Here is a 72089-nt window from a genome sequence, read left to right as displayed (position 1 = left end):
CATACAGAAAATCTGTCATAGATTTTATCTGCAATAAAAGCTATGTCAATGGTGCCACGTAATACATTTGTAAAGGTTAGAGATATTTTAACCCTCATCTGTGACCAGAATAATAATAGTAGGTAACCCAATGAAACACCAACGGCAGATTGTAAAGAGTATAAAAATTGTCTGCACATATTAATGCAAAACAGCATAGGAAGCCACACATTGTAATACAGGGGGTCATTTCAAATGGTGTCCTTGAAATGATAAATTTATTACATAAGTAAAAAATATATGATTACTAATTCTATCAATCTTATGTCCTTGTCACGGATTTGTGTTTTAAAAATCCAGAGAGATTATGATGTATTGGCTCAAACTCTCACAAAGGCCTGTGAAAACATAACAGCCACATTACTTTAATGACTTACTTTTTGAAATGTGTCTTGTAACAAACCCTGCATAATGAAGAGCGTATTCTCAGAAATACAGGTTTTACTAAGCTGGCTTTCAATTTCCAAAATCTATATAATTCTCTATTTTTAACTTGGGCTAATTAGGATAACAAATATAGGAGTAAATATGTGTACCTGGATCAACTCTTCCTTGGAAAATTAAAGTTGCTGACATTTATTTCTATAAAATTGTAATATCTCATGTTTTTTCCTATTTATATTTCCTAGTGTGACTTTCCAAACAGAATTTACTTTCCTTTAATTGCATATTATATTTTTATATTAAAAGCTAAACTTCAGATGTTACAACTTCTTTATCAGTAGTTGAACTATTGCTAAGCAGCCACAGGACATATATTTAAGACCCTATACCCAACATGGAGTTACAGGATAACTACAATTCAGATCTAGCTAGAAAAATAAAACACATTTTTAGATTTTGTTTTTCACTGAATGTACACAAGAAACAAAGAAAAGTTTTGCTTGGAAAATCCAAGTAAGATTGTTCTCCTCCTCGTTGTCCTCCTTCTTCTTCCCCTCGTCCTCCCCCTCCCTCTCCCCTCCCCCTTCTTGTCCTTCTTCTTCTCCTTCTCCTTCTTCATCTTCTTAAACATCCCAGACAGGGGATTTATCTAAGCAACTGAATTCCTGTCTTAAGGCTCACACTGACTTCTGGTCATTTTATTCTGAAGTGCAGAATATATTTTGAATACAAGATGATTTAATTTAGTTGGTTTAATCCACAGTTTCAACTTTTGCCTTTTCTTGTAAAAAAAAGTCCATAAAAGCATCCACAGAAGCCTTGTTTTGATTACCCTTTATCCTTCAGCCTTAGATCAGTATCAGCTTTTTCCCCTTGCTCACGATCCATTAGAGAAAATACTGTAGATTTCTACAGCATGACCAAAACTCACATTATGCTTGCAATTTTCCATAAGATTTGTATAGTATAAAGTAGAAATGTTTGCTTTAAGAGACATCTGCTATAAATAAAATGACAGTGTAAATTTTCAAGTGAGCTGCACAATTGCTGTAAAGGTTCATAACGTGAGCCTTCTAGACTGGGTTCCAGCACTTAGCAATTTTCCAGAGGGTCAATAGTGTTCACCTCAATGTTCTTGAACCCCCACCCAACTCCTGGTTCTCCCACCTTCCCTCCCAGCTCCCAAAATTGCAATGAAATTAGCCCGTAATGCTTTCAACGCCCTTGCAGATCAGCTTTCATTCTCAGAGAAACATGGGAATGGCATTAAAATATGCTTCCCACTCTTACAAAATATTTCCTCAAAATGCCTTAAAAACTCAAACCAGTTACTTCAGATTCTGATAGTATCTTTATTGAATAGAATCAGCCAGCTTGAAAGGGTCAGCCATTCTGGTCAGTGACATATATTGTTTAAGAAGTTTCCAGAGCTACTCATTAAAGCCCTGCCTCAGGAGAATTTTGTTAGGGAGAACAGAGACAGGCTGGCATTTCTTCTTCCAAGTTTTCCTGTTAGTATTCTTCAAAGACAAAAAACAGAATTCTCATAATATGCTTTTTTTTGAATGACAGAATCTTTTATGTGACCTAAAGTGAAGATCTCCATAGCGGCTGTGGTCCAAAACTGAGTTGAGGAATCATTGAGTAAGAATGACAATCAGAAGTCAAAAATATGCTGTAGTTCCGAGGAAGACAGAGCCAACCCTGAACAGCGTTGTTGAAGATCTTTGAAATTCATTTTAAAACTCCTTGATGATACCATTTATGTATTTTAGTAGAGCTGGTGAAATCAGAGCATCAAATAGTACTTTAAAATTCAAAATGTAAAATTCTATAGAATGACAAATATGTCATATTCAGGCTTGGACCTCAATGAGGGCTTCAGGGGTTGATGGAGACATGTGTAAATTAAGGCTCACTATTGTTCTGATAAAAAGAAGGGAAGTAGCAAGTTGTGTGAATATTTCTTCATTTATTTACTGCATATCTAGTATGAAAATACTTTTTGGTATTTATAGAAATTTATTTTAAATGGTTTTTTCATTATGCTACCCAAAGGCAAAATTATTTTATAGGAAAATTGATTTGCTATCAAATAAAACAAAGATAAGTGTTTAAAGGGCCCAAACTAGTCAAATGATAGAAATTTTGCTCACAAACATTCCTGAATGTGTTACTATAGTTTTGTGCATGCACGTGTGTGTGTGTGTGTGTGTGTGTGTGTATTTTCAAAGCTTTCCATATTTATTGTTTTCAAAAATTACTTTTTGTAGCAACGGGGGAAATGTTAGGCTGCCACTTTCTCAGACAGCAAGAGCCTAATGCACACAGAAATTACATAAATTGTTATGACTATCAAAACCAATTGCCAAATTTTTTTTACAAAATACTTCCCCCTCTTATAAATGGTTTAATTTTCCCCTATCTCTTTGAGTCCTTTATCTTCTCCAATGTCCTACCCTGCAATATGTGTGAAATTTTATCAAAAGCTTTCTGATATTACCATAAATTACTGTGTAAGCAGAGCTATTGCTTATCTGTCAAGGGGGCTTTTTTCTCTTTCTTTAGCAATTTTCTCCATTTCTATATGTGTGAAAGGTTTTCCTTGCTATTTCTTACCAAGGACTGTACCTTAAAGGCTTTGACTTTTACTAAGGGGATACGCTAGAAAGTTGTTCATAGAATAACCTCGTGACACCACAAAGGGGCAAAAAAAGCATTTTATTTCATATGTTCTTTCTTTAACAAGTATTTAGAGTGAATAATTTCTATATGGCAGGACATATTCCTATGTTAAATATAGAAAATATATTTCTTTATATTTAACGTATTTTTGTACCCTTTAGTTCATTTTGTTTGTATGTTTTGCATGCATTGATTACTTACTGTTTTTTCCAATTATTTATTTTTAAATCTCTTACAATATGTTTCATTAGTGCAACATGGTAAATGTTAATCTTTTGATAGGAATTATTTTACGGGCCCTATTGTACCTGGTTACTCATAATTTTTTGACAACTATGCAATTATCTTTTCTATTGTGAGCTTTCTTTAAAAATATTCAAGGTTAATTGGATGGATATTATACTTTGGAAAGAAGTTATGATGATATCCTATTATAAACTGTATAATCTGGAAAGAGGCTGAATATCAGGGTTGTTTTATTACTGCCACAGGCAGAGATGGAGTGAAATTTCTATTTTGGGCAGTGTGGGGGTGGGGGGTGGGGGGGGAAAGGTCACTTTGAAGATCCAGACTTTGAGAAGGATTGTCATGATAACAGAATATCTAGAAACTGCTTTAAAGAAGAATAACATAAAGCCCTCAGTGATGTGCCTGGGGGGCTCATCAGCCAACTGGAATTCTGTTTCACACTCAATGACTCGTCCTGTCATATTTTTAATTCTACATAAATGTCACCTCAGGTATATTTAAAAGCCCTTTACAAAAATTAGATAACCCATCGTTCCTTCTATAGCACACACGTTAGGCCCACAGATGAATTAAAAAGCAAAATAGAAAAAAAATGTGGCTCTGAATCTGTTTGTATTGCGATCTATGCAGTAAGGTAGAAAATGTTCCTGTTTATCATCAAGACTATGCATGTCAACAGTGATCAAATTGTTTTCAAAGGCGACAGCAGAGATAATAAGCAATGACAACAAACTATCAGGCTTCCTTCTTGAATGGTAATTTTCTTCTCAGCACCGCTACTCCATACAGATGCCTTCACTCCGACCACAAGGAATAGGCCATCTCTGCACGTGTGTTGGGAAAAACACTGCAGCCTCCATGTCTTAGAGCTCTTCTTTTATCACTGTATTTCCCTTGTATATTTATGCCTTTGGTGAGAGTAAAATCGAGAGTGCTGCTTCTGGCAATGATCCATTCTGGGCTCCGCACATAAAACCTCCAAGAGCTAGCTACCTGGACAAGAGTCAGGTAACTCGGGCAAGGACATTTCCCCATTTTCAAAATGGAAACAACAATAGAAACTACATCAAAGCGATTTTGTGAAGATTAAACAAAGTTAATCTATTTGTCTGTTGCGAAATTAGTAACTAAATGTATTTCTTTTTTAAGGGAGAGAGAGAGGGCACTAGGCAGAGGGGATGGGTAGAGGAGAGGGAGAGAGAGAATCTGGAGAAGATGCCCTACTGAGCGCAGAGCCCCAACCCAGGACCCTGACATCACGACCTGAGCCGAAACCAAGAGTCAGATGTTCAATTGACTGAGCCACCCAGGTGCCCCGGGAAAGAGAACCGTAAGCAGGCTCCATGCCCAGTGCAGAACCTGACTCAGGGCTTGATCTCACGATCTTGAGATCATGACCTGAGCTAAAATCAAGGACTGAGCCACCCAGGCACCCCATAAATGTATCTCTTTATTTAACTTTATAGACTTTTTTTTTAGCAGTTTTAAGTTTACAGAAAAATTGTGCAGGAAGTACAGAGAGTTCCCATGTACTTCCCGCCCCCCAGTTTCCCCTCTTATTAAAATCTTGCATTAGTGTGGTACCTCTGTTATGACTGACAAACCAATATTGGCATGTTATTATTAATTAAAACTCATAGTTCCCATTAGGATTCATTCTTGTGTTCCACCGTTCTATGAGTTTTGACAAATGCATAATGTCATGTATTCACCAATACAATATCCTATGTAAGAGGTTCACCGCCCTAAGAATTTCCTGTGCTCCACCCGTTCATCCCTCCCTCCCCCCTCAAGAGCCCTGGCAACCACTGATATTTTTATTTTCTCCATAGTTTTGCCTTTTCCAGAATGTCATAGAGTTGGAATCATACAGTGTGCAGCCCTTTCAGACTTCCTTATTTCTCTTAGCAACATATATTTAAGGTTTTTCTATGACTTCTTGTGACTTGGTAATTCACTTTTTTTTATCACTGAATAATATTCCACTGCTATTGACGAGCTATAGTTTGTTTATTCATTCACCTAGTGAGGAACATCTCGGATGCTTCCAGTTTTAGTGATTATGACTAAAGTCACTGTTATCATTCTTGTGTAGGTTTTTGTGCAGACATGTTTCCAACTCCTTTGGATAAAAGCGCCACTGCTGGATCATATGGTGAGAGTATGTTTAGCTTTGTAAGAGACTGCCAAGCCAGCTTCCAAGGTGGCTGCGCCATTTTGCATGCCCATCAGCTATAAATGAGTCATCCTGTTGTTTCACAACTTTTGCAGTATTTGTCATATCAGTGTTTTGGATGTTATCCATTCTAAGAGATAGGTAATGATATCTTATTGTTGTTTAATATGTTAACTTTTTAAACAAATATTTATTAGCTATTTTGTACCAGTCCCTGTTCTAAGGACTGGGGTTGCAGGAGGGAATGCAACAGACCAAAAAGCCCCCCATGCAGTTTTTCTTCTAGTCAGTAAAGGCTGGAAACAGAGAAATTAGTAGTAAATGTATATGGAGGATGGTGATAAATGCCAGTGTGAAAGAAACTGGAGGGCAGAAAAATGTTGGGGTGGAGACTATGATTTGTAAACTCTATGGTCAGAGAAGGTGTCAGGGAGAAGATGGCATTTGAGCAAAGACCTGAAGGAAGAAAAGGAAGCAGGCATGCAAACATCCAGGGGAAGCGTTCTAGGCAGAGAGAATACCAAGTGCCAGGCCCAGGGGGAGGAACGTGCCAGGGAGGTTTAAGGAGCAGCACAGAAGCCAGCGTGAGCAAGGAAGAGATGTTATCCGGAAAGTCCTGGGGGCCTCGTCTTACGTCTTACGTCTTACGTAGGCTCTAGCAGAACATGATAAGGGCTTTTCATATTACTCTAAGAGAGGTGGAAAGTCATCAAAGCAGGAAAGTTTTTAGCAGGAGGGCGATATGGTATGACTTATTCTTTAAAGCATTATTGGGCATCTACACGGAAAATAGGCTGTAAGGGTCAAGGGCAGCAGCAGATAGAGCAGGTAGCAAAGCTCTTGCAATAAATCCATACAAGAGACGGTGCTGCTGGCCTCAGGTTTGAAGAGAGTGATTATAAAGTGCTTGTAACATTCCCTGTCACATGGTATTATAGTTAGTATTATTTTCCTTATTATTTTCATCACTAATAAAAAAATATAAAATACCCCTATTTCCTACACCATGGCTCCAATTATTATGACATTTTCTGATGTTAATTATTCAACTTATTTTCAGTAAAATTATTTATAACGGTGGCTATGGATCTTTAAAAAAATCCAACTCTTTTACTTTGAAAAATTGAAAAAGTTCCTATTGGATTAGATTTGCATGATATTTCTGGGATATGTCTCTTAAATATTTTTTCCCCTCTTGGAATATATTTAGCTCATTCAAAATATACTTCAGTTCCAATCTGCAATCCTTCTACCTAGCAAGTCAAAGTGTCATATGAAATAAAGGCAGAGGCTTGTTAAAGTTTTAGGCTCCTGGGCACCTGCGTGGCTCAGTTGCTTGAACGACTGCCTTCGGCTCAGGTCATGATCCTGGAGTCCCGAGATCGAGTTCCGCATCGGGCTCCCTGCTTAGCACGGAGTCTGCTTCTCCCTCTGACCCTCCCCCATCTCATGCCCTGTCTCTCTCATTCTCTCTCTCAAATAAATAAATAAAATCTTAAAAAAAATAGTTTTAGGCTCCTAAACATTGTTTTTTCTCCCCAGGAGCAGCAAAATTAGGGGAAGGGGTGTGGTTAAAATAGGTGTCATTCAGAATTATAAATGGGGGTCTTTGGTTGGAGGTTTGAATCTCTGAGAGAGGCACTGAGTGGGCAGATTGTGAGGAGATAGCTTTTTTTTTTTAAATAAAAGATTAAATAAAGACTGCTAAATGTCCAGCTAGCTGTGATGAGAGAAACTAAAATCAGCCCTCCTGTCCTCCCAGTTTCATGCTAGATTGGAAAAGTGGTCACTGGGTCTCAGTGAATCTAGGAAAGCATCAAGTGTACTTCGAATGAGTAAGAATTCTAGAGAAACTCTCCAGTAATTTGCTACCTGAATGTGACATTAGGCAGTTACCTAAATCAATCCCAACAACGACCTAAGTGTAGGTATAAATATAGACATTAATCCACTTAAGACATATTTGCTAAGCATGTTCTCTATACAAGAAACTCTTAGAACTAGGGATACAGAGATAAAATAAAAAGTCCATGCCTCATAGAACTTACATTGTAGTGAGGGAGACAGCCAACAAACATTTACGGAATCGAATATATAATACAATGTTAAATCGTGACAAGGGCTAGGCAGAAAAACCTGAAGTGGAGTAAAGGAATGAAGAGTAACAGGAATGCATTTTGGATAGGCTGTTTGGGAAAGAGATCTCGGAGGAAGTTACATAAAACAGAGACACATATGCAGCAAAGAAGCAAGCCATAGTCCTGGGGAAAGCATTCCAGGCAGAGAAAAGTCCAAGTGTAAAGGCTTTAAGGCGGGGACCTTTCTAGTTTGTTCTAGGAATAGCAAGGAGGCCATGTGACTCCCTACCACGAGGGAGTGAGGAGAACAAGGGTAGGAGATGATGCTGATGGGGAAGGATGTGGGTTTCGGTGTTATGGGTGGCCAGGGGTGGTTGGGACCATTGAAGTGTTATGATCCGATTAGCATTTTGGAAAGATCATTCTGTGGGGCAGGGAGAGAAAGGAAGGACAGAGAGAAATAGAAGGTCCAATCAAGCAGCTATTGCAGGCACCAGGGGAGACCAGGGCTTGGAAAACTTGGCAGTGACCAAATCTGCTACATCTGTAGGTAGAGGTGACAGTATTCACTCATGTGAGAGGGGAAAAAAAGAGAAGAGAGGTCTGGTGCATGAATAGCTGTGAGAGTGGTATTATTTCACCAAACGAGGAGTGCAAAGTCGGGAGAGTGCGGCTGGAGTGCAAGGGAAAGTTTTTCAAAATTCGGAAGATATGTTATCTTCTTGTGTTCCCCATAAAGTCCACAACACTTCTGAGACATAAAAAGTAATCTCTATTGTTTAAAAAAATAGTATAACTTGAGATAAAATGGAGGTGGGCCATGTAACTTTACTCCCTTGAGATAAGCAAAAATATGGTCTATCCCAATAATTCTCAAAGAATGTCCTGTTCCCCACTGGTGGGCTTTAAGGGACTTCCCACATAGCCTCAAACTGGTTGAAATGTACAGGAGGTCCCTCTCAACATCAATGAAAAATCAGTCCTTAGTCCATAGACCTATCTTATCTTTACTTGTTACTAGGAGGTTTTTGTTCTGTTTTGTTTTACTAGTAACCTATGATAGTGACATTTGGTATTTATATACCAGAAATACCAAGTTCCTAGAGCATCCTGAAGGCTAATTTAGTTTTATTTTCAGAAGTGTTGATAATGTTTGACAATATTCCCTTAGTTTAAGGGGAAGATAATTTGTTATAGGTGAACCAGATATGTCTACAGTTGGCCAGGATTTTAAAATTTTCAAAAGAGTGAAGGAGCCCGTGTCAATAGTGATTAACATGCAACATACTCCTGTTCTTATGGGATGTTCACGTGTTGGGGAAACATCACTCTTTGAATGTGAAAATTGGACAGCCATTTAAAAAGTACCCTACTTTAATCAGTTTAAAAGTTGCTTTCAAAAAACAAAAAATCAAAAAAATTTTTAAAAAGGTGCTCAAGGTATTTTAAGAATTTCAGTGAAAAAGAAGTCTTAGGGTTTTGAGTTTTGAAGAAATGATTATATCAGGAACCAAGGCACAGAGTTGTGAGGCTAATTGTGAACGCAATTCAAAAATCATAAGTTGGAAGTTGTGGATGAAACCCAGCCCAGGGACAAAGGGGTTAAGCCCTGATGGTAAACTTGAAGACATTTAGCCACTGGTATAAAGAAATCATTTTCTTCCTTTAGGGTTTTCGCTTTGCATAAGAAAACATGAAAGAGATTTAAGAAAGTTTGTCCCCATAGCTCTAATAAATGTAGTCACACATGTGACAAATGAGTCCCCGCAAGACCTAAAATGATTGGTTTCGTGATGCTCCCTGAGCCTGTCTTACCCAGGGAGGGTGTAGAAAGTCACCTGCATCCTGACCATGCTGCTCATATGGGGCAGGAAAGGGCATTGCTAGAGCCTGGTGGTACTTTCCTGAACTTCTGTCCCAGTTCTGATCCCCTTGATTCCTAGCCTAACAATGCCCCAAGTCCAGAAGGATACTGGGAGGATACTAATGAAGCAATTGAGTTAATATAATAGTTCCTTTTTTCTTGCTTTAGCCATAGTTCAGTTCCTGTGACTTTTTCATGCAAAGGACTTTCGTTACTCTTCATAGTAATGTTTTTGTATACCTCTTGTTTCCTGTGATTTCTCTCTTGAAGAGACAGCCTAACAATCTAAAACTATTTGCCTTACCTAGGGGCAGCTATCCCAAAAGTAAACTTTTAATGAAAGGCAAAATTTAACCCTCAATTCATGAGATCATAAAGTCTTGAAAATGTGAAGGGTCTCCTGACAATGAAGTCTCTAATTGAAAGAGGAGAGAAATGGCACCATTTTTATTACCACTGGGAATCCGAGTATACCACTACAGAGAGGGAAGTCTAGGGGCACAGGGTAGGCCATCCCAAAGGGTATAACAATGGCGTACTGATTACTTTGAATTGAAGCCTACTTGAAAAACAACTAGTGCAAGGAGACTCAAGGCCTCTCCTGTCACCCTGAAAGCGGGAAAAAAGTCTCCCATATGAAAAGTTCCCTATTTGGGCTAAGAAGTAAGAAGACATCCTTATCACCAGAGAGAGGGACTTTAAAGTCTAGAAAGGTGTACAAATAGCACTGGGTGTTACATATAAGTGATGAATCACTAAATTCCACTCCTGAAAACAATATTACACTATATGTTAACTAACTAGAATTTAAATAAGAATTTGAAAAAAAGAAAAAAATATATTTTACATAATGGATTGTTTGGAAAAAAATAAAAATTTACTTAAGCTTTATAACAAAAAGAAAAAAAGAAGAAATAAACGGTTACTTTTTTTCCTAATCTACTACTTCGGCCCAAATTCCACTTGCAATTCCTTATGGATCAAAACTCCCAAACATCTGTTTTCCTTATCTTGTAAATTCCTTACAAATGTATCGTCTGTTTGTATAAAATGTATAAAAGCTGCCTGACAAGGTCATTTCCTTGGGTCTCAATCTCTTACTGGGTATCTGCATGCAGGTAATAAAACTTTGTTGTTGTTTCTCCTGTTAATCTGTCTCATGTAAATTTAATTCTTTGCCCAGTTGAAAGACCTTGAAAGGCAGAGGAAGAATCCTCCCTCCCCTATGGAAGCATAGCAAAAAGAATCCTGTGACATCTAATTTTTGGAAGTATTTATAAATTAAGGCTTTGTGAATTATTAGAATCAGATCAGCTTAGAACCAATTAAATGAGCAAAATTGCATCTGGGCCAAAGAGCAGTTAAGACACACCCCAGAGCTAGAATGGCTGCCCTGAAATTCCTGCTGTCATTTACTAGCTGCAAGGTCTTTGGCAAGTTAGACACTCCATGGCTCAGGTTCCTCATCAGGAAAATGAAGACCATAATGGAATCAACCAAACAGGGTAGGTTACATGAATCAATATATGGGAAACACTTAGGAAAGTGCCCAATGTCTCAAATTGGCAAATACTGTGAAAGCATTAGCTTTGTTGTAATTTGCTAGTTCTTTAAGACTAGATCTTATGTTTTGCTAGGTCAGTTATCACCTGAAAATTACTAAATTGCCTCTCTCTTAGGTGACTTCTGGAAAATATGAGGATAATAGGACCTAAATTGTAGGCTTGGTTTGATTGGTGTGTGTGTGTGTGTGTGTGCACGCGCGCGTGTGTGTGTGTGTGTGCGTTAAATCCGAATAAGTCCTTGCCACTATTTTCATCATTGTTATTTTGTTGCAATCTCAAAGCACGCTACTTAGTTGGGTTTTTGGGGGTTTTTTTCTCTTAGGGATATAAAAAGAGTGACTATTTTAATTCTTCCATACCATTTAAGGAATTCACACATTTGTTTACTCTGGAAAGCATGCAATTGTGTTTACTAAAACATATGGATGTTTACTATAAATGCTTCATTCCTAAGCTCTGCTTTCACATGTGCATATCAGACATAATGATAATATTTTAACCCTGGTAAAGTATTGCATGCTATATAAATGTGTATAATGTGCTTCACGAGATCACTTTCATCCTCATGTTAATTATTTGAGCAAAATGCAAATATTTAATTGAATGAAAAAATTGATCCTATACATATTTATTTGCTCTATCTATTCTCAGAGTAAATTCAGTATGATTACTACGAGCATAATTTCAACTGACTTCTATGAAGAAGATTTCACAGTCACCTGAAGTAACAGCCTGCAGCTCTTATATTATGGAAAGCCCCCAATAGGAGCTTGCAGATTCTTGGGAGGATTTCTCAAATCTTAAAAAAATAAAAGAGAGAGAGAGAGAGGAAGAAAGTAAGAGAAGATTTCTCCTTAAAAAGAAATCTGAAAATGGAGCATTAGAAACCGAAGATTCTTAATCTATTGACATATCAAACTCTTACTACCCAGATTTCTCTTCATTGTTCATTTTACATTTTTATGTGTCTCATTTCTACAGTACTTAAAAATTGCTGCATGGTCTAAAGTACCAAAAACAGATGAAAATTGAGACGTAAATTTTTGTACTTTGAAAGTAGTTACAAAATTATTTCTTTAAAATGATCCCACACTGACAAAGGATACCATCAATGCATTAAGAGAAGCTAGAATACAATATGGTGTGGTTCGCCACTGGAAAATACCAGCAAGTTTACTTGATCTTATTTCTATCAAAACTAATCTTGAAAACCACTGATTATATGTCTCCTCTTTTCACTGTATTGTTTAGAGGCTAGAGTAAAGGACAGAAGTACTGATGAAAAATAAATGGACCGAGACGGGTTTTGTGAATCCCAGATCTTGCTGTTAGTATGTTTGTAAACAATATGTGAATGTCACAGTCCAACAATTTTTTGTCCTCTTTAGAATACTGTAAGCCAAAATACTTTACATAAAATGCATGTTTTTTTTCCTTGCCTTGTTTTTCTGCTTTGTTACCTTCAAGTTATACTGTGTTTTTGATATCATAGCAGCTTAGAGTTTGCACCACTAAATGGGACTCTATAAAGGGCCTCTGATACTGTACTTTCTTTTATTTATGTTTTTAAAATATAAAAACAATCTACCCTTGAGGATAAACAAAAACTCAGAATTGCACAATTTCAACTCATTTGCAATGTGGCTTGTTCGACATTACGTATGATACCCTTATATCATTCATAAAACAGAGTATTTCCAATTCTTGTACTACTTCTAGAATGTCAAAAATTTTGAGACTTGCATTTCATGACATTTTAAGAAAATAGGTAGCCTTACAGGCCACCTTAACTTAACCTGGGATTTTCATCTAATTAAAAAAATTCTGGACAAAGACAATGAGGAGTCACTTACTTGTGAGACTCCAATTGCTTTTGTTTTTTTGAAGAATGCCCTATCAAAATTTGCCTGTGAGAATGATCAGAAATGATTCTACAAGACTATTTATAAACTTTCTTATAGGAATCCTTATTAGCAGTTTTCACCAAAAAAGTTAATTCTTTTTAGATCTTTATTCTTGTACCCTATTTTGGAGCTCCTTCAGTGTGTTAGACCTGAATCCAACATCAAATTATACACACACCTTCACAGACACACACACATTCATGGACACACAAAGCAAACTGAGAAACATGGTGACAGTAATGTGAGTTACTGTATATTTGAAACATGCCTGAAAGATAAAGGAGACTAGAAAAAGAACTATTCACACGGCTGTGGAAGACCTTTCCATAGTTTCCATGGACTCTCCTATACATCCATATTCAGCAAAAGCTGAAAAATAATCATTCCATTAAATCTTCTCAAAATCCAAAATATTCTGTTTCTCACATGTGACCCTCAATAGCATTCACTGTCTCTTTTTTGCATTCAGAACATGAGTTCAAGTTAGGAGTTACGTAACTTGCTGTGTAGCTTTAGGCAAGCCACTTCCCCTCTTTGAACAATACTGTTTCTTAATATGAAAATTTGGATTAAAATGTTGGGCTCTGTCTATTCACAGGGTTGCTGTGAAGATCCCAACATGAAGATTAAGTCAACTATAAATGTGTATATATAGTTTATATGAGCAGTACTTAGCTAGACACATAGTATTAGATCCAAATAATTTTCATTCCTAGGAGTAATCTGTGGTTCTTCAGCTTTTATAGACATCTACTTCTATTTTATTTATTTATTCTGCAAACCTCTGTTTAATATTCTCATTCTGAGCAATGAGCGTTAGGCCGAGGTATTCAGAAGGGAGTGTTTCAGGTGGGACGTCTGGAAAGAATAGGTTTCTGGGTCTCACTTTCTGTACCTGCTTTTGCTGTTGCATTGCCTGGAACCTAGTCAAGGGATGCCGGCTTTAGGCGTCTAATGCCAGGAGAGATGAGATCCAGGCTCCTCTCTGCTCCTTGGGAAGTGAGTCCTAGAGATGAGAGAAAGGGGACCCCCTTACGCTGTTGATGGGAATGCAAACTGGTGCAGCCACTCTGGAAAATAGTATGGAGATTTCTCAAAAAGTTAAAGGTAGAACTACACTATGATGCAGCAAAGAACACAAAAATATTAATTCAAAGGGATGCATGCACCCGATGTTTATAGCAGCGTTATCAACGATAGACAAATCATGGAAAGAGCCCAAACGTCCAGTGACTGATGAATAGATAAGGAAGTTGTGTACACGTATATGTGGTATAACACGAAATATTACTCAGCCATAAGAAAGAATCAGATCTTCCCATTTGCAATGATGTGGGTGGAGCTAGAGAGTATTACGCTAAGCAAAATAGGTCAGTCAGAGAAAGATAAATACCATATGATCTCACTCATATGTGGAATTTAAGAAACAAAACAAATAAACATCAGGGGAGAAAAAGAGAGGAGAACCAAGAAACAGACTCGTAACCATACAGAACAAACTGACGGTTACTGGAGGGGCGGTGGGCAGGGGGACGGGCTAACGGGTGGTGGACATTGTACACCTCAAACTAATACTGTGCTGTATGTTAACAGGGTGGAACTTAAAAAAAATATGGAGAAAATAAATAAATAAAACTAAAAAAAAGAAAAAGAAAATATGCCCCAGAGAGGGAGCTGCTGTTTCTGCTTGGAGTTAGAGGCTCTTTTTTCCAGTCTTCAAAAGCCAAAGAATGAGGTAACTCTTGAGTCCCTTCCTTTGGGGTCACCACTCATCTCCTCAGGCTAAATAGCATCATCATTCTTGGCCCTCTAAGAAATGCCAGGTTCCTCAAGACATATTTCAGATAGTTTTCCTCCAGGTCTCACCATTTCTCAGACTTTAACACAGGGACTGTGCCTGATCAGATTGTTCTAACACCCCCACAAATTCCACCACATCTTGGAAACGCATCAGTGACAAAACTCTGTCAACAAGACAGAGCGTAGCGCCCGCAGAAGATGCTCTAATGTATTGTTCATCTTTTTGTGGACACTGCCCTTAAGCTCTCAGGGTCAAAAGATCACACACATTTCATACACTTTTTTATCCCCATTATTACAGTTTCACTGTATACTATTTGGGTTGAAATTCTCTGCTATTTCTGCAAACATCAACATAATTAGTGTTCTGAAAGTATTCTATTGATATGGTTTGGAAAGTTTTAAATCTTGGATTGTACACAGAGAAAAGTTAAAATTTTAAATATAAATGTCCAATTAATCTACAAAGCGATCTTTAAATATTCTCATATATTCTGCCCTCAAAAATCCTTATTTTCCATTCAGGCAAAATCATGTCAGAATCCAAGACTATAGAATTATTAAAGCGTATAAATTTTAAAACTTGTGGCTTGTTCCTGGAAATAATTACATTGATTGAGGCACTGTGAATTTGAAGTAGAATGTTTTTGTGAGTTGCTGCAGGAGAAAACTCTTAGGCTTCATAAATCTAAATTGAGTGACTGAGGGGAAAAAAAAGGTCTTTAAAGCTCTGAATACCTATTCTAGTAAAGGATGCAAAAATTTCAATAAAGAAATAATTGGTAATCTTGAATTCAGTGACAGAAAATTATAAATCTGTCTCTTTTATGAAGTCTCTTGTGTGAAATATGGATGAGTTGAAGTTATAAAAAAACATGTTTACCAGCAGGAGCCTAAATCAACAGCTTTGAAAATGATAGTTCAGGAGGTAGCAGGGAGCCACTATTCCTGACATGGGCAACACTGACATTTCTTTAATTTTTTACTTTCCTACCGTACCCATCTCTTCTCCTGCCCTGCCTTTCTCTACCTTTGTCCTTGGTTAAAATAAACCATCATAGCATTAAATCTGTCTCCCACAGTTAATTACTGCCGTTACGTGGGAAAGCATTTAGTTGCAACACCTTCTCGATGGGTTTTAAAGACACAGTTTAATATTAGTTTGTATGGTGGTTGCTGTACATCTTCAAACCATAAAGACCATGTCAAGTGCTCCAAGGAATAATGAAATATTAATTTCAAGACAAAAAAATTAAGTGGCTTAAAGAAGCTGTTGTCTATCCCATGAGTGGCTTTTAAGACATTGATATCTGTGCTTTGAACATGTCTATTCTTAGCCGTTCAAACCACACGTAATGAGCCCTCAGTAGCTGTCGGCCTTCAAATGTGTAGCACACAGATTGAAACCACCAATCCTGTCTTTCTGTCAGAGTGCAGCTACGCAGCAAAGGCCCCCTTTTCTTATCGCCAGTCTTGTATTTTTGACAACATTAAGCTGATAAAGAAGACCTGTTACTGTCTTACGCACCCTGGAGAGAGAAGAATAAAAGTACATCTAATCCTTAGAGAAATAGTAACAGCCAAGTATTTTGTGGTAAGTATACATGTGGATTTGGTAATGCTTTTCCGTACTTATTTCATTAAATACTTTATTTGTGAAAAGAAAACTCCCAAAGCCAAATGGAAACCATTCCCTCATTCATTCATACAATGAATGGTCATAGAGCATCTTTTGTGTGTTAGGGTTGATACATCAATGATCTCACTTAGCCAAAATTTAAGAAATGATAAAGATAAAAAGGGAAATAAGATGTTGTTGTAAGAAATGACTTAAATACCACTAGCACTCCATAGATATTGAGCAATAAGAAAGTAATTTCAGGAAGTAAAAAAATAACTTATTTTGGGCTATATATTGTGGGCTTTGAATTGAAAGCTCCATCATAAGTGTTATAATATTTTGAAGATGGCATCAGCTTTTCTATTTTGCTGCCAATTTTTCTGCAAAGTAGGAGTATCATGAATGCTTAATGGACTCTTAAATAACAATTATTTGTAAATGGTTTGTGGGACTAGGGTAAAATGGGAAGGTGTGTAGAGGGCGATCACAGTTAAGAGCTGGCAGAAGCTTTAGGACAATTCTTGAAGAAGATGCTGATGGAAAAGCTGAGTAGATACATGAACCAGCAAGCACTTAGAAAAGCCTCAAAGCAACAAGATGAGAGGATGGTGGAGAAACACCATTTAAAGAGTAAAGGCTTAAAGGAATCTCTTTTCTCATCAATAATTTTATAAAATATACATGGCCCACATGGATTATATGCACACATTATGTTGAGGGACATGATGTCATGAGAATATCTTTTCTGTTAATGTTCCCAGAACTCTTTGATAGAATCAATACTCATAGTCTTAATTCACTAAAATATACATCTGTCTCCAATATAATGAAAGCTTATGGAACCCAAGTTTTTAAGGCTTTCCTATTTAATATTCAAGACCTAGGTGAAGAAACAGGATAGATACTCTGCGGATTCATTAGCAAGCCCCTGCAATACACCGTATTCAGTGCTCAGAATCAGTATCCATACTGGAATTGCCATTAGAAAGACCCACCATTTGACTTTACAGACAAAGCATGTTTATAATCTTATGACAGTCTGAAAACACCCAGTCTATCCAAGAACAGACTACTTCTAATTACCATCTATTTCAGATGGTCATTCTGCTCTGAAGTCTCTGCTCTTTATTTTCTTGCTCTCCCAAATTGAGATTTGTTTGGCTTAAAAATTAGTTCATCTTTTCTTAAGATGATTTGACAACTTCATTTTAATTTCTTTGCCGAGCTTCCATTTTAATGGTCCCACTAGAAAGCAGATTGAGAAAACGTGGTTAAGCATTGAATGATTACATCTGGACTTTTGTCTACACACAGGTAGAAGCAACTGCCGATAGTAGAAGGAGGAGAAGTCTCCACAATGGCCGTACTGCATCCACAGTGTTCATCTCTGGCCAAGCACTTGTCAGTTTCCATCGAAAAACTAGCCAGTGTTTTTAGTGACACCTTTTCCAAGTTGTTACTTTTAGCATCCTCTCTTGTATCATGCACCGAGCACAATATATCCTCAGTAACTCTTTACTGTCACAAGTTTAGCAGCACTCAAGGTATTATTATTTGTCTCTTGGAAGAATGCACCTCAGCAAGGTGAAACTGAGCTAAAAATGGGATTTTTCTTTTTTCTTTCCTCTTTCTTTCTTTTTCTTTCTTTCTTTCTTTCTTTCTTTCTTTCTTTCTTTCTTTCTTTCTTTCTTTCTTTTCCCACAGTGTCAATGGATTCAATACCTAAGAGTTGTCTCTTCTCACTAACAAATAGAAAAGTAAATTGCAAGAAATGTACCACTCTGGTGTGTAATATTGATAGTGGGGAGGCTGCGAGTGGGTGCGGGTAGGGGGTTATGGAAACTCTGTATATTGTCTGCTCAATTTTACTGTTAACCTAAAACTACTTTAAAATATAAAGTCTATTTGAAAAGGAGGGGGGAAGTAATACTCCATTTATATAAACAGAGATGACACATTTGCATTTTAAAAGAGGAGAGATTTGGTTTCATGATTCGGGTTGATTTTATATTTGCCATCAGTTATTCTGTGAGGTAAACTTATTAGTGAATTTAAAAGTCTTAAGCCAACTTTTTTCATTGTTGTTTGCTGAATGCAGCTTTCTCTGAAATTGTAATCACCATGCAGAAACCTGTAAGGACGTTTTAGATTATTTTTCAGCTTCAGCAGCTGAATGAATGACCTTAACTGGCAAGATTTTGAATTATAAAGATGGCAATGTAGAAATACAAAATTCTGGCTTTTGATATTTTTATGTATATATTGTAATATGGAAGAGAAACGACTTGAAGAGAAACATGTATGAGGAAGTGAGAATAAGTGAGAGGTAATCTTACTGAAAAAACAAACTCACCATTGAAGACTGTTGGTTTTCTCTTTCTTATGTTTCCATGATCTATTCCTGTGTTTTATTTGCCATTTTGTTAATGAAAAATTTTGTGGTCATATCATGATCTAGAAGACACCAAATCTAAACCAGAAATGACATTCAGTGTTAGAACATTTGACTTTGTAGAATGTTGAAAGTATATTTGATAAAACGTAAATCAAAGAATCGAACTTACTCATCAAAAAAAAAAAATGAGCATGGACATACTTGAGTCACACTCAGCCAATCAAACACATAGCTTAGAAGGACTGAGAATTTATAGAGACAGAATCTTTCTAATCTTCATCCCACATATATATTGCATGCAACCACTCAGGATTTAGAAACCAGAAAACAGAATTCACAATGTGAGACTTGGTGTTCAGAATGTTGAACAAAGAATGTGACACTGTTCATTGCTCCACAAACAGAATTTTCAGAATCCCAGACAGCCAAAGGCTCATACTCTGCAGAGAATGATACGCTTGGATCTGAGAGAAGAAATTCAACAGCCCTGACACTGTCTTGATGTTATAGAGTCCTACATGGCAAATGGCTTTTTCTCCCCAAAAAAAGTTTTATTTGATTTCCCAAACTATAGACTTCTTTTAAATCTACTTAAAATATGCAGGCTTGTATGTTTGTTTGTTTGTTGTATCAGGTTTTTTTGTAAGCTAAGGTGATTCAATCCCTCAGATTCTAGGTCAGCATAAGCTGTTTGAGGGATTCCTAAGTGTTGGAAGGGGTTAACGTGCCTCTTGTGCAGTCCCAGATTCACAGAGAAAATGAGATTCCCTCACACTAGAGCAAAAGTAGTGGCTCTACACAACTAAAGTGTAGGGCAGTTTCTCTCTTCTCCCCCACTCCTTTTCAATTAGGTTAGCCGTTAAAAGTTGTGTACATGAAGAAAGAACAAAATGACAGCAAATTCAGACCGTGCTGGGATATTCGGTAGAATGTAGGGGTCCCCTGATTTCCTCCATATTTACAATAATAGAGGAGTGAAAGAAATAGTTCAGACTATATAAAAAGTAGTCTATAGATTTAAAACCGGCTGCCCATCACTGAAGAGAACAAAGCATGGGATGTTTATACACACCCAAAGCGAAACAGATGACCCCCGTCAAAGATAGCACATGAAACCACAAAGAAACAGAAGAAGGGATAAAGTGGGAATCAATATGTAACAGTGCAAAAAGAAAAGTTTGAATTCAAATCTAAGCTGCTAAATACTGGACGAGCAGGTTCATTGTTCTCTTGAAAAAGAAATCGCTACTGCAGCATCAAGAAAGCCCCTTTAGGCTTTGACTATTTTCACACTACCCAATTAAACCGTTCCAGTGCATACTAATGAAAGTAAACATGCAGGCGGGGTAAGGGGAGGCTAAGGGGGGTTGGGGGTTGAGAGAGAGACAGAGGGGGTGGGTAGAGAGGAGAGGAGGATCAAGCCTCTAGGCTTCTAACTACTTTTTTTTTCTTTTTCCAAGAGCTTAGACTTTAAAGTTCCTGAAAAGCAGAGTTTTCAAACCACTAAAGAATTCACTGGGTTTTTTTTTTTTTTTGCTTTGTTTTTGCTAATTTTATTTAATAGTATCGGTAGTCCGAGTAGAAACCTCAGAGTGATCTTTTAACAGGAACTAAGACAGAAAAGGTTAGAAGAAAAGAGAGAAAAACAACACCAACTGTAAACCCAAACCAAAACAAATACGCTAACTTGGTCAATCCAGGTGAGTCTGTCTGTCGGCGGGGTTCCAACTCTTCTAGGACCCCAGTCAGGTTGTCCAGGCTGCAGCTGCTGTCTCAACTGCCTGGGGCACTAACTTTTAAACTCGAATGTTCCAGTCAGATGCCAAGCATACCTGAGATCCCTGGTGATGGGCACGATTAGCCATGCTCGTCAGCCAGAGTAACCGTGGGGTCTCCACCGCCACGAGAAATGGAACTTTAGAAACTTATCCTGATTTACAACTATACAAATTCTCACAACGTCGTAACAAAGAGGCTACATGATGAAACCTGACAGGATGTTAAGCTTCCTGCACAAGTGTGGACAGCTGAAGAGGCAAGAAATAATACAGTTGTCACCGGGCTGTTTCACCTCAACACGGAGCAAACAAAAAGAGCGTTGTTAATCAGTTCAACTCTGCGGCTGGGTAATCCTAAACCAGTAATTGATAAATGGGAAAACCATACGGCCTCAACTCTGTGATTCATAAAACACATGAATATTCATACCATCTCCTTTGGTCAAGAGGCGTTCTCCATGCTCCCAGGCAGACTTTGAAAGAGGAATACAGATAGTTTCTTGCTCAGCAGTACAATACTGCTGCCCTTTTAAGGCCTATTTTCTCCTATTAAAAGTGAAGTTTAGCAATACACCGAGGACAGTAAACACAGTAAATGTAGGTAAATGACAAATGGTTCCGTGGGAAGTGCTGTATTTTAGCTTTTTCATACAGCTACCTTTGGAAAAATATTAGATCTGTAAAGAAAACGGAATACTTACACTACCAGAGAAAGTGGCAATAACACATTTTCATCCCAGAAATACTTATTCTCTGCATTATAAGAATCACTTATTTTTCAATAAAATCTTAACATCAGAATTTCTGATATGCTGGAGATAAATAGTTTAGCTTGTGGATGGAGCTAAAATAATTTCCAGCATAACGTTGATATAAAATACACTGAAGTTTATGCTTAGTAAAATCAGCTTAAAAAGTACTTAAAAGTAGAGTTTATGGCATTTGTACCAATTAAGTTTACCTTTAAGAAAGGTATCGAAATTCTGATGAAATAAACTTAACATACATTATCAACACAAATTTAGGTGCTAAGGCATATAAATTAAAATGCTATAAATACAAGTACACTTGAAGCACATCTGTAGTTACAGAACCGATGGGAAACCATTCATATAAAATGAAGAATTTGTTCACAGGTTTTACCTCTTATAGAAATTGATTTTCCTATGTGACTTTTCCTGAACTCAGAGCACCTGTTGCTATATCTCATCTACGGGATAAAAATCATCTATTATCTCAGACCTCAAAGATAAAAGCAAATGAAGAACCTAATATAAGTGAAAAGATTGGTATATTTAGCTATGCAAAAATATCAAAATGTTCAATCTAAGGATAGTTTACAACATTATTTCAAATACTAGCTAATTGCTGACCAAACATTGCCATCTACAAAATAAGGATTAATAAAATAAAACAAGATATGCCCATATGATGGAATTCTAGGCACCAACTAAAAGTTATACATTCACAATATTTAATGATATGTGCATATATTTATTTTTAAAATGGATTAAAATGCACATATATACATATGTTCATATACGTATGTGTGTGTGTATAGATATACACACATGTATGTGTATATATATGACTAGTCTACAGGTTTGGGAAGATTTTTCAATTCCCAGAGTCTTCCCTGTAATTTTCTTCAAATACATTAATTCTGCCTAACCACTCTATTCAAGTCCCTTTCTCTGAATTTCTCTTTGAGAGTTTGATTTAAAATGTCTTTTCTTTCGGGGCGCCTGGGTGGCACAGCGGTTGAGCGTCTGCCTTCGGCTCAGGGCGTGATCCCGGCATTATGGGATCGAGCCCCACATCGGGCTCCTCTGCTGTGAGCCTGCTTCTTCCTCTCCCACTCCCCCTGCTTGTGTATCCTCTCTCGCTGGCTGTCTCTATCGCTGTCAAATAAATAAATAAAATCTTTAAAAAAAAAATAAAATAAATGTCTTTTCTTTCATCATGTTAGTTTTGTCTCTCCAACTAAATCATATGCAATTTGAAGATAGGGAAAAATCATACACACACACACACACACACACACACACACACACACACACACATATATGTAATTTCCAACGAGGTATTGCACATAATAGAGTGTCAACATTCCCAACTGTGGTTGTTCTTTGACTTTTCTATTATTTGGATCTTAATGATATTTAAAAAGTAATTCCTCTAGCACAACACATGGAAAGAAAGGACGTCTCTAACATGTGTGACATTATTTTTCTTCTCACTTTCCATCAAAGGGAAACAGAATTTTAAAGCAATTCAGTGATCCATTTTCTGTTTTACTGATAACTTTTTCAGCAAATTTTATTTTACATATAAAATAGAAATAACATTTCCTAATAGATAATACAAGCTTTTGAGCAAAATATAAAAATTCAGAGGAAATGAAAGTCTCTTGTTAATTCCTACTCTTCACACCAGTAACTCCTGTAGTAGTTTGATATATAATTTTAGACTGTATTTAACAGTATCTAAAGCTTCCCCCACCCCACATTTTATTATGAAAATTTAAAAACATACAGAAAAGTTGGAAGTATTGTACAGTAAACATCCATATATCTGCTACTTAGATTCTGCAGTGGAATTTTACTGTATTGTATCTTAAGCTTTTTGTGTGTAAAAAAAATTGTGCATCCTATTTTTTAACCATTAAATGGCTTTTATTTTACAGAGATGAAAAGTACGGAATGAAAAAGAATCCTCCCATAAGAAGAGAAGTGTCATGTGTATTTCTTCCTGGTTCTCTGAGGATTTCAGCCTTGGAGTGAAACACAGTGAAAACTTGACAGAAAGGGAAATGTGTATCCTGTCTACTTAATGAAACTCCCAACCCAAACCAAAGAAACAGAAAACTTTATATGTGCTCTTAAATAAAATAGGTGTTAGTGGATTGCTTTATCAAGTGCTCTTGTTTCCATAAATGCTGCCAACATCTACTGCAGTCTTCTAGGGGCAGCCCCATAAGGGTGGTTTGTAAGAGCTGCAATAATCCAATTCTATCACAACCGGGGCCAGAAAGCAGTCACAGTGTCCTACAACTGCTTATTTATGCCTTTGCTGTCTTGGGCTGTCCACAAGCTGCATAACAAATCTTTAAACAAACTTGAGGACAAACATTCTAGAATTCTAGAATGAAGACTTAATAGCTCTTAATTTAGCCAATGGTAGATAGTTAAATAGAGTGGGCAGAGAGATGGCAAATTTTTTTAAAAAGTGTTTGTGTTTTTAGCACAGCGTAGTGTGTTAAACCTAAAAGAGCCATCACGTCGGGTTTTTTTATCTACAAAATGTGGTTAATATGGTGCCTCTCACAAACATATTTGCAGGTCCAAATGCGATAACAATTAAAGCCTGTAATACAGTGACTGCTGTATAATAATCAATACATATTAGTATTGGCTTCCTAGTGCTCTGCTTGTTTCTCAGTGACAATTTTGTGATAATTTAGTATAATTACTGCTATATCACTAAAAAATAACTAACCATAGGGATTACACACACATATATATAGATATATAAATGTATATTAAAATTATTTCATCAAAATATATAGGTATTCCTTCCAGTTGAACAACAAATATTACAAGAGCTCTAAACTATGTTTACAAGTAGAATATATATTAGGATTCAATGTCAAGAGTTTGTGTTGCACTTGCAGAAGAGAGAGAGGGAGGGAGACCCACATATAAACATATTATCCCTTCATTCAGCAAGGAAAATGGTTCAAATTCTATCTATTAAGGCATTACATGTGGCAGGTGTATGAATAGGGTAAGATGCCACAGATGTGAGAATTTACCACATATCCTGAGAGTTGCATTCTACCTTTCAGTGTTAGCAGGACCTAGTAAATTTAGAACAAGATCTTTAGAAGAAATTCTATATATGTTCCATATGTTATAATATACAGAATATATAATATATATTATATGTAGAAATTCTATGTATTTTATATATACACATATATGTAAATGATAGTCTTACTTGTGAATATAAGTTTTAGTCCTATTTGATATTTTGGTCCAATGTTTTTTTAGTGAATCACATCACTTTTCCCCCTTTAACCATCACTCTCAACGATTGTTTTGAATTAATAGCAACAAAATATTCAAAAAGAAACTTTAAATGGTTTTTTTTTTGTTGTTGTTTTAATACTCTAATTTTTGTTAAATTTGCAATTTGCTTATTCTTCCTGATTTAACCGGTTTAGGAGTGGACATGACCCCCTGGAGTTTAAGACAATCACAAGGACTCTCCCAGCAGTGCTTATGAACCCATTGAGACTGTGCTTAACTTTTAGTGATGAGGAATTAAATAAGTTTGGAAAAAAAATTTAGGTACATAACTGAGAGAAAGCTTTAAGACTGAACTTTCAGACATTCACTTACTAAAATTATAACAGACATTATTAACTGACATTTAACGTGAATAGCTCTGGGCGGATCCAGACTCAACCTATTTTTGTCCGTCAACACTTTGCTGACAGATTTAATGGACACCTTTGTAAATTATTTTAACTGGTATTAACAATACCAGATCCTTAAGCCCCCTCAAACCTTATCCCACAGATTGACTCCTAATGGATTAACTGAATTCAGCAGACAGGAGCTGCCAAAGCATTAGCATTTCTTTACATTTCAGTTTTGGCTTTATGCTAAGATGTCAATGTTTACTTTAAAACTAAATCCAGTCTCTGAAAAATATTTATACTTTATGTGCCAATAACATTGTCTCACACCGTGGCACAGGTAATTATAACTAATGGAAATCGGCAGTGATAAACTTGCTTTATAATCATCTCAGAGATGCTAGCCGTATACAGAACACATGCTTTTTCAATCCATTATTAAAAACATCTGATACATCTGTGAGAACTGGAATTTCTCCTTTTCTCCTCTCTAGTGTTCTGGAATCCTGGCAACAGTGACAACTACAACATTTTAAGAGGCTGGGGTTTTTGTTTTTTGTTTTTTTTCTTCACACACACACACACACACACACATGAAAGAAGCTTTTACAGAAAGTAACAAATACTCCTAAATGACATTTCATTAAAAATGTGTTCCCTTGGAAAGCGGACAGAACTAAAAGCCATGCTTTTACTTGGCAGAAAAAGTAGTGCAGCAGGCAATGTGTGACGCTAAGGAGAGTCGGAAATCTACTTTGCCGTGGATGTGAGCAGCATGCGGACCTAGAAAATGAAAAGGCAAAGGAATTTTACATGTGCTTTGATATCTTTTAAAGTAAAATTTCAGTAGGATTCCCATTTCAAGAAAAGAACAAACAGAAAACGCAGACAATCGTATAAACTATGTTCGTTCAAAGCTACCAGATATATTCTTGGTGTCTTTCGTGTGTGTGTGTGTGTGTGTGTGTGTTTTAAGAATTCTACATTATGACCATAAAAGCTAAGGTGTTGTGTTTTGTTTTAAAGAAAAAATAATTTGGTTATGTACCTACACTAATATGTCAATTCTCAACTCTAGACAGATCAATGGTATTATGTCGATCTTTTCCTAGTATATCTTCTCCTTCTTCTCCTTTTTTCCTTACTGGATTTTGTTAACACTCTCAAATGTTAACTGTTTCTGTGATTAATTGGAAAATAAGAAGAACTTTAAAGTTGTAATTACAGTGGCCAAAATAATTAATACTTCAGGTCATTCTTGCTTAAGACATCTGCTTTTGGCTATTCTTACCCAAAGGACAAATGATCAATCGAAGTCATTTCCGTCTCTTCTAGATAGAAGCATGCCCAAGTCAACCTTCCCTTGGCCCCCTCCTAAATCCTAAAAAGGAAGATTAAAATTGTCATTGAAAAATCTTCTGTCTGTGACAAGCTTTAACATACTCGGTAAACGAGTTTGCAAAGCAGAGTTTAAACTCTACTGGGAATGGCATTGCCAAATTGTTTTTCAAGGTTACTTTCTCTTCATTAAAAACTTTGTAAAATAATAATGAAGAAGAAACGGCTTCCCATTAAGGAAAGAATAAGATTACTCCTCAGCTTTACTGCTCCCCTACTCGAACTTTCTCTTGGTTTGAGGGTAATGCCAGCTCGTGTTCTGTAAGAATTCTTTGCTTCACATTCACTGTAAACAGAAAAGAGCCATAATTACGCCACATTTGATCCATATCAAAGCAACTGATCCATGTATCGATTTACATAACGTAAAGCACATAAAACATTTTTGCTTTTCACCCTTACTTCACCACTTTCTAAGGAAAGTTTCCTTTTGCATACTTCATTTGAATACAAAACCTTCCCGCTGAAATTTGTGATGTTAAACAAACCATACCAGTCATTCAACTTTTTAATTAAGGATTCAGTGTTCCATCCCTTTTCAGACATTAAAATTCAGGTGCAGTCATTAATCTTTCTAAACGAATTCACCTGTGGCTAATACTGATGTATTTTCTATGAGGCTTGTCATGGGCTGCATGCTGCATGCATAACCACTCTACAGTTAATTACACAAGGGATTATCGTTAGTGTCATAAAGATAAAGCCTTGCTAGCAGCATTATAGAGAAGGTCTTTCACTTTCTCCCTCCTCCCCTCTTTTTGGAGCAATGCCCTATTTCATTTTGTTGACATCCACATAAGTATTTAAGAATAATACGTCGTGTTTACCTGCATGGCAGACTGAAGACGTAAGTCAGTCGAGATCAGAAGGTAGGCATGAAGGGATATCTATTTCAGAGTTTTGCTCTCATGAACTATTTTGCAAAACATTGCCTAAACCCAAAGGAACTGAAGATATAAATGAAATGTACCTTTCAGTTTGGGGCTCCTTGATAAATCTATGAAAGATTTTTTTTTTTTGAATTTGTGGATTGAATGATAGCTCAGATACTTGCATTTAGAAAACCAAAAGGAAAAGATTTGTTGTCTTTACTAAGAATCCCCTTGAGATATGCAATGAGTAAAAGTTACTGAAAAGTTTTATTTAAAAAAAGTAGCTTTTATAGGCTAAGTTAACGATAAAAACAAAAAATAATACAAAACAAAAACTAAAGATAAACAATAACCAGTACAGCCATATTAGATAAATGTATTTGACTTCAACAACTTAGACCAAGCATATATAACAACTCTATACACTTACACTTCCATAGAAATAAAATCAGAATCGTTCTTTTTTTGTAGGCATATATCAAAATTTAAATATATATCCTGTTGTTGTAATTAACTGACAATTTTCTTTGAACTTGTTATCCATAGTATAGTCGTACGTTCCCAGAAAATAGAGAAAAATGTGTAGATACAAGATACGAGTGAGATTCAGTGAAAATACAGGAAATGCATCAGTTTCAGTTTAAGACAGTTTAAAATTAGCTTAATCCAAAAAAATTAGCTTGTTGATTAATAAGAAGTCATAGTTAAGGAGTCTGAAATGTGATCCGATACATTAAAATGGGGGAGGGAATAAGAAAAAAAAAAAACTTCAAAAATACTACGTTGTCATCAAACGAAAAAAAATGTGAGTTTTCTTTCAATTTGTTTAATGCAGACTAAGCAGATTTTAATTTTAATTTTAATAAAATATGAAAAACATAATCTTAATGTATATTACACCTTTGTATTTAGATATAAGAACTAATTATTCCTGTCAGAAATTTAGGCATTTCCAAAAGATAGGTCATTGTCTGAATATTTCTTCTATTTTCATTTATGGCCAGCAGTAAGCAGGTGTGGTCACATTGTTTCTCCAGTTTTGGATAATGAAATGAAACCTTTATTTTTTAAACACCTGGGAGATGATCATTTGACATTTATTTTTTACCAGATGAACAGATCCTTTCATATGGTGTAGACACAGACTGATTGCTAAAATTAAAAGGATTACTTAAGAAGTTTAAAGTACATTAATTGCCACAAAGTTTCCATTTTCCCCAAATTAAGAATTTAAAGCACAAATGTGATCATCTTGGTTTTTCAAGCCCGTACCTCCCCACCTGAAAACTCCCATCATACCTTGATCTTTTTTTGTTGTTTTTTTTTAGCTCTAAAGACATGTATCTATAGCAAAATAAAGTAGCTCATTAGATTTATTGGTGTAATTTGATTTAAACTGATTCTAACAGTAATGGAGTAATGCCATGGTAGACAAGGACCTGTCAGTAGACAGTCTTTTTCTCACACCCTTCCCTTTGTTTTGAATGATCCAAAACGGAACCAAATTTGTCATAGGCCAGATACGTCTCATCCAGGCGTTTGGTCATTAAAGTACTTCAGTGCAGTTCTCTCCCCCACGCAGACATAATTGTGAAAAACAGGCCCCAGGATGTGATTGTGGTTCCTTGTTCTTTTGATTAGGTGCATGGTGATAACTTAATTGGATCCTTTTCTATGAATTCCTTATGTTTCCTAATGTTTTACATTCATGCATTCTGAAGAATATCTGACGTTTTCACTCTTAGTGCATAAAATGCTAACAAAATTAGTAATACAAGCACCTCTGAACTTTGTTAAGAAAGAACTAAATTATTCTTACCCACTCAACTTTTTAAAAAGCTTTCAAACTTAAAAATGATGGAATATGTTTTTTAAAAGATTTCCATCCAAGTTATAGAACGATATTCTTAAAGCTCTGATATGACTTTTAAAAATCACTCCTAGCATGGAGGTATTTATGCCCTTGGAATATTACTTTATACCAGATGATTTTATCAATTTTTTTGAGAAATGAAGTGTTTTCCTTGAATCGATTTTTATAAAAGAGAAGGTTTTGCTTTTTATCCTCAAACTTTAATATAAAAGTTATTAATCTCTTGATGAACCTTAAATTTGAACTAATCTGCTAATCTGGAAAATAGAGTGTATGAAGATAAATGTATTTGGATAGGGAAATTTTCAAATTTTGTGGTATTTACTGTTTGTTTTCTTCTCCCTATTAGCTATGACTATAACACTGACTGAAGCCATACTTAAAAAAAAAAAAAAAAAAAAAAAACACTGGTTTTCTTTTTGCTTTAACTTAAATGATTTAAAGTCATATAAACTTTATAATACCGTGCTTTATTTTAAAACTTCTTTTGGATTTTTTTTTTAAGATTTTTAAGATTTTATTTACTTATTTGACAGAGAGACAGCCAGCGAGAGAGGGAACACAAGCAGGGGGAGTGGGAGAGGAAGAAGCAGGCTCATAGCAGAGGAGCCTGATGTGGGGCTCGATCCTGTAATGCCAGGATCATGCCCTGAGCCGAAGGCAGACGCTTAACTGCTGTGCCACCCAGGTGCCCCACTTCTTTTGGATTCTTAATACTTCTTACCCCACTCTGCCTGTTTAAAACTGCATTCTTGTGATCCTTTATATGTACCTTCTTCCCCTCTCTCAAAACTTCTAAGAATGTAACAATATCCTGACACATAAGCAATTTAGAATATAAAGCTGACAAAGCTTTCATTTTTAATGTATTAGTCTATATAAGCTCTATTTTAGCTCAACTAGTGTAAATATTGTTCAGGGATGCATTATGTCGGTTTCTGAAATTCTTGGGTAGTGTTAATTAGATTAATCAGGGGCACCTGGGTGGCACAGTGGTAAAGCGTCTGCCTTCCGCTCAGGGCGTGATCCCGGCATTATGGGATCGAGCCCCACATCAGGCTCCTCTGCTATGAGCCTGTTTCTTCCTCTCCCACTCCCCCTGCTTGTGTTCCCTCTCTCGCTGGCTGTCTCTATCTCTGTCAAATAAATAAATAAAATCTTTAAAAAAAAATTAGATTAATCAGGCTTAAATATATACTTAATCTCTTTAAATGTGTCATAACAGTTGGAGTTGAAAAGGATGTGTTATGTGTTAAATGCAATAGATTTTATGTGTAGTAAATATATTTTGGCAATTTTTAAACTACACTTGTGTTCTCTGTCAGTTGGACAGATGATTGGGGAAAAAAGCCCCTAAACCATGGACAATTAACATATTTTCTGGACAAGATCTAGATCAGTATATGTCATATTGATCTATATATTGCAAACCATCATAAATCTGAATAATTTCTCATGATAAGAGAGAGAACTTGACTCTCTTATGATTTGTCTGGCAATGTTGACAAATATCTATATATGTGTGTATATATAAATATCTTTATAATGACAAAGTTAAGATTTTAAAAAAAATATGGGGTTGCAGTATTTATTCAGTTTTGATTTGCCTTTATTGCCTACAACTTAATCATTAAGTCCAGTAACATTAAATAAATAAACATAACAATATATAAATATTAAAAATATATATATGTGTATATATATTCCAGATGTAGAGATGTCTTATATAATTTTAGAAAAAAGAAAAAATATAATGAGGTAAATCAGTATAAATAGTATTTGGGGATATGCCTATAAATTCTGATTTTAAAATTTTAGAAAGTAAAATACTCATTTAAGATTTTTTTCCTTTCTTGGTGGAAAATATCTTATTGCTCAGCGTTTTTGATCAAATGAGTAAGAGGTAACTTAACACTCTGCTAGAAGAGAAATTTTGCATATAAACAATTTTCCATGTAAACTCCTTAATATCTTAGCTAAAGAAGTAGAAAAGCCTCTCATTTTAAAAAATCTGTTCCCTTCATTGGGTTACATTCAATAATTAAAATGTCAAGTATAAATTCCAGGAAGTTATTCTCAAGCAATATTTTAAAATGATTTTCAGGCTGTGACCTCTTTTTTCCTCCCTTCTCCCTTCCTACCTTTTTTCCTTCCTTTTTTCTTCCTTTTTTAAATTCTAGATCCTGGCTAAATCTCTAGTTTGAATTGGCTGCCAGTGATTAAATTCAAAAACATTTAATATGAAATCAAACTCCTACTGTGAAGGCAATATCCTGAAAGACAGAGACGAAACTCAGCATTGTGAGCTGACATCCCCATTGACCTCACAGCATTTTCCTTTAATTGCCATGGTCCTTTCCAGTTTTACAGATTATGCATATTCCTAATCTTCCAGTGCAGGATCTTGAATTTCCTCATTTATCAGTATCTCTACTCCATCTAAAAGCCTATTTCCTAGCCTAACTTTTTGTACCCAGAGAAGAAAAAGAATGTTCCATGTACCTTTCACACTGGTTACACATAGTAGACATATGCTACACCCCTAATCGTCCCATACCATGACTTTGGTTTTATTGCAGACAGCTTGCAAACCTACTGACAGGATACAGTATAAACACACCAGGCTTTGTGGAATTAGTCGATGCACTTGCAAGGTTAATGTAGCATCTGTGATGCAAATCTGTGACCATCCTAATAGCTCTATTGGTAGACCGACGCCATTTCTCAGATCTGCTCTTGAGTTCCATTAAGCAGTTTCCCAGTCACCATTAACTTCAAGTATCATTTACGCAGTAAATATATGAATCTATGGAAAGGAATACCAGAAGTGCAACCCATTTACACACCACAGGGTACTGTTGAATCACAGAAGCACCGACCGCATTTAGAATATCCTGGACTGACAGCACATCCAGAAGCGTCACTTTGCATTTCTGGACACATGTTCAATTTCTGCTCATGAGTAAGCTGGTCACTGGGCTGATACATTTGCTATGAAAGGCTTCATTTTTCTCATTTAGAGGTTCAGCAACATGTCTTGCTGAGGATATTTACAAGATGTCATATTCTCACAAGCATGGGATAGACTCGAGTCAAGAGCAAATTTCACACAGGACAGGCTTTCTTTTTTTATCTGCGAGCACTGGGGCTGAGAGCCCAGCAGGATTCATCTAGTCCACAAAAGCTCTTCCATCCTGCACACAGTGTGTGCTTAGCCAGAACACCCACACATCGTGCTTTCTGACCAAATGACATTTTCTGGCTGCTCACTTCATATTTGTCACTTGCATACAACGTGCAATGTCTAAAGAAAGCATGATCAGCCTGGCCATCACTAATCTCATTACAGTAATAGCTCTGAAAACACGCGACAAAAAGTAACTGGTAAGCCACTACACGTACACATGCCTTGCTCAGCATGCCCCTCATTGAAACATGCAATTCACCGGCTGCTAAGAAAGGCCGCCGTCAGCAGTGCCAATGTGACTCCTCACTCCCTGCTGCAAATGAAAAATAACTACTCAGACCTAAATGAAAGGAGTGCTGACAGGCCTCTCTACCTTAAAGGGCTGTCAAGTACAAGGGTGCCGCGTAAAACTCACTAACCTTTCAAATCGGATTGGATATTTTTCTTTTTGGAGACGGGGGCAAGGGAGTTCTGTCTGTCCATTTGAAGTCTTCTTATTGTCATGTATTCCCCTTTCATGAGAATATGACTCCTTAGACTTCAATTTGAGGTCTATTGAGACCCAGATTACATCATGACTGTGATGTGGTATGTTACACACTAATCATAACCATTACCACTTACAAGTCTGTAGCTTCATTCAATTAGCTGCCTGACATGGATTTTTCAGTTAATTCATGGTGAAGGTCAGCAGTGGTCAGAGTGGCAGGTGCATTCTGCTACCTTTTTGAATGCCAATTATCAGTCTTGGATAATTAGAGTGACTCATAGACAAGTTAATCAGAGAGATCAAAACTCAAGATAAGAGGCTTACGGAACTGTCCAATACTATTAAAAATCATATAGGATAGTCCATGTATTTAAATAACCATTTACCATTTTTAATTTAAAATGAAAATCTGTATCTTTATGCTTATCTCCTTTATTCTTATTACAAAAGAAAAGGTTTATATCATGGATAGAGGGGTATAAAAGGTGTTTTCACATATTTAATTGACTTTGATTAATAAGAAGTAATCTAAGTTTTCAAAAATATTGTTAGTAATAATTTCAAATATTTTCCACATAAAGTTTGTGACCTAAATCACATTTCCAGTTTAAGGCTCACCCTACCTCCTTCCAGAGCTGTTTTTCTTGAAAAATTGGAATCTTACTTTCTGATAATTAGAATTATATATCATATGGAACTCCTTTGTGCTGTGGCTATCAAAAAGCTTAGAGATTACTATGGTACTCATTTAAAGTATTTATGTTAGCCTCATCCTTAGCATATTGCTCACTCTCCTGACTCAGGCACTTCAGTTATTTTGGATCTCTTTTACATAAGTGATCTACACACACACACACACATATGTACACACACACACATATGTACACACACACACAATCATATATAGTCTAATTCATAATATTATATATTTAATAATTTAATATTATGTATTTAATATTTATATGTATGTTTGAGACCACTTACCTCCTGCCTCATATGCATATATATTTGTATCATATATGCATACACACATGCACACATATAGGCATATATACTAAAATCATTCGAAGGGAATAAATAATATAAATCAGTCACTAATTAAAAGCTGGTTGGTCACTATAAATTGTTTTGAATATTAGTGATATCAACAATATATTTTCTAGGTTCTTCCTATTGTGAATGTCAGGCTCTGAATCCACATAGTGCAGTGAACGTGCCCTGTGCCAGACACCAGGCTGGGTAGGCAATAGGACTATAGCAATAAAAACGATGGTGTGAAGAATGGCAGAATAATAATTGTTTATCTAGTTGACAGTTACATGGGAGTTCATTATACCATTCTTTCTATTTTGATATTTTTGGAGGAAACTAAATCCATTTTTTAAAGGTCAGTGTCCTTGGTGCAGAGAAAATTCCGTATTGGCTTAGATGGAGTGTGGTGGAATCAGCCAAGTGAAGGCACGTGCAAGGAGTGAGTGGGGTGGGCTCCGTCTTACTGTCTATGCTCAGAAGACAGCATGCTCAACCACTGCAAGTGAGGAGGCACAGAGTACCTCCTAGGCAATGGACGGCATATAATTCAGGATGAAGTCATGTGAGATGAGCCTAAAAAGGAAAGCAAAATCCAAATCACGAAGGGTTTCCAAATCACGTTATTGTTTAGATTTTATTCTAAAAACAATTTGTCTTGTCTCGGACCGAAGTTTCTAAAGCACTATATAAACAGTAATGTATTTTAATAATAATGTTACATTTTCAAGGAGTTAAATCAATACCTTGGGGACAATTTTTTTTTGTATGTGAAAAATAATTAGAGGCTTTGAAAACATGATACAAGAATACAAGCAGTTGGTACTTTATAAGAAGGCTAGAGGAAGAGTTGAAACTGGTTTTCTTGAATACATACTTTTAAAGACAGCATTTTAACCCTTAATTCAGTAGAGAGAGTCATTGTACAACATAAAGAGAGCCACATCTCCGAAAGGTTTACTTAAGTGTGGAGGTGGCATGAATGCTGACTGGGACAGTAAGTTTGTCCCATATACGAAAGGGCATGTAGATGGTATGGGAGTGTCGGTTCTGGAAGAGTCTTCTCTAAAGACAACTATAGCCGGAGACAATCAATTATTCAATAGCTCTTATTTGCTTGAGTTTATACCAAACATAGACTCAAATAGTCATGAGAAGACAAGATAAAAGGAATGTTTTATACACACACACACACACACACACACACACACACACACATTTAGAATGTTAACTTATCAAATGACTAACAGTTTGTGGAGTTCCTCAACTTTTCAGAATTTTATTTGTTGTTGTTTATATCAGTCATTGCTGCATTTTATTGATTCTTACATTTCCCTTTATTTGTATTAACATTTATAGTCTCCTATCTCTTAAAATGGTTAAGCTAAACAATGGTAATGAAAATCCAATGGCATCTGTTAAAAGCACTAACTTTTCAATTGTAACTTGATAGCCTCATTCCCAAAAGTTATGAAAAGTATCCAGACATCCAGAAAAGGAAATTTGCATGCAACTTTTTCCTCTAAGACTTTTACTATCTGTAGCACAGAATACTTCGGAAAATAACATTACAACTTGTAGAAGGTAATTACATACCTGGGAAATATTGATTTTTAAATTTGTTAAGAAGGCAAGAGAAAAATAAAAGACAAATCTAATGTCTGGATCAAGTCAAAGACTCAACGTGAGAAGTTGGTAATCAGTTCTGACTTTCCTGTCTTTTGCAATAAGAAAATAACATCCTATCTAATAATGGGATAGAGACAAGTATAGATGTTTAGATTCATAAATACCAGATGATTGCAGAAATGTGACTCTAAAAGGATCACCCTGATTTAGTTTTTCCTCTGAAAATTTATGCTCTTTATTTACGTTGATTGGGTATCTCCTTCATTGGAAAATATAAATCACCCATCAAATGTCAAGGACAATATGTCACTGCTATAGTTTGGCGGATTACTTAAAATAAATTGCTAGAGAACTTCTAGCATTTTACTTCTCTCGGAAGAAGTAGCATACAATTTAATAATCATAACATTCTGCCGATTATCATTATGCTCAATTTTGAATGTATTGTGTTATTTTACTAAATATTTGAAAGTTCAATAAAGTGTCAAATACCAGAACATTTAAAACATGATAAAATATCATCTGAATAAGAGATAATATGTTCTAACACTCTGAGAAAGAACATAGGTGATATTCTCTTTGAGACATAGTATTAAGAAAGGAGATTTGAAGCAAAACCAGTGAATACTGTCTACAAAAGGAAGATCTATTAACTCATTACTTGTTGTCTTATTTTTGTGAAGTAATTTGTGGGCTTGTAATTAGAAATTTATGAGTGGAATTTGAGATCCATCCAAATATGAGATACCCCCAAAAATAGTTTTGTTATATAGAAACTATTATAATTTATTTTAAGTTACATGAGGAGAATATGTTTGCCCATAGTAAAGAAAAAAAAAAGATGAATAGAATTTGAAATACAAACAGAATTCTAGTTAAATGTATTAATTTTTCCCTACTCAAAACACCACTCTCTTTTTAAAATTTTTACCAATAGTACACAATACCTAGATTAAGTCAAAGACTTACATGAAACCTGGATAATTACTCCTGGCTTTCATGTCTTTGGCAATAAAAAAAGGATGTCCTATCCAGCCATGGCATGCACACAAGTACAGATATTTAGGTTACAAATGTCCAGCAGTTGAAGAAATTTGACTCTAAAGGATTAAATTGATTCTAAACATATGCTGATTTTTATTAGGGATTAAAGGAGAGGGTTTTTTTTTGTTTAAAGATTTTTATTTACTTATTTGACAGAGAGAGACAGCCAGCAGGAGAGGGAACACAAGCAGGGGGAGTGGGAGAGAAAGAAGCAGGCTCCCAGCAGAGGAGCCTGATGCAGGGCTAGATCCCAGAACGCTGGGATCACGCCCTGAGCCGAAGGCAGATGCTTAATGACTACGCCACCCAGGCGCCCCTCAAGGACAGTTTATGGGGAAGCAGAATTGACTTTTGGCATTTCTTGAGAAAATATTATACACAATAAAGTAATAGTGAATAATATTTCATAGATTTAATAAAGGAGAAAATATATGTGTAATGGAATGTATTAGACTGATGATTTCACCTATCATGGATAGTGATTTGCTTGGGAATTATTCTTCGATGTCTTTCATGGGAAGTAGTTTAGTTTACATTTAGCTGCAAAAGGTATGAAGTTGAAACGTTAGTCCTGTTTCTAATTGATTTATTAATTATTTTAGAAGCTGTTAAATGAGAAGCTTATTAAGAAAGGTTAGTTGCTTGCTTCACTTCTAAAATGTTGCCTTTCATTTTCAAACCATATTTAAGGTTACATTAGAATCAAAGTGACATTGTACCTACATATTTTTCTATGTATCTGGGTTCCAATGAAATTAATATTCACATAAAATATGTATTCAATACATACTTATTATTTCTTCACTATACACTGAATCACACTGCTGGGTGCTAGGATACAAGGATAAAGATTTATACTTGATGACTTTTTTTTTATATCACATCTGGCAAGTGACAAATGAAAATTTAACTTTTTAATTTAATTTTATTTCTTAATATAGCAAAAATGTATCCAGTGCTTAGAAGTGAAAAGCAAAACTTTCACTTATGATATAACCTGATCTTTGGAATTCACTGGTGAAGGTCACTAAATTAAGAAGTTATAAGGAAGTTGAAAGGAGTTGCCACAACTCACCATGATAGGTCTGAACTGAACAAACCCAAGTGAATTCTGCAAACTAAAATAGTGACAGGAGAATTACCTCAAGTAATCCCATAAGGATTAAATATGCAGTGTTATGGATAAAATCTTTCTCTTTTCCCACCAAACTAAAGATAACCCTAAATGCGTTTTGATTGGTTTTTAGAATATTTTAAAAATCTTTCTTTGAGACTTGGAGGTAACAAATATTGTCAGTAAAGGTGCCCCATGGTCAATTGTTTATTGTGACTTAAAAAATTGTAAGTGATAAAATCCACTGGCTTATGACCATTGTATATAATCCTCTTTGAGTTATGACGCATATATGTCATACACATATGAGAAAAATAACAAAGCAACTCACAATTTAAAAAAATGCCATTCATTTTATGTTATATGCATTTATTATAGAATTAAAATATAGAAGTCAAACTATATAGTGATAATATATTTATGTAAAGTATTTTTATATTTATTCATACATTCATAAGTAAATAGTATGTATTATATAAGATGAAATGTTAGGGCTCTGTGTGTGTGTGTGTGTGTGTGTGTGTGTGTAAAAACAGCAACATACTTTCCGGAAGTATAACTTAAATGCTTTCACAAATTACTTCCCACTGTATGCTGAATAACTAATTCATACAAGTAATCTGGAATAAGGAATATTTTTCACATGATTCTTCAAATTTTATTTAATATTAAATATAAAATTTCATATAGATACTAATGCATTAAATTTTAATACTTTTGAGCCACTTACAACACATGTCTTCAATCATAATTTATCTATGTCTGTTTCACCTCTAAAGAATAGTTTTGACTTTGTAATATGTATTTGCTTTCAATTAAATTTTGTAAGTATATGTAAATCTGACTCTGTGGCCAGATTGTGTGGCAAAAAGCAAATAGCATGCATTATAAAGAAATCCTTCAATTTACTTTAAAATAGTTTAGTAACTTTTGCTTACTATTATTTTTGGTTTTCAAATAACTTAAGCAGAAAGCCAAGAAAATTGAATGAGAAATATAATTTTTATTTCCTTAAATCACAAAAGACTACCTTCCTCAGAGGAAGGCAGTGTTGAGGCAACAAGGCTTGGTATAGGTTCTTAGTGCTAACAATGACCAGTTGTTTCTTCTTGCACAAATGACTTCTCTCTGCCTCTTTTCTTCTCATTTACAAAGTGGGAACGTTATATAATTTAACCTACTCCAAACCATACAAAGACAAAATTAATCCACGGCAAATCCTGGTAGAAACAATTGGTAATCATTAGCATTACCCTTTTTCAATATATGCACATGGTTTTCATCATTATAATTTCATATTTGTTATTTTATTCTCACCTTGGTAATATTTTTGGACAAAGACAAGAGGATGAACAATAAATGTTCTTTAACCCACAGTTTCTCTGAAAATGATTATCTTACTTTTTGGTACAAGTTGACAAATTTGAAAGGTACTAAAGATTTGAAACATGATAAAATCCAATGAACATGCAAAGTACACTAGATAGACCAAAACATTAGAAGGACAGTCAGTAAGTTTGTTTTTCTCTTAATTGTGCCCTATGAACTGAAAGGGTGTAACAAAGTAATTTTTTAATCTCTAAAAGGAATTATTTTATCCAATTTTTATGTCCTACCAAAATTATTTAATTAAGATTAAATTAAATTATTAAACATTTAATTTACATTTGGGAAATAAAAGCAGAACATGCCATTATAATTAAAAAACATATATTAAGCAATTCTGTATTCTTGGTATATTACTATGTGTTTTTCATTGCAAAATTAAACTATTGGTCCTTATCATTAAAAGCATAGAAGTCCAGAGTAATACTGATCATACAAATATTTAAAGGACTTGGAAACAACTGAAAAAATAAGGAACTAATACCAGTCAAACAAAGTTCTTATTTGAAGTACACATTGGTGGGATTAGACCTTATTTACTTTGAGAACTGTGATTGTATCACCTGTAGAACTGGGCGGGTGGGTATTATTGTATGCTTTGTATACTAGCAGGGTTCAAAAGTTCACCACCCTCTTTTTACCCAGGGTTATGTCTGTCCGGATTTTCCTTCAACCTCTCTCTCCTCTTACCCTGCATGCTGGCCTGCACACATGGGCGCGCGTGCGCTCCCCCGACACACACAGACACACTCACACACCCTGCGAAGTGTCTTACCTAACTTGTTACATGTAATTTGTAACTTTTTCTTATCTCCCTAGATCTGCACTTGGGTTTTACCTCTGACACATAGATTAACTGTGACCCTTTGCCCAGTTATCTAAGCTCTGTGAGCCTGTTAACTATATTCATTAATTCTTTATAGCTCTTACAGTTTTTTGCCAATGAGATGATCAATAAGTAGGTAACGTATTTGTTAAGCTAATTTTATGAGAGTCACATCTTTGCTTTAAAAGACTTCTATTAATTCAATGAACCGATATCTTCCTATAAACAATGTTCAGATATAAAGAGTCCCTATGAAGTACCCCAAATGTGAGATTGTCAAAAACTGTATCTGACAAACACGTTATAAAATGCTTACACCAATGGAAAAATACAGCTTTGAAAGAAAACTCTGGAGCCGGTAAAGATTTGATTAGAGGCAACTTCTTTGGGATACTACCTAGTTTGTAGAGGTGACATTAATTTTCTTCTGGAACTCTCAGAAATTTGACAACACTACTTAAATATCTTTTGTTTCCCTATTTCTCAGAACTCTCTCGGCTCATCCTTTATATGCTTTCCTTGTCTTGTTATCTCACTAGACAACAAAGCCCCTCCTGCCTGAAAACTCTTTCCCTGTGGATCAAGGCCTTCAGCAAATTCCCTTGTCATGCCTGCTTTTTCTGAAGTTTGCAATATGCACTACATAGAACATCAGTAGGACAATAGGCACCCCAGAAATAGACTGATAAATAATAGATGGAAAGACAGAGAAATGGTGAAAGCTGTTGACTCCTCCATAGTTTAAAAAAAAAAAAAGGAAAGACAAAAAGAAAAAGAAAAAGAAAAATGAGCAGGAAAGATGAATAGGTGATGGAACCAAAATTGGCCAAACCTTTAAACACTGAGCCTTTTCTTACAATTCATTAATAAGCATATCATAAATAACAATCAGGAAATATTTCTTTTAATATGTGGAATAAACATATAAGACCAACATTTTTAAATGGATTAAGTTTCAACTCCTAAGCATAGTGACATAGTAAGATGTTAGTATTAAAAGTAAATGAATAAGATACCAGTATTTACCACTTCTGAAGATCAATGCCTCCACATCAAATTGCTTATATTTATGTAGTGTTTACTATGTCCTAAGTAAAGTAACAACTTTGGCATAGATTAAATTATTTAATTCATAACCCCCCCCCAAATCCTCCAAGTTTGAGGAAGATGCTGTTACTGAGGTGCAAGGAATTAGAGACCTTTACAGTAGCATAAAGAACTTGACTGTGTAAACTCAGTTTAGAAGCAGAAGTGTCCAGGCATGGATGCTGATCATTTGATGCCTCTAGAACCAATGCTCCGAGCCTTTATGCCCAAGGAGCTAACTGACATAAAAAATTGGCATGGACAGCAAGACCAATTTTCAAAAAGACAACTTCTGATTTCAAGGGCATTGCTTTATGTTAGAATGTAATTATCCAAATAAAATGTTGTGTTAAATTGCTCCTGAATCAGATATTTTCCATGTCCAGGAGAGGTTTTTGTTTTTTTTAGATTTTATTTATTTATTTGAGAGAAAGAGCAAGAGAGCATGAGCAAGGGGAGGGACAGAGGGAGAGGGAGAAGCAGACTCCCTGCTGAGCAGGGAGCCTGATGGGGGGGGGGGGCTTAATCTCAGGACCCTGACATCATGACCTGAGTTGAAGGCAGAGGCTTAACCAACTGAGCCACCCAGGCACCCCTGGGTGAAATGTAAGATTTTCCTTGCTGGCATGCAGACAGTTTACAAAATAAATATATTTTGTATAGTCTGTTAGCAAACATTTCAGCAGAACATTTTGTCTTATGTATGCCCAGCAACATTTATTTCACCTCTGAAAAAGAAAGCAAAGGCTTGCATATTTCGCTAAGAAATACAGTTTTAAAAAATTGCACATAATTCCAATGTATTTGCCTATTCAAATGTCCATTTGAGAAATGCTTCCTTCTAGACTGACAATTTAAAAGAAGCAAGCATTTTTACATTCATCTTTATATATTCCTATATTCCTCCAGTACATTGTATTCTTATACCACATACATAGGAAATAATTTTTTTGTGATTTCAATGTTTTAAAATATAGATGTATCTACATTTGTACTAGCTCAATGACAATTTTTTTTCTTCATATGTAGGTGATTGGGGCAATATTAAGTAATGTTTTTATTCTGTTGAAAAGACTTATTTAGAAAGTCACCTTTTGATAGAATACAGGCTCAATTTTTTTATTCTTAAAATGTCAGATTGTGTTTTACAAACTGATTTTTTATAATTGTATTATTTTCTTTTCCTAAATCACTAGGAAAAGTCATTCTTAACAAATAGAATTAAGACTGGAATTGCATACACACACACACATATATGTGTGTGTGTATATATATATATATATATAAAACATATAAGATTTTGATATTATAAACTTAGATTAAAACAAATGTCTATAGATACTGCCTATTAAAGTTGAAATTACCTGAGTTCAAATTTCCTATCCAGCTGGAAGGAAATTAGGAAGCTGAAACCAGAATGTTCTAAAAGAGAATTTTGGAAATTTATCCTGAGGAAAAAGAAAGTTTCATTTATGTGATAAATACACAGAACTTATTAGTGCTATTGTAAAGACTTAAGAATATTTTAATTCCTTTAAGGACTAGAAAAGGAGTAATAAACTAAGCCCAAAGTTAGCAACAGGAAGGAAATAATTAGATCAGAACAGGAATAAATAGGACACCAGAAAGACAATAGAAAAGATCAATGAAACTTCAAGTTCTATTTTTGAAAAGAAAAACTGAATTGAAATCTTTAGGTAGACTAAGAAAAAAAGAGATATGATACAAGTTAATGAAATTATAAACAAAAGAAGAGATATTACAACTGATACCACAGAAAAACAAAGGATCATAAGAGACTACTACAAATAATCTGATTAAATGAGATTCTTTTTATGTACAAGGTCTAATTTGGTCCCCAACGAAATAGTCACTTAGAAGAAATGGATAAATTTCTAGAAACACATAGCTTGTGAAGACCGAATCATGCAATAACAATCTGAATAGTCCAATAATGAGTGAGGAGATTGAATCAGTAATCCAAAATCTCCCAACACATAAAACCCCAGGATCAGATGATTTCACAGGAGAATTCCACCAAATGTTTAAATAAGAATTAATACCTATCCTTCTCAAATTTTTCCAGAAAATTGAAGAGGAAGGAATACTTCCAAACTCATTTCATGAGACCAGCATTACCCTATTACCAAAACTAGACAAGGGTATTATAGGAAATCAATAGTCGGATGCTTAACTGACTGAGGCACCCAGGTGCCCCCTTAGCCAGAGTTTAGGCAAAAAAGGAAATAAAAGACATCTGAATTAGGGAAAAAAAGAGTAAAATTATGTCTCGGCAGATGACATGATCTTATATATAGAAAACTCTAAAGAATCCCCCCAAACATTGTTAGAGCTAATAAATGAATTCAGTAAAGTTGCCAATACAAAATCAACATACAGAAATCAGTTGCATTTCTATATACTAATAATGAATTATCTGAAGGATAAATTAAGAAAGAAATCTCATTTGTAATAATATTTTTTAAAAAACGTACTTATGAATAAACTTAAGGAGGTGAAAGACTTGTATGCTGAAAACTATATGACACTGAAGAAAGTTTGAAGAAGACACAAATAAATGGAAAGATATCCCATGTTCTTGGATTGGAAGAATTAATATAGTGAAAATGTCCATATTAACAAAGGAATCCACAGATTTAATCCAATCTGTACCAAATTCCAATAGCATTTTTCACAGACAGAAAAAAACTATCCTAATATTTGTATGAAACCACAAAAACCCCTGAATAACCAAAACAATCCTGAGAAAGAAGACCAAAGCTGGAGGCATCACACTGCCTAATTTCAAACTATATTACAAAGCATTAGTAGTCCAAACAGTATGGGACTGGCATAAAAATAGACACATAAATCAGTGGAACAGAATAGAGAGCCCAGACATAAACGCACATACATGGCCCACTTAATTTTGACAAGGGCATCAAGAACCCACAATAGAAAAGTGTAGTCTCTTTAATAAATGGCTTTGGGAAAACTGGATAGCCACATGAAAAAGAATCTTACACCACTCACAAAAATTAACTCGAAATGGATTGAACAATTAAATGTAATATCTGAAACTATACAGCTCCTCAAAAAATAGTGAAAAAGTTTCTTGACATTGGTCTTAGCAATGATTTCTTATTAAGACACCAAAAGTATAGGCAAAAAAAGCTAATAAAATAAACAGGTAGGACTACACCAACCTAAAGAGCTACTGAACATCAAAGAAAATAATAACTTGAAAAGTTAACCTACAGTATGAGAGAAAAATATTTGCAAACTACATAACTGATAAGTGGTTGTATCCAAAATGTATAATGAACCATACAACTTGATAGCAAAAAAGCAAATAATCTAATTAAATAATGGGCAAAGTACCCAAAACGATGTTTTTCTAAAGAAGACATACCAATGGCCAACAGGTACATGAAAATGTGCACAATGTTACTAATAATCAGGGAAATGAAAATCAAAACCACAATGATATTTCAATTCACAATTGTTAGACCAGCCATAATTAAAAAAAGAAAAAAGAGGAGAGATAAATGTTGGCAAGGATGAGAAAAGGGAACGCCTATACACTTTTGGTGAGAATGTAAATTGGTACAGCCATTGTGGAGAACAGTATGGTGATTCCTCAAGAAACTAAACATTTAGGGGCACTTGGGTGACTTAGTTGGTTAAGCATATGACTCAGTTTTGGCTTGGGTCATGATCTCAGGGTCGTGGGATCGAGCCCTGCAAGCAGGGATCTGCTTGAGATTCTCTCTCACCCTCTCCCTCTCCACCCCTGCCCCCCGGCTCGTGCTCACTCTCTCAAATTAAATAAATAAATCTTTAAGAAAATTAAAAATTGAACCACCATATGATCCAGGAATCCTACTACTGGGTATATACCCAAAGAAACTGAAAGCAGTATTTTGAAGAGATCTTTGCACATCCATGCTTATAGCATTATTCACTAGGCAAGATATGGAAACAACCTAAATGTCCTGTAGCAGATGAATGAGAAAGAAAATGTCACACACACACACACACACACACACACACACACACACACACAAGGGAATATTATTCAGCCATTAAAAAAGAAAGTTATCCTGCTTTTATGACATGGAGCAACCTGGAGGGCATTATGCTAAGTGAAATCAGCCAGACAGAGAAAGACAAATACTGTATGACATAACTCATATGTGAACTCTTAAAAAACAAAACAAAACCCAAAAAACCAGATATCCTAGAAATGGAGTAGAATGGTGGTTTTTGGGGGGTTACGGGTGTGGGAAATGGGGTGACGTAAGTCAAAGAGTACAAATTTTCTGTTACATGACGAATAAGTCCTGAGGATCTAATGTATAGCGTGGTGACTATAGTTAGTAATGTAGTATTATACTTGAAAGTTGCTAAAATTAGATCTTAAAATTCTCACCACACACACACACACACACACGACAGTTAACTATGGGAGGTGATGTATTAATTATCTTGGCCTTGGCAATCATTCCACAATGTATATAGACATCAAATCATCACGTAGTATACTTTAAATATATGTAATTATATTTGTCAGTTATTCCTCAATAAAGTTTAAGAACTACATTCATATTAACTTTTTAAAATCTGGTTTAGGGGGGAAAAGGAGGAATGATTCACTGCTGTTTTCAAAGTGTTCAATTAGTAATCCAGCTCCCCTTCCTGACACATACGTGCATACTTGAAAACATACTCCAAATGAAAATCCGAAGACAATTGTGTATTTTAATATAACTTATAATTTAGCAAAAAGCACAAGCAACTAGGATTCTCTCATGAAGTTTACCGGGCATACTTGATATGCAAGAAATGCCATGCTTGTCAAATTCTACCGGAAAAACACGCAGGTTCCCAATCTCTGAAGTCTCTTTTGGAGTCCTTAACCAAAGGTGAAGTTCAGATATGAAGAATATTAGTCTCCAAAGGATGTGCCCTGCTGACTCCTTTCCCTGTTAACAATATTAAGTCATCTTTGAACAGAAACCCTTTATCGTTTATCATAGCCTGGCAGCCCAAAGATACAGGTAACTTTTATCTGTGGTCATTCAGGTGGGGCACCTCAAGTCATTGATATATATCTGTTTCTGTCATGTAGTTTTGAAAGAAAAGATTATCTTTTTTCTTTTTTGTTCTTAATGTAAATCTATCCCCTCCCCTGCCTTCTCTGCAGCCACTTTCTCCCACCTCCAGCAGAAATTTCATACACCCTGAAATACACACACACACAATCCAAAACAAAACACAGAACAAAACACAAAACCTGGGAAGCTGAAAGCTATCCATTTAAAAACAAACAAACAAACAAACAACAGAAATGCAAATTGAAAGAGAGCTTCCAAATGTTTTAATTTTCTTCCTACACTGCATAATACCTATCACCAAATTGCATTGTCCATGTTGTAAAGATCTATTAGTGTTAGACAGATAGTCCGTGAAATACACCATCACTGCAACCTCTGCAGGAGCCCTACATTGCCACTGAGGGCTTCTGTTCTGTAGTCAGGCGAGGCGGACTTCATATGTTGTTTGATAAATACCTCCACGGTGTCCATAATTAGGTCAGTTGCTTACTTCCTAGTTATTTCAAGCTTCAAACTAGACTAAACCAAGAAAATACACCAGTCACTCGCATTCATTTGCTTGAAAACAGGAAAGAATCCAGAGGAAATAGCAATTTTACAAATTTGGTGACCAACCAATCAGCAGACAGCTACACAACCATTAGAGATAATAGAAAAGCATAAAATTTTATTCTTCTTGGGAAGATACTTTGCATGAATTTAAAGATGACTAAAATTAAATGAAAATAATTTTTAAAGTCTGGGAGATTTGCAAAATAATTTAAAATTTTTCATTGGCCAAATGGTATTTAACTTATCACTTTGTTAAACTGCAAATTAAAATTTATCTTCCATGCATCAGGAGAAGATAAACTAGGGAGCCAAAAAAAAATTCTTTTGTCTATAAAACAAGAAGAGTAGAGAAAATAAGAATTATGTTTCCAATGTAATTAAAGAAGATATCTGATGTGAATTTAATAAAATAAAACTCTGAATTTAAAAATGTAGAATATTTTGCCCATCATTTTCCTTATTTTATTTACATTTCAAAATCAACAACAATGGAATAATCTAGAATATGCTTTTTGGCAAGAATTAAAAGGAGTATTTTTAATGGAGGAGAGTTTCCATATTTGAAGTGAGTAAAGATAAAACTATATTGTTTCTTATTTTAGTTGAAATCATTGTAAAAGAGATTCATTGCCTCTTTTGAATCAAAGCAATCATCTGTACTGTAACCTAAAAATAACTAGTTTGAAATTAAATTTTATGCTGCTGTTCATATTACATCTTCAAACGTATTTTAAAAAAACACTCTATAACTTAGAACAGCAAAAAATGGAATTTAAGTGAACATACAAATTGTTAAGATTTTAAAAGTCATATATACATAGATTATAGTTCAAATGCTGTCGGAGCCCCTTGTAGCTTTTTGTGAATTTAGGCAAGTTAGTTAAACTTTGAATCTCAGTTTCTTCATCTTTAAGATAAGAGAAAGTTTTCATCTCACAGGACATTTGTAGTGATTAAATGAGATTCTTTTTATGTACAAGGTCTAATTTGGTGTCTGAGACCCCCTATAAATAGTAGCAGTAGTAGTCTATAAACAGCAAAGAACAGAAATTCACACAGATAATTCAGACACATAGTTTACAGCTGCAAGGGAAAAGAAAAGAAGCAATATATAAAGTAGCATATGATTCTTCCTCTTCCATCCTGTCCCCTCCTCTTCCCTTTCCCCACCTTTTGCCCTTCCCTCATCATCCTCCCCTTCCTTCTCCCCATTTCCTCATCACCCCCCTTCCTTTCCTCTCCCCTCTCCTCTTCCTCCTTTGCTTTCTCCCCCACTTCCTCCTCCTTCTCTTTCCTGATGCTTAATCTCATTAAACATAGTTCTAAGTGCATTTATTTTATCTCATTTAAACCTCAGGGCAACTCGATGAAATAGTTGTTATTATAGCAATTTTTGTTCTGTAAAAAGTACACTAAAAATGGAATGTGAGTAGCCAAACCCTCTTGTTTAGTTAAGAGTAGATTTGCATTTTTTCTTTATAAAATTTTCAGCCCCTATAAACAACCTTCAGTCTAGATTAAAAAAAAAATCTATTTCCTATAGATTTTTCCTTTTTGAGTTATTTAACAATTATTTAAAGGAATCTGGCTTCCTGCTCAGTGCGGAGTCTGCTTCTCTCTCTGTCCCTTCCTCCTGCTCTGCTCTCTCTCACTATCTCTCTCTCTCTCCCTCTCAAATATATAAATGAAAACTTTAAAAGAAAACAAAACAAACCAACCCCCACAATTATATAAATCATATTTATTGCTTTTTCTGATGATAAAGCCATATATAATCATTGCGAAAAATCAGAAAGCATAGCAATGCAAAATGAGATAAAATCATGACAACAACCAGGAATAACTAAATGTGTATGAACTAACTCCTTTTAATTCTGTAGGTGTAGATGTGAGCTAAGGAGAAAATGAGCCGTTTACCTTCAGAAAAGAAAGTATCAACATTGTCCACTTATTGTATATATTATTAACCCCTATTCATGTTTAATTGTTTTATTTAATGCATGTTTATAGGAGTACCTGAATTCTACCTTTCACTGGTGTAGTCACTGAGCAAAGAACAGTGAACAAGATAACATGGTTTCTCCATTCAAAGAGTGTACAGTCTAGTTGCAACTGCTGAATAAAAGAAATTTCAAGGTAAGTTTTCTTGGTGGACTTATTCTAAAAAGATTTGAATCGGGACATAATTAAGTTACTGAGAAAAGTATTCATAAAATATTGAGTATTGAATTTCTGCCTATGTGGATTATGAGAGATGCTTAAGGCACCCCACTGTTTCAGTTGGTGGAGCATGTGACTCTTGATCTTGGGGTTGTGGGTTTGCAACCCACGTTGAGTGCAGAGATTGCTTAAAAACAAAATCTTAAAAAAAAAAAAAAAAAGATGGAAGAATGTGGTTCTACCATGCCCCACTAGAGGTCAAAATTTTTTTGGAAGAGAAAACACCAGAAACAGGTCATACTCGATACAAGTAATAATCTAATATGACAGATCAAAATAATTAACCAATAATTCCATGTTTACAAGGCCTTGCCAAGATTAACTCATCATTTCCAAGATTTTTTAATTTATTATTTCTATTTGATCTTTTAGTATGTATTTGTTTTATTATATATGTGCTTGTGTGTAATGAATCTCAATTTTTTTTGGATGTGGGTAGGGTAGAAATTACATATATTTAAAATCACACAAGATCTTTTGATTCATTTTCCATAAATTATACACAAATTTGACTCATTACTGATATTAAAAGGTAGAACGCTCTATAATTTTCTTCCTTAAATTGATTTAAATGATTTCTTAATATTTGATTAAAAAGTAAGAAATAAATCATATGTTAAAATGGTGACTTTTACATAGGTAGAGGCTATAAAACAATTTTGAAAATAGTATGAGTTTAAATTTGGATCAGTTTAAAATTTTCCACTTATAGCCCACATTCACAAAATTTTAAATAAAAGAGGGATACACTTAAACTAAACATATAGATTATAAATAAACTGGTCGCTAAAGCACATATCTTGGCTCTGAATTACATATTTGTCTGTTCTGACAATATAAAAGGACTTCTTGCAACCATTCTCTTCATCTTCTGTTTTGTGGTCACAACATAGTTTTTCTCATCTGAAATCTTCAAGCTCCAGTCATTAGTAATGAGACTGTACTCAGTAGTAAATACATCAACATGGAACTATTTTTCCATCTCTACCTTATGTCCGGTCACATCAAAAATAAAATCAAGGCTTTTTGAGACTATGCAATGGTATACCCGAGGAACACAAGGAGCATGTTACAGTCCACTTCCCCCACTTGCGATCTTAGCATTGTTAGTGCTAACAAGACATCCAGGGTCTGGGAACATTCTGAACAATGCACCTTGAAGCCTCAGTGAGTCAGCAAAGTCTCAAAGGTTGTACCATGTAAAAGTCAAGTAATTAAACACTGATTACTTACTGTTAAAAAAAAAAAAAGACAGCTGGGAAAAGTTGGATTCAGAAGATTTGGTTTTACATGGAAGATTTCAGTAAAAATTAAGCTTTTAACTATATTCTGCTTGACTTGATTTGAAAGAAAAGGATAAGCAGAAAGGATTATAAAAACTATTTGGTACCGTTTTTCTGAAGCAGAGTTTTGGGAGGTGACAAACAGCCACTGGTAATTTATTTAGTTATCTTTTCCCAAAATAGCATTTAGATTCCCCTTCAAAATTTGGTCATGAGTCTGGTTTCATTATTTGTTCAAAATACCAAAGCTCCTCCCTTCTGCGCTATTGGCTCCAGTTGCAATGTTTTAGCTCTGTAGGTACAGAATTTCTAATAAAGTTTACAAACACAGCAAAATCCATTTTGCCTCATGCGGTTTTATTTCCCATGCATGAAAAGAAAAAAAGGAAGGAAAGAAGGAGAGAGATTAAGAATGAAAAAGAGAAGGAAGGAAGGAAGGAAGGAAGGAAGGAAAGAGAGAGAGAGAGAGAGAGAAAGAAAGAAAGAAAGAAAGAAAGAAAGAAAGAAAGAAAGAAAGAAAGAAAATTAGAACTTAAAATATATTTATGTGTTCTTCCTTCTGTTTAACACCTACTCCCCAATTTATCTCAACAGCTACTATGAAAAAATGCCATAGATGGCTCAGGTGCTAAAACTATTTTTCTTTCTGAAAGTCATCTCATTTTTATTTCTTTCACTTCCACTCTATATGTTATAGGAGAGCATATCTTGCCATTACATGGATGAGATGAAAGATTATCTAATAGAAATAGTTATATTGCTTGTTAAAACTTAGTTTTTTAGAAATATCACCAACTATCTGTTCATAAGAACATATAAGATTATTTATTTTCTTATTGGTCTAGAATTACCTGTGCCAAATTCAATAAATATTTTCTGTTCAATTGTTCCTAAGAAAGAATATCTATTTTTATTGACAGTAAGAATTGGCTTAAATTATTAATGCCTACTGGGACACAACATAGATAAGTGAGCCTGTTCAGACCTAGTTATACCATAGGTTAAATACTATTGTGGGAACTTTTTGTAGCAAAGACTGAGGAACAAAGGAGGGTTTCAAATCATGTATAAGTTACTTACCAATTTAGACATCTTTGAAGACGCTATTGGTAAAATCTGTTGTAGTTGGAAAAAAAAGATCTTTAAATAGGTAATATTAAAATGTGAAGCATTTTCCTCTTGGGTACCTTCCTTGATGGTGCTGCTTTTTTTGGTTAGTTTTATTTTGCATATGAGAAATGTTGAAAATAGTAGAGTCAAAGATGATTTTCATAGATCTTGGCAGCCAACAAAATTTTTATAATAAGAATAAAATCATAAATATGTAATTGTAAAAAATATTTTTAAATGCTGGCATTCTTAATAACGAAAATATTTTAAATACTGGCTAGTGTAGGGGTACCTGGGTGGTGCAGTTGGTTAAACCTCCCACTCTTGGTTGGGCTCAGGTCGTGGGCTCTGGGTCTTGAGATCAAGCCTACATTGAGCTCTGCACTCAGTGCAGAATCTGCTTGAGATTCTCTCTCCCTCTGCCCCTCCTCTTCCTGCTCTTTCTCTCTCTAAAATAAATAAATCTTTAAATACTGATGAGTGTAATCACAAGCATAAATTCAAAGTCCACCCAATATTTCCATTTTCTTCTCTTGTGGTAAGCTTTTTTAATCTAGGCAAAAACAAACAAAAAAATCCAAAAAACAAAAATACCACTGTTCAGCAGTGAACTCCCACCTGAAAAACAAGTGGTTTTTCAGAAATGTTTGTATAGGGAGAAGTAAATATATAGTGAAAACAAAAATATGTTCTTTTGTAAAGAAAAGAGATATCATGACGGGGTATTAAAGTGGTTTTCAAAAATATCGGTGGAAACATGCTCTGTTATCAACAGCCCATTAATGCAGATCCTTTTCTTCGAAGCGTTTGCATCTTACTTCAGAACAGTTCCAGAGATTGCAGATTTTAACATTGTCATGGGTGATAGAACAAAAGGAAAGTAAAATGCTGCTTTTGAGATATACAACAGTAGAAGAGTGACCATTAATGTCCCTTATGAGGAAGCACAACCATTGCATTTCATCAAGAAAAACAATATCGTTGTAGATGAATTCATATTAGAAAGAATTGTATTAAACATCTTTTGCTTGAATGACCTTCAGAAAAATGTGGGTAAGCAGTGTGGATGGTATCTTTGCCACTTATCTGGCAGAAAGAATGGAACTGAAACTGGGGTCAGAAATATTTCATTCTGGGTCTTAGTCTTCATTCTGATAGCATCTCATTTTACTTTTTAAAATAAAAATAGCAACCCACCAATTTTAATATAGTTCAAAGGGACTGTGTCAAAATGAGGATATTTCCTTGATTTATGCTTTTTTTTCTGCCTTTGATCCACCTATGAAATCACAAAATCTCTTATTTTATTCTTGAAATTAGTATTAACTAATTGATGCAGTAATCCATAAGATACATATGTATTCTAGAGGAACTTTTTCTTTCCTTTTTTAAGATTTTATTTATTTATTTGACACAGACTGAGAGAGCATAAGCAGGGAGATCAGGAGAGGGAGAAGCAGGCTCCCCACTGAGTCAGGAGCCCCATGTGGGACTCAATCCCAGGACCCCGGGATCATGACCTGAGCTGAAGGCAGACGCTTAACAGACTGACCCATCCAAGCGCCCCTAGAGGAACTTTTTCCTCTGAATGTAAATGCCAGTAATAACAGTTTAATAGCTACTAATATTTCTTTTAGAAAGTAAGCTTGCTAATAATTTCAGACTTGGAAACTTGTTAAAGATTAATCATTAGCTAGAGAAACTCAGATGCAAGTAATTTTTTTTTTTTGATAAATCACAACTGCATTTTGGCAGGTCTGTTTCTCTGAATATGTAAAACTATGTAGTACATTGGGGAAACACCATCATTGACTTGACATCTATGTATTCTTTTATCATCAAAATCTTTATGAGAGCCAATTCATATCTAATGACAGCACTAACCTTTTCAACTGGAAATCTTTAAGTTTTTTTTCTTTAACAGCTAGCACATAACATATCCTTAATAAATTTAAACACAAAAGAGTTTGAGTTACTCTGTAAACCAAGAATTTAGGGAGCAAAGTTAAATTTCTTGTAAGGTTTTTCATATAGAGACACCAGGCTATCAAACCCATAATGATATTGATCGTATATGCCATATTGAATCAAAGAAAAAAATACTTTGGCTGAAAGAAGTCTGGGCAGTAGTGGCTGGAACAAACTGAGGTTTATTTTTCTCGCAGGTTAAGAGTATCAAAATCGCTGGTACTGGTAGGGTAGCTAAGAGATAGCAAGGGCAGCCTTAGACTTTCTGTTATGGTTCCAACTCAGACATGAAATTTCCATTCAAGGGTAGAAAAATAATGTAAGCAAGTTGGGGATAACGGACTACCAATAGTCATCAGCAGGAAAACCCTTGTTTTCTCAGATATATCCCAGCAGATGTCTGCTTATATCTCATTATCCAAGCTCTGTTGCAGGGTCATTGCTTTCTGTTCAGGTGGCTGAAGCTGGAAGTGTTTGGTTGTGATTGGCTCCTTCAGCCTCTAAAGTGTAGGCAAACAAGAGAGGAAAAGTTGGCAATGGGTGCTGGGTTAACTTCATATGGGAACTGCCCCCTTCATTTTATTATTTCCTCTTTAGAGAAAACTTATAAAATGAGAAGCAGTATCTCAAATTGGCAAATGGAATATTTTTAAAAATCACACATTTCAATATTATAACAGAGTAATTATCAATTTATCTCATTCTAAGTTTCTGTACTCACATTTTAAAAAATCTGGTTTTAATCATACGATGCTACAATGTAATAGTCTCCTTTTCTTTTATAATGTATCATAAGACTTTTCAACATTTCTAGGTAGTCTTTTTTTTTTTTTTTTAGATTTTATTTTATTTATTTGACAGAGATAGAGACAGCCAGCGAGAGAGGGAACACAAGCAGGGGGAGTGGGAGAGGAAGAAGCAGGCTCATAGCGGAAGAGCCTGATGTGGGGCTCGATCCCACAACGCCGGGATCACGCCCTGAGCCGAAGGCAGACGCTTAACCGCTGTGCCACCCAGGAGCCCCTCTAGGTAGTCTTTTTAACCAATATTTTTAATGGTTATCTGGTAGGTAGATCTATCCCTGTTTTCCTACTAATCGCATATGCCAATGCATAGTATCTTTACAATTCTTCATTTTCAGGTTGCTATTATTAACAAAATGTCAATTTAAAACATATTAGAAGCCCCCTGAGGGTTGTCTTAGAGATGGCAGGGAGCAAACATGACACAAAGCCTGGTGAGGTGTTGTTAAACTGTTGCAAGATGCACCTGGGTTAAATACTGGGAAGGATTTCTGAAAAATAAGGGTTGTAAACATTAAAGTATATTATCATGGAGGTAGAAGTGTCATCTTTACAGAACGTTCTCTAGAAGAGAGTCATATTGGGTGATTTAATTTCCGTTCAGAATAAAGTTGGAAGAATAAACTGGATGGGTTCTCAAAGTGCCTTTAAAGCCTGTGGATCTATGGTCGTGTTTCATTTTTTTATGACTCTTGTTCTTAAGTTATGAGTACATTTTAGAGATAGTGATATCCTTATATCGAAGGGTCCTTAGAAGTTGTTATTATTATGATTTAATGCAGATTTTATGTTAAAATAATTGTTTTTTGATAATTCCTTTTGAGCTTTAAGTTATAAAAGAAAATAAACTATCATCTGTGTCTAAGCTTAGAAAGCATTCATAAAAGGAGGCATAATAAAAAAATTATTAAAGAATACATACTGAAATTAAACACAGTTCTTCCAAAATTACACACCAAAGGATTTCACTAACTCGAGAGTTACAAAAGAGAAGTCATGAATAGAATGTAACAACTTGATAGTATTTGAAATAATTCCTACTTTAAATAATAGGCCAGATGAAGCCGTCAAATGGCATTGTATGCTACCCAGTGGGAAGGTTTTCTATAATTCAGCTCTAAGATTAGATATAAATGGAGCTATTACCATGGTAACTATTTCTGAGGTTAATAAAAGTGTAACAAATATGGACTAAAAAAAAAAAAAATACCTCCCAAACCCCACCCAAACAGTAAATTTTCCCGTTTTAGTAAAAAAGTCATTGAAAAAAGTAAAAACCCTCAGACACATAGACTCCTTTGTTGTGTAGAGAACACTTGTTTTCAGCTGGTTTCTTCTTTTTTGTGGAATGTAAAGCTTCCCTTCAGGGTAAGACTGAGATTTATCCTGCTGCAAAAAGGGAGGAAAGGCTTTAGCGAAAGTGAAATTTGTGGAATGCACACACTTTTAAAATATAGTTTTCTTCTTAACCTAAGCATAAATCATAGTTTATAAGCATGTCCTATTATTCCCTCCTTTCTTTTAAAGTGGACAAGGCTATGATGCAGTATTGGTAATTTATAACTGCCCAGGAAAAAAACAATCTGTAGATTTTTCTTTCTGCAAGCTTCTCTGAAAATTATTTTATATATATATTTTCTTAATGTTTGGAGGTAAAATATGTTTTATTTTTGATGCCACTTAAAAATTAGTGTTAATTTTCAAATATAGCTGTAGGAGGAGTATAGATGAGGATTTGCAATGGAAGGCAAATTTTACAAGTAGTTTTCAAAAAAACACTTTTTTTGAACTTCAGTCCACTGGATTAGTAACTCCTATCTCTATATGACTAATCAAATATTGTTTCACAAAACAGAAGGTAATATTCTGATTAAGGCAAGGGGAATAAAGGCTAAATGTAAGATAATTCAGTTCTGATTCATTGATAGACAATTTCTAAAAAATTAAATGAACAGTCCACTGAACCATAGTGGTTTCCACCTTTCCGTGAGATTGCAGACATCAACATGCTCGCTCTCAGACATTTTCATCAGCATCCCAGTAATGTTCTGCTTTGCTGTAAAAGGTTCCTAGCACCAATCGGTGGTGCTTGACCAGGTATTTAAAGCAATATGCACTATAATCCAGATTAAAACAATTCCCTGGAATAACTCACGTGGAGTGTGAATAATCACTGGGTTTTCCAAGCAAAACGAGCGGAAGAAACATATGGATATTGACAGCATATCTTCAAGCCCTGTGACACTGGTACAAACTGCCTGAAAATGCTACCAGTTATTCAATCTGATGTACAATAAATAAAGTGATGGAATTTTTAGCCAAAAGTAATGAAGGAAAGGGTCTGTATAGTGGCAGAAACTATGTAATAACAAAGTTATAGAAAGGAAAAATACCTCAGGCTGTGGCCGTTATCTTAATACTAGTTTTAAAAAAAAGTTAGAATCCATGACATGACATTCATTCTCAGATATTTATTAAGTACCTGCTACTCCAGGTACTATGTGTTGGGGGTGCAGTGATGAGTGATACAAAGTCCCTGCCCTCATGGGGTATGTAATCTTCTGAAAGAAGATCCAGTTAAGCAAAAATACATTACTCACTTCATATGTTAAGAATCGAATAAAGAAATTATTATATGCTATTTCACATAATCATAACAATCGCATGAGATTATATTAATCTATTCAGGCTGCTATAAGCCTGGCTTATAAACAAGAGGAATTTATTTCACGCAGTGCAGAGGTTGGAAGTCTGAGATCAGGGTGGCAGCATGGTCGTGTTCTGGTGAGGGACCTCTTCTGGGTTGCAGATTGCTGACTTCTCTGAATGCTCACGTGGCTGAAGGCGAAGAGCAGCAAGTTCTCTCCTGGCTCTTACAAAAGTGCTGAAGCCATTATGAGGGCTCTATTATGACACCTCATCTGATCCACATTACCTCTCAAAACCCCCACCTCCTAATACCATCTCATCGGGGGGGTAGGCTTTCAACATATGAATTTAGGGGAGATGCAGACCTTCAGTCCATAAGAAAGATACCATCAATATTCCCATTTGAACAGTCAAAAAGGTCTATAAAATAGTTAGAATTTGAACTTAATTTTATGTAACTCCATAAAAACAACCAAATTCTGTAGAGTGTACCATCTCTCTATCAGTTCTCTATCTACCTATCTATCACCTATCCACTTATCATTTTTGTCAATATTTTTCAAGAATGTTTCTTTGCCTCTAATGGGAAAACATATAAACAGAAACCATGTGATTATTAATTGCTGCATTAACAACTTGAAGTATAAGTTTTACACTTCAGCTATAAAAGATGTATTCAGGAACAATCCTAGGTGGGCTGGACAAGTCAGAAAAGGTTTCATAGAGAGATGACTGGAATTTTTTGTTGTTGTTGAGGTATAGTTGACATACAGTGTTACATTAGTTTCAGATGTACAACATGGAGATTTGACAATTCTGTACATCAAGCTATGCTCACGAGTATAAGGACAGTTTTCATCCGTCACCATACAGCATTATTATGACATTATTGATTATATTTTCCATGCTGTAATCTTCATCTCCATGACTTGTTTATTTTGTAACAGGAAGTCTGTACTTCTTAATCCCCTTCACCTATTTCAGCTGCCTCCCCTCTGGCAACCGCCAGTTTGTTCTCATTTTATGGGGCTGTTCCTCTTTGTTTTGTTTTTCAGATTCCATAGGTAACTGAAATCACGTGGTGTTTATCTTTCTCTGTCTTATTTCACTTAGCACAATACCCTCTAGGTCCATCCATGTTGTTGTAAAAGGCAAGATCGCATTCTTTTTTATAGCTGAGTAACACTCAGCTATATATATATATATAGCTGAGTAACAGCTATATATATATATATTTATATATTATATATAAATATATATATTATATATATATATATATATACACACACACCACATTTTTAAAAGTTTTTATTTAATTCCAGTTAGTTAACTTACAGTGTAATATTTGTTTCAGGTGCTTGGTAGAATTAGCCTGGGAAGCCATCTGGACCTAGACTTTTGTTTGTTGGGAGATTTTTGATTACTGATTCAATTTCTTTGCTGGTTAATGGTCTGTTCATGTTTTCTATTTCTTCTTGTTTCAGTTTTGGTAGTTATTACGTTTGTAGGAATTTATCAATTTCTTCCAGATTGTCCAATTTTTTGGCATATAGTTTTTCATATTATAATTGTATTTCTGTAATGTTGGTTGTTATTTCTCCTCTCTTATTTGTGATTTTATTTATTTGGGTCCTTTCTGTTTTCTTTTTGATAAGTTCGGCTAGAGGTTTATCAGCTTTATTAATTTTGCCAAAGAACCAGCTCCTGGTTTCATTGATCTGTTCTATTGTTTTTTTAGTTTCTATATCATTTATTTCTGCTCTAATCTTTATTATTTTCTCCTTCTGCTGGCTTTAGGCTTCATTTGTAACTCTTTTCCTAGCTCCTTTAGATGTAAGGTTAGGTTGTTTATTTGAGATTTTTCTTGCTTCTTGAGGTAGACCTATATTGCTATTTACTTCCCTCTTTGGACCACTTTTACTGCATCCCAAAGGTTTTGTTTGGACTGCCACATTTTCACTTTCATTTGTTTCCATGTGTTTTTTTAATTTCTTTAATTTCTTGGTTGATGCATTCATTCTTTAGTAGGACGTTCTTTCACCTCCTTGTATTTGGGGTCTTTCCAAATTTTTTCTGGTGGTGATGTTCATAGTGTTGTGTCAGAAAATGTGCATGGTATAATTTCAATCTTTTGTAATTGTTGAGGTCTATTTTATGACCTAATATGTGATCTGTTCTGCAGAATGTCCCATGTGCGCTCAAAAAGAACGTGTATTCTGCCGCTTTAGGATGGGATGTTCTGAATATATCTGCTAAGTCCATCCGGTCCAGTGTGTCATTCAAAGCCATTGTTTCCTTGTTGATTTTCTGTTTGGATGATCTGTCCATTGATGTAAGTAGGGTGTTAAAATTCCCTACTATTATTGTGTTATTATCTATTAGTTCCTTTATTTTTGTTACTAATTGTTTTATATATTTGGGGGGTCCCATGTTGGGTACATAAATATTTACAATTGTTTTATCTTCTTGTTGGATTATCCCCTTTAGGATTATATAATGCCCTTCTTTGTCTCTTTTTATAGTCTTTGTTTTAAAGTCTAGTTTGTCTGATATAAATTTTGGTACTCTGGATTTCTTTTGATGTCTATTTGCATGAAAAATGTTTCTTTACCTCCTATCTTTCAATCTGTAAATGTCTTTAGATCTAAAGTGAGTCTCTTTTAAGCAGCATATAGATGGATCTTGTTTTCTTATCCATTTCGACAGCCTATGTCTTTTGATTGGATTGTTTAGTCCATTTACATTCAAAGTAATTTTTGATAGATATGTGTTTATTGCCATTTCAGTACTTATTTTGTCATTATTTCTGGAGAGTTTCTCTGATCCTTTCTTATCTTTGTCACTTTTGGTCTCCCCTTTGCATTCAAAGAGTCCCCTTTGATATGTCTTGCAGGACATGTTTAGTGGTCACAAACTCCTTTAGTTTTTGTTTGTCTTGGAAACTCTTTATCTCTTCTTCTATTCTGAGTGATAGCCTTGCTGGATAGAGGATTCTTGGCTGCAGATTTTTCCCATTCAGCACTTTGAGGGTATCATGCCACTTTCTTCTGGATTGCCAAGTTTCTGCTGAGAAATCTCCACCTAGACTCATGGGTTTTTCCTTGTAAGTTAAGGACTTCTTTTGCCTTGCTGCTTTTAAAATTTTTCCTTTATCGGTATATTTTGCAAATTTAATTACAATTTGTCTTAGTGCTGGCCAGCTTTTGTTGATCTTGATGGGCATTCTGTGTTCCTCCCAGATCGGGATGTCTGTTTCCTTCCCCAGATTAGGGAAGTTTCCAGCTATTATTTCTTGAAATAAATTTTCTGTTCCCTTTTCTCCCTTCTTCTTCTAGGACTCCTATAATATGAATGTTAGTGTGTTTGATAGAGTCACTGAGTTTCCTAAGTCTATCCTCATGTTCATAATTCTTCTTTCTCTCTTTTATTCAGCTTCATTATTTTCCATTATTTTATCCTTTAGGTCATTAATTTGTTCATTTGCTTCTTCTGGTCTGCTGTTCATTGCATCAAGCCTGTTTCCAATCTCATTAATTGTATTCTTCACCTCTGATTCTTTTTTTAACTCTTTTATCTGTGGTAAAGGTTTCACTGATGTCTTCCATTCTTTTCTCAAGTCCAGTGAGTAAAAAAATCACATCTTCTTTATCCATTCATTTATTGAGGGATACTTAGGTTGCTTCTATATCTTGGCTATTGTAAATAATGCTGCAATATGCAAAAGTGTGCATATATCTTTTCAAATTAGTGTTTTTGTTTTCTTTGTATAAATACCTAGTAGTGGAATTGCTGGATCATATGGTGGTTGTATTTTTAATTACTTGAGGAAACTGCGTACTGTTTTCCACAGTGGCTGCACCAACTTACATTCCCACAAACAGTGCACAAGGGTTTCCTTTCATCCACATCCTCGTCAACATTTATTATTTTTTGTGTTTTTAATTTTAGCCATTCTGACAGGTGTGAAATGTTATCTCATTGTGGCTTTGATTTTCATTTCCCCGATAATGAGTGATGTTGAGCATCTTTTCATATGTCTGTTGGCCATCTGTATGTCTTCTTTGGAAAAATATCTATTCAAATCCTCTGCCCATTTTTTAATTTAATTTTTTTTGGTGTTGAGTTGTGTAAATGTATATTTGGGATATTAGTCCCTTTTCTAATATATCATTTGCAAATATTTTTTTTCCATTCAGTAAATTGTCTTTTTGTGCTGTTGATGGGGTTTTTTGTTGTGCAAAAGCTTTTTATTTTGGTGTAGTTCCAATAGTGTATTTTTGCTTTCGTTTCACTTACCTGCGGAGACATCTAGAAAAATGTTGCTATGGCCACCATCCAAGACAGTACTGCCTATGTTTTCTTCTAAGAGTTTTATGGTTTCAGGTCTCACATTTAGGTCTTTAACCCATTTTGGGTTTATTTTCGTGTATGGTATAAGAAAGTGGGTCAGTTTTATTCTTTTGCATGTAGCTTTCCAGTTTCCCCAACACCATTTATTGAAGAAACTCTTTTCATCCATTATGTATTCTTGCCTTCTTTACAGATTTATTTTTTTTTAAATTTTTTTTAAGATTTTATTTATTTATTTATTTATTTGACAGAGATAGAGATAGCCAGTGAGAGAGGGAACACAAGCAGGGGGAGTGGGAGAGGAAGAAGCAGGCTCATAGCAGCAGAGCCTGATGTGGGGCTCGAACCCATAACGCCGGGATCACGCCCTGAGCCGAAGGCAGACGCTTAACCGCTGTGCCACCCAGGCGCCCCTCTTTACAGATTTATTGACTATATAAGTGAGGGGTTTATCTCCATCCTGCTCAATTGATCTCTGCTGCAGTAATCAAACAGTATGGTACTGACACGAAAATAGACACAAAGATCAATAGGAAATTCTCATTATTGTTACCTCTTAGAGATTCCTCATAACTTATACTATCTTCCAGTAATTTTGAAATCAAAAGCATATGACAGACTCAATATTTTCCTTGTTATTAGATGCTCAAACACAATCAAAACTACTGGTTCCATTTTGCATATGGAGCTTTGTCAGGTTAAGACAAAAATAACAATTATTTCTGTGCATTTACCATGGCGAGGCATTTGTCTAGCTACTTAATATTCAGTCCATCTAGCAACCAAATGAGTCTGTCATTATTAACACTCTTCCACATATAAGGAAACTAAAGTTTAAATAAATTGTCTTGTTTAAGCATAGAACAAGCCTGGATCTATTTACTCATACATTAGCTACCCTATGCTTTACTTACCCCTCTATACAGCCTCATAATCAAAGTAGTTAAGCAATTTAATTTATGGCAGGGATGAGGGCTAAAAACATTTTTGACTAAAATTATGGATTTATTGGTTTGGGGTAGATTGGGTAGATTCAGACTTCATATCCTTATGTGTTAGGTTTTCTTTCCCTGAGGTCTGAAAAAATCTCCTCCCACTGGTCACACAAACTACCTTTTTCTTTTATGCAGTAGAGACTAAGAGTTGCTCCCCACCTGCCCCTACCCCAGCTACCAGCCACCAGCCGCTGAGATCACCTGGGGAGTGGAGACAGGGTGGACAAGAGGACAACTTCTATATATTCTAATTATCCTAATTGGAAAGGTTATAGAGTTGAAAATAGGTCAAATATCTACTCCCCTTCTACACCAAGAAACAAATTCACCAATTTTAAATAATCACATAGGCCAAATTACGTTTTCTAAGAGTCTTTGAAATTAGATGTGGGCTTGTGTTTAAGCTCTGCCATAGGTTCATTGTGTGTAATGTATGCCACTTCTGGGTCTTGCCCTCAGAGAGAAAGAGCATACAATTACACCCCCACATCCCTGCCCCCTCCACACTCCTTTTTCTCTCCTGCTTGCTATAATGTAGTTATGAGCTATTTTGTACAACGTGGACCAGAGTTTAGAGGTGGTTGAGAAATAAATCAGCAAAGAACTTATGATCCCGAGCCTGTGGTACCATCATAAGCCTGATCTGCTTTCACTTTGACAGTAACATGGGAGAGAAATAAAATTCTATCTTTTAGAAGTAGCTTAATTGATATCTTCTCCATAAAGCCACTCTCCAACTTCATCTGCTCAAGCACATAACTCTTGCAATCCTCTTCTTTCTCCTATATAATCAAGTTTTAACTCTCTCCTGGAGTTTCCCCATCAATAAACAAACAAACTGTTAGTCCTACTATCTTAAGAAAACATCTTTTCATGAACATCCTTCCTCTTCCAACTGTCTCTTCTCTCCTGTCCTTTATAGATTAAACTCCTTTTCATCTCTACTGCATGTTTCCACACTAGTCAGGATGCTCTTATCAATCCACTGAAATTGCTCTTATCAAGGTTGTCAGGAACTGCCATATTGCTGAATCCAAGAGTCAACTTACGCTTCTGCTTGAGGACGTTTGCTTTTAATTTTTCTTCTTGCTTTGAACCATTCTCCTCCAGTTATCATTAGAGTTTACTTCTTACTCCCCTCAGTGTTTTCTCCAATGTCACCTTCCCTTCATGCTTTCCTTAACTGCCATATTGAAAGTCCTCAATCAACTACAAACTATCCCACCTTACTGACTTATTTTTCATCTATAGCATTTGCTACCATCTATTGCATATTATCCATTTTTATTTTATTTATTACTTAGCCCAATCCATGACAACAAGATAAGATCCACCAAGCAAGCATTTTATCTGTCATGTTCACTCTTGTATCCCTAAGCCTAGAACACTGCCTCCCATGTAGTAGATATTGAACAATTGAGTGAATGCACAGATACTTATTGAGAATTTATTAGGTGTCATTCACTGTGCTAGGTATTGTGATGATAAAGTGAACAAAATAGATGGGGTCTCCCCTTTAAAAATCCCTATGATCTATTTCATTCAGTTGCTTTACTACATGAAAAATGCTGCTGGGGATGTATAATGGAAACATGCAGAAGAAATATAGAACCTAAAATTGAGGCATCAAGGAGTGCAGTGATATAAACGAATGAAGAAAGTGACATCAATCCTAGAACCTTAAAGACCAGTAGAAGTCATCCCTAAGAAATGAATGGCAGGGAAAGGGGTGGGGTGGCAGGAATGGTATAAATCTAGGCAAAAGGAATGGGTTCAAGTGAGAATGCTATGATGCAAGAAATTCTAGAAGTTCAGGACCACGGGAACACAGAGGACAGAATAGAAGTGATGAAAGAGGAGATGGCATTATGTAGTAATTAAGATTAGGGCTCAAAAGACCAACTGCTTGAATTTGAAGCTTCACTGTGCCACTTACCCTTTATTGTGTGGAGGCAAGTTATTTAATCTTTCTGTGCTTCAGTTTACTTATCTGTGGAAAGGAAAAATGGTATCTCACTTGGGGTTCTGAGTATTAAATGAGATTTAAATTTTAAGATTATATCATCGAGTCTTGCTATTGTGGTTGTTCAACTTGTAAAATAATCAGAGAAGAGATCATCATGGTTCTTGAAGGTCATGTCCAGGAACTAGATAACCCATCCACTCCCAACAACCTGTGAGACATTATGTATTGCTAGTTTAATAATTTTGTGATTTTATCATAATTATTACAAATAAATACTTTTCCTGTTTCCTGGAATCATTTCCATGATTTTGAATAGAAGATTGATAAACTGGCATCATGTTAGCCCAAGGAGAAGTGGGGGTGGGCTGTGGGCAGGGAATTGTACACTATCTTAATCAAAGTTCTTGCTGAAAACACAATTCATTTTATCTACAGAGATATATTTTAGGAATGTGCTTGTGAAAAAACATACAACAAAACTCAATAAATCACAAGCAATTGAAACAATGTAAAAAAAGAATATAATCATAAATAAGCATATTTTATTATATTTAAGATTTTATTGAAATATATATCTTTTAAATAGTCACCTGAGGTTTGCTAAAATTAAATTCTGGGACAATGTTACAATGTATCTTCCCCACATCTCCGTCTAGTAACCTTTACCTGTTTTAGGAAAGAGACAATTCACGTTTCAGTATATTTGGGAGCCTAGATCATTGGAATAATTGCTTCAATTGTCCAGTAAAAGAAAGTTATCTTAAAAAGGATCTTTGATTGACATTTGTCTGTATTTTTTAGAAAAGACATAGACAAAAGAGATAGTGTAGTGATTGACTTATACCGCATGACGCAATATGGGGCATTAAGGGCCCAAGTCCTGGAGATGTGGGATACCTAACTGCAAACTCTTCTGGTCACTTAGAAGGCTATCCTCACTTCCTATTAATTACATGTCAACTGTGCAACTAACAGCAGTGAAACTGAACATCTATTTCTAAGAGGGTGAGAAGGGTTATTTTTAAGCTTTGTTAAATCCTTTGTGCTTTCTCTTGTTCATTTGTTGTGTTGTCTGCTTTTGGCACGAAAGTGTCAACAGGTGTAACAAAGTTTAAACGGATGCATGATGCCAACTGCTTCTCTAACTCTGGCATGAGAAAGGACCTCCTGTAAGAAGAGCTGCCTCCTGAAGCATTTTGTTAGCTGTCATTGGCTGGACTTCATGTCATAGTACAAGAGGCTAGCCAACTAATGAGTAGGCAGCCTGCCATCTAAACAGATGGGCATTGGTTTGGCAAGCCAAGAGGCCAAGTATATACAGTGAATGTAAGTATCAAGGCTTCATTTCCAACTGAGATTACTGAGAAGTCTGTTTGTCCTGAAATCATATAAGCTGCTCTGATGGGTTTGATCAGTTTTTTTAGGCACAAACGACATTAAATACTTATTATAATAAACATTTCAAGAATTTTAATTTGATTAATTATTAAAACTTATTAAGAAAATTAGAAAATCAAACTGAGGCAGAATTTTTAAAAGATTTAAATTTATAGAAACTGGGTTATGTACCGATATGCTATACTTTCATGTGATGAAGCTAAAACTCATGATGACTTTATATTGCCTCCTTAGACAGCAAGTATTCTGAGGTCAGGGAAAGTTTTCAGGGTACATTTGTGATAAAACATTCATTGATGCTCAATAAATTATAGGCAATTGAATCAGTACAAATAATGAATATTAGTCTCTAAGTAAAAACTCTATGAGGGAAGGGGCCTTGAAAGTCCTACTGTTGTTACTTTTCTCAGTGCTTAACAAATGCTTGGGGAACGAAAGTATAGTAATATCATTCTCTGGTTACTGTGTAAGATGTGTTTATCATGTTTCAAATAAATTCAATATAATACTTAAAACATTAGACAAGAGTGAACTTGATTAAATCTCTGATGATTCAGAGGTACTTAAAAAACTCACAATCTAATGTGTGGATATTTGGGAAAAAAAGAAGTGTGGATATTAGAATGAAATCTGTGCTGACTTAAAATTGCATTTGGAAATTTTGTCAATGTCAAGGATATAAGATTGACCTCATGTTTATTTTCAATATATGCAAACAAGTAAATACAGAAATAATTTTATCCACAGGCTGATGCATACATTTCCTAGCTCTTTCTCTTAAGATATACTCAAAACAGTGACACCTACTAGCAATAATCAACCTAGCACCCAGATCTTGGTTTCTAAATACCATTCTCCAATAAAAGGAGACAGCGTTCCCTGGGGAAATGATTGATTCTAGGGCTGGGCCAGGAAATAAAAATGAGCCTGGAGCAGTAAGGAAGTGCTTAAGAAAAGAAAAAATTAAAAAAATTTTAAAAAAAAGATGGGATCATTTCAAAAGGACATTAGAGTCAACTTAAAAGAGACACCGATGGCCAAATCTGCAACAATTTGAGCAATAAAATGAATAATGATCGTAGTAGATTATAAGGCAAGAATAAAATTAAATGGTCATAGATCCATACCGATATAAATGATTAATAAATAAATGCCAAAGAAGAGTTACATTTTCCTCACAGAATTCCAAGTAATAAATGTACATGGAATGAGGGAAATAGAAAATCACAATTAGAGTACAGAAGTAATAATTACAGCAGGCAAACTTAATGATGAATGCCAAAATTGGGTAAAACATTAAGGATATTTGCACAGCCTCAAAGTATCTCTCCGCAAATATTTATCAAAGTATCTCTCCCCAAATATTTATCAATTGTTAAAAATTGTGTGATACTTCTTCCTCCAGGGATGAGGAGAGGTGGTATTTCATTCCCCATCTCTTGAGTATAGGCTGGACTTAGTAACTTGCTTCCAAAGAATAGCATCTGGTAATTGTGGGTTTTATTTTAAAGTAAATTCTACCCCCCTCATGGGGCTTGAGCTCATGACCCCGAAATCAGGAGTCTCATGCTCTACCAACTGAGCCAGCCAGGCATCCTGCAAAGAATAGAATTTGGAAAGATAAAAATAGTGGAGAAATCAGACAGACACCACCTTAACCAAGCAATAAAGATTAACATCATTAGCAGTAGGTCATGCTGATATATACATCCTGATACCGTGTGATGTGAGGAGGACACTTTACCTCTGTGATGTTCTCCTCCAAATCTGTAAGTTCAGCTTAATCATGAGATGACATCAGGCAAAAACCTAACTAGGGCATTCTACAAAATACCTGACCAGCACTTTAGAAGTGTCAAGGTAGTGAAACACAGCAAAGGACTGAGGATTATCATCGATTTGGGGAACCATGGGAGACTCAAATACAGCATGGCATACTAGATTGTATCATGAACATGTCGGGCCATTAGTTGAAAACCTGGTGAAGTCTGAATAAAGCTTCTAGCTCTGCCAACACTCTCATATTATTGTGAATTTCTTACCTTTGAAAAATGTTCCATGGTTAGGTAAGATGCTAACATTAGAGGAAGTTGGGTAAAGGGTAGACAGGAACTTTCTTTACTAGCTGTACAGCTTTTCTATAAATTTAAATTTATTTTTAACTAAAAGTTGAAAAAATACATTAAAAATATCTATATTTACTTGCTTATTGTTTGACTTAGATTTAGAAACAGAGTAAAAGTAAATACAATTTTATGATTTGTTGTTTTGAAACAAAAATCTCTGTACTAAGTATTATGGAATAAATTTAAAGTGCCTTGCTAAAAACTTCATTATTGAATTTAGGTATTTATTGGAAGACATCATAATTAGCATGATCGTATTCAGACCAAGCTGTAATGATAGAAATATGGCTACTAAGTATTTTTTCGTTCTTCAAGAATAATCAACTTTGCAGACTTCAATTTTACCCACAAACTGTTACAGATAATCATGTAAGAGTCACTGTTTTCTTCTCGGTATATAACACACAAAAATCTGAAATAAATATCAAAAACTAATTTAATTTTGAACATTACCTCAAAAAATTAACCATAAACATACCTACCTTACAGCTAATGAAAACTGCCTAATTTCTATTTTTGAAATAGCATGGTACAATTCTAGAATCCTCTCCAGGTCCCAGTTCTGAGCCTATCTGAATAGGACATCTGAGGAATAATGCATTGCTATAGAACGCTTAACTCAAAAACCTCTGGGGAAAAAAACGAAAACAACACTTCAAAAACTTGAGTTTCTTATATTTGTTTGGAAATGAAAAGTTATACTGGGTTTCTTGAATAGTGAGAATTTGGCAACGATCACATAAAAAAAAGTCTGGAAGGGATCTTAGTTGAAGTTCCTCTATTTCCTAGCATCTTGAAAATTATAGGAAATGCTAAACAAATTCCCCAGATTCAAACTGCATTGAGAAAGGGCAAAAATGTGAAAATATTTGCTGTAATTTTTTTTGAACTAAGTTTTCTCCATTTCACTACATTTCATCAGATTGGAAATTTGGGGCAAGTGGGAGATTCAGTGTACGTGTTTGAATTCTGGAAAATGGGTTGATTGAAGGATGAAGATCTAAAAGAAAGAAATTTCAGTGGTCTGAATTCATACTTCTTAGCTTATTCTAGATCTTTCTTCTGACCCAAGTTTATTTTGAAGTCATTCAGGTCAAGAAGTATTTGGTTGCAAGAAAAATAGGACCTTTCAAACAAGGTCAAACAAACAAGGGTTTTTTTTTTTTGGAAGGGTGAATTAATTTTAAGGACAGAGGGACCACATGTGGGAAATATAGTCAGGAAAATGATGGTTTTTTAATAATAATAATAATAGTTACCATTGCTTACCATGTGCCTGACGCTGTTCTAAAAACTTTCTGTATATTATCTCATTTAATTGTCACGACAACTCAAAGCTGATTCATCCTACTTCACCCGACTCTACAGGATACATTTCCAATATCGACACGCTTGTTAGAGAAATAGCTGGGATTGACTTTTGGTGATCTAGTCCCAGATACCCCACATTCAGGCATTGTACTATGTATTTCTCTGTATGTTTTTCTCTATTCCCCACCTCACCCTCTTCATTCATATGCCTTCTGCTTTCCCATAGTAATTACAGTTTGCATGAGCCTTTGGTTTGCCACAGTACACTTCTGTGAAATTGCTGTTTTGCTTTTTAAAGCTAGGTGACTTAGTTTCACAATTCCCAAATTTTTGAAACAGATAATCTCGTTCATCCAGCTTGTGTCGGATATCTAACCCTGATCCAGTCGGTGAGGGAGAGAGAGAAAAGGGAGAAAAGCAGATTTGGGTCACCTTCTGCAAACACGCTAGACTTAATCCATTTAGATTCTAGATTCTTAGGAGGGGTGCAAGAATTTAGGTACAATGACTAGCATCTTCCTCTACCTACTTTTCTATCCTTATTTTAAAACTCTATTCTACAAATCCTTGCCATAGTCAGCCAAATACATTCATTAGTCTCTGAAGACATCTAAAACATGCCCACGTTGGTGCTTTTGCTCGCTGTATTTTTCTGGCTTGAAATTTAATCTGTCCTTCTGACTCAACCCCTTTGATTATTATCAGTACCTCAAGGCCTGAACCATGCAGTACTTCCCACCGCTGAACTCCCACAAACCTTGTCTTATCACATGCTTGGAGCTTTAGCAGATTCTCTCTTGCATTATCATTTATGGTTTTATGAGTATGCCTTATCTTCCCACCTACACCAATTAGTCAAAACCGTAAGTTTCTTGAGATCACAACCCATTGTTTTTAAATTTGTATTCTAACCACAACTGTAAAACTGTCATACATTGATCAAGGTACCTATTGATTGATGAAAGGAAGGAAGGATCCGAAAAGTACAATCAGAACAGAAAGTGGAGGTTATTGGATTGAGGGGAATACGAAGATATTTCAAAATTGAGTTTTCGTTTCATTTTGCCTCATTTTCATAATCCTTTACAGGAATTATAATAGAATTTAAATTCCTGATGAATGATTTTCCCTTTACTCTTTAAGTCTCATCTAGCTCCGGGTAGATGTTGGCCTTGGTTATATTTCAGTGTCTGACTAACTTGTGATAAACTGTGTTAGGTTCTTTTAAGTGTTCCAATGCCAACTATAAATCTCATAAAATTTTTTTGTAGTTTGAGATTATAATTTAAACATGAAATATATTAATTATACATTTTAAACTTGAAGTATGTTTTAATCTGTGACTCCCTTAGGCCACATCTTAAAAATTACTAAAAATCAAAATATCATATTTGCTTTGTTGTTTCTATTTCGGTTTGAAATCCTTCAGTATTTCGCTGGGTTAGAATATATATGGATTAATTTTAAAAATTCATTTCAAATAGTTTGGACTTGTTTCCCTAACTCAACTTCTGGAAATTATTTTCCGATGGTGGATTTTGTCTTTCGGATCTGAGAACTGTTGAAGACCAGAGACACAGAGCTGCAGAGCCCGGGGCAGCGTGTCTCTTAGTCCTGTTGATTGGGTTTAATCCGTTTGAATAGTCACTTAGGTTTAGTTAGTTCTGGGTTATAGGTGAAGTAACCCTAGAGATTTTAGGCATAATATGATTATCCAGGGTTCCAGTCATCTTGTTACTCAATAAAGACCAAGGGCCTGCATGGTGTCATCATTCTAGGTTCAGCCCAGAACCAAACTGTCATGTATGTGGTGCTTGATGCTTCTCCTCTTTCCACTCAGATCTCCAGTGCCACGTCCTGTTCGGCCTAGCGCCACACACAGCCTCTCCCCTTGACCTCTCCTCTGGAAATGCACTGGAGTCATTCTCCTTGGTTAGGCAATCTATTTCTTTTTTCTCTTTATTTTTTCTTTTATTATTTTTTAAAAGATTTTATTTATTTATTTGACAGAGTGAGAGCACAAGCAGGGGGAATGGCAGAGGGGAGCGAGAAGCAGGCTCCTCACTGAACAGAGAGCCCAATGCAGGGCTCAATCCCAGGACCCGGGATCACGACCTGAGCAGAAGGGCCACCCAGGCCCACCCAACCTGTTTATTTTTTCACAAGAAATTTTCAGCGATGTGATACCCCTCTTTGTAAAGTTTTTCAGATTTTAAGCACCTCCACTTGAAGAAACGTATTTTACATTGTGACCTAATAAGAACATGTGTGTATGTCAAATGAATGTTTTATGCAACAATACTTACACTTAAAGCTGCAAAAAAATCACAGTCAATTCCGAATATGATTCTATTAATAGTGAAGTGCGAGTTTATATTTGATTTCATTTCTTTAAACTACCAGTCAGAACCTACTAAATTTACCTCCAGACCTACTAAAGGGTCACAAAGAGGAATGACTTTATTGCAGGGTGTCTCTGGCCCAAAAGTGGCTTTTATGCACACTTCAAATTATGCAAAGTGGAGGCCTGCTGCTCCATGACATTCACCCACATTTCCCCTGTACTTCCGCTTCATCGGAAGCTTGGGCGAAAGTGAAAGGGACAGCTGAGAAAAGCATATATCCTTCGGGAGCACTTTAGTTATCTTTTTATCGTTAAGACTCCACAGAATTCTTGGGGAAGTTTTCATTGATCGATTAAACACTGACACATTCATTTGTGTATCCAAATTTGGAAAAGTGATACATATGCAATTTTGCTTCCAGATACAGTACTAGTCTCCTCCTTCCTCCAGTCAAATGACTGCATGGTTATTGAGTGTTTCCCACCGTGTTTTCAAGTTTAAATAGTCATCATACACAAAAGTTATTTTTTCCATGCTCACAAGGGTTGTATAACATCTGATGTGATCAGACTCCTTACTGAGTAATGAATATGGAAATTAGATAATCAAACTACAGTAGAAGGTTAAGATGAAGTCCAAGACCTTAAACTAATAAAGCTGAAGGGTGTGGGTAAGTTTGTGTCTATGAGTGAGAGTGTGTGGTAGTAGTTGTGGCAAAGGACGTGTGTGTGTGTGTGTGTGTGTGTGTGTGTGTGTGTGTAATCCAGTAATTCTTAAAACAATTGTTTTGGCCTCTTATAATTGAGTACCAGTATGAGTAGCTTCTAACCTAATGACTGAGAGGTACCTTGGACTTGATGAAAAATATTTCTGCAATTTACTTAAAAATCTTAAGTAGCTATACTCCTAATTTAGGAGAATTTGGGTGTTTTGTTTTGTTTTTTGTGTTTTTTTTAGGAGTATCTGCTAAAAGCCAGGGTATAAAACAGGGAGGGAGCCAA

This window comes from Ailuropoda melanoleuca, chromosome 2 (genome assembly GCF_002007445.2).
Source record: "Ailuropoda melanoleuca isolate Jingjing chromosome 2, ASM200744v2, whole genome shotgun sequence".
NCBI lineage: Eukaryota > Metazoa > Chordata > Mammalia > Carnivora > Ursidae > Ailuropoda > Ailuropoda melanoleuca.
The sequence above is the reverse complement of the archived record's forward strand: the minus strand, read 5'-3'. Positions refer to the sequence as shown.